This window comes from Pinus tabuliformis, chromosome 9 (assembly GCF_031772625.1).
Source record: "Pinus tabuliformis cultivar Carrire ecotype Pingquan chromosome 9, CPIR1, whole genome shotgun sequence".
In the NCBI taxonomy this organism is placed as follows: Eukaryota; Viridiplantae; Streptophyta; class Pinopsida; order Pinales; family Pinaceae; genus Pinus; species Pinus tabuliformis.
Window position 1 is genome coordinate 531,996,190 of NC_142307.1, and position 72,089 is coordinate 532,068,278.

A 72,089-nucleotide genomic window follows, 5' to 3' on the forward strand; every position below is an offset into this window, starting at 1 on the left:
TCCTCCTGGGTATCAAAATGAACAATGAGGAAGCCTTTTGAGTACTAGGGGTATATATCACACTTGGTGGTCCAAGTTGCAAACACCCATTAATGCAGAGCATCCAATTTTGGCCAAAATTTGTTGAATCTACAAATTATTCCCCTAGATTTAAGAACAAAAAATAGTTGATTTGCCTCTTTTAGGTTTACGTCCATGGAAAGAAATTTTTGTTGTTGTTCAAAAATGTAGTTTCTAGGGTTTTATTGTGGCATCTCCAATGGATTATAGCCCTTACCTTGTGTTGCATCCTTGTAGGAGGGTGAGCCTCTTGAGTTCCCGAATCTTGAGGCACCCTCACGCAACCTCAACAATATGATTATGGTAGAATTTCAAGAAATACCATAATCATTTAATTGAGCATAATCATGCAACTATTTCCCTTCTAAAATAAGATGATACATGGCTATAAGAGCCCCCAATTTATTCTCAATAAGTGGCTTTAGATCTGCCCCACAGATTGATCTAGAGATCCAAATTTGGATTGTGTTTCCACTAAGGGTTTTTACAAAAATATGGAAACCTATCATTTGTAAAGGATCTTCAGAACCCCCCACCGATTCAGGAAAAAATGGATCATGAGGGTTTGTGGTTTTTTATGCTCCGATATGGATAGATCAAGGCAGAAAGGGGTGACAGCAGAGGTAAACCACTTGAAAGATCAGACTTAGATTTTGACACCATAGTACCTGAAAATTGAAACCTCGAAGGGCTAGAAAAACCCACATATGGGGATGGATAAAATAGAATAAACGACGGTTAATTCCCCTATCCTAGAGACTAGAAGCATTCCCTTTAAATCCATGCGGATACCCACAATAACCTCATCAGAAATAAAAAGGAAGGGGTCGAAAACCACTTAGTACTTAGCATTGATCTTCCCATGTTGAATCCAGACAACAAACCTACTGATATGGGTGCTCGAGTGATCCAGGTGGCTCCAGGGACACACACAGGACAAAGAGGGCTTATGGAAGCTCATTAATCAAAGTGATCAGAACTCTTTCGAACTAGGACTAGAGCATAGATCTTGTCATCCTGATCACAGCGGTGCAAACGGTTAATCAATCCGAGCTCGTATGAGGGAGAATGAGCCAGTCAAAGTTTTGGTCAAAGTTGGACTATGGGCGAGGTTTAAGTGTCCTACAATTTGACTGACCCCGGGGCACGGAACCTAGCTCCTGAAAGCGGTCAAAATTGTGGCCTCGTTAAATTTCCCAATATCCCTTATTTTCTAAAGATTTGAAAACACCCCTATCTTTTCGGGTGGCGGGGTTGGGTGGCCCCCACAACCAACATATAAAATTTTAAGTTAAAATTGGTCGATGGGTCATGACCCTTGTTGGCCCCCAACCTCCCGCGACCACCATATACAATTGGGCGGCAGGTTGGCCACCTCCGATGGACCCGGTCCACGCCCCACCACCAACACATTACAATATATATAAGGCGAGGGTGGCGGGGCTTGAACCCGCTCGGCCGGTGTGGCCGGACCACCTCCCTAGCACCCTCACACACACAACCATATACCAACCCACTGTAACCAACACTCAAACAAACGCGCCTTTGAATATGCGCCCCCCCATTTAATACATGCTACGAAGGGTATGGGGCGGGCCGCTCAATGCAGACCCGACCCCCAAAACGAATATATACGTGGTTTTTAAAAACAAAAGGAGTATTAAAATAGAGGGTTCATGATTTGACCACCTGACCTCCTCCTTAATACTCAGACATTCATACCAATCCGCTCAAATGGGCTTTTTATGAATTCTGCCCATCGAAAATTTATATAAACCTTCATTTCATCAGTGCACCAAGGCATGGAGGAGCAAGGAGTGTGCACAAAAATCGAGGAATTTTTTTATTAATTTTTAATGTAGGGTGGAACCATGAACATGAGAAAAACACAGGCGAAACCATGATTAGGCGAAATTCTCAGGTGGGTGAAATTTTTGTAGTGTCCAAATTTGACAAATTTTATGTCAATCTTAAACCTCTCAGTGACACGAACCTGATGGCATAGTTAGTTTCCTGATCTAAGCAACCGATTTGCAGAGGAATCGAAGAAGGGAATCTTTTAGGAATCTAGGGGAATCTAAAAGATTCCTTAAGCCCCAGATTTCCACTTTCTCATAATTCAGAAATTTGACAGTGGATTTTGCACTATTCAACACCATGAATTTGATGGTGTATTCAGATTTTCCATTTGCTCATTTCATTTTTTGGCCACTTGTCTAAGTGGAGTGCAGGTGTCAGCATTCATGTGCGAGTAGTCATTTTCCATGTGATTCGACACCGTGAGATCGATGGTATGGATAGCTTCAGCATTTTGACATCCTGTTTTTCAAATGGCCCCAGGATGTAAGGTATATGCATTGTGTTAATGTAATTCTTTTTTCTATGCATTGTGCTGCACAGATCCCTGTTTGATGTTTGATGTGGGATCTCTTATTACTTGTTTCATGATTCCTACTTGATGTGATGCGGAATCATTTGTGGGATGTACTTGTTGTCATGATTCGTCATGTTTTGTTTGAGATCCCTTTGTCGTTATGTTGATGGGATACTCATGTGTCGCCATGTATGTTTGCATTGAGATCCCTTTATGCCATGTTGGTGGGATGCCCATTATCATCATGGATGAGTTTAGGTCATATTGATAGGAGTCCTTTTTGAATGAGAGTTCCTGCAGTGGAACATCTCTTGGAGCCACTCCTGTGTGAGGGAATTTTCCTTGTATGATAGCGACGTCACCTCTTATGTACATCATCACTATTGACATAACTTAATGCAGCAGCCTAAACCATCCTAACACCGAGGCTTGGAGACATAGTCCCTCCTGGAAGAACTCCGTTATCAACGGCTTATGTTTTAATGTGTTGATGAATGTCATATTCCTCTTCTTTACAACATGCAGATGTATTCATTTGTGTTCTTTTAAAAAATACAATTTAACACATCACCAAAGTAAAAGGTCTTGGAAGGGTCCTTTGTCACACCCGGACCTGGATCACCGAGGGAAGGAATAGGAGGTTCTTGTACCCTACAAAATTCACAATGCCCCAGGCATTTCCATTCTCTCCACTACCAAAATAATCCTCACCAAAAACCCTAGATGCGCTCACCATTTTCCTCCCTCAATTTTCTTTATGTTCTTTTGCATACAACAAATTATTCATAAATGGAAACTAATCAACATTCAACTAAGCTACATAAGTTGTTTAGCTCACTTTTCATACACATTTAGTAAAAAATATACATTAGATTTAAGCTCATCATCACATTTACACACAATAATCCAACATATCAATAAGCACCAACCTAGATCCATCTTAACTCTGGATCTATCAAGCACCGAGAGGGATCAAATCTCTCGAGGTGCAAACATCTTTTTTGAGTGCAAAACTTGAGGAAAGGTTTGCACCTCGAGAGATTTGATCCCTCTTGGCACTTGATAGATCCAAAGTTAAGATGGATCTAGGCTGGTTTCAGTCATGCGTTGTCATAAAAAGTATGTTGAACATATAACTAATGTACTCATTTTAAATATATTTAATACATCTAAGATTATATATTATGAGAATACAAATTTAGAATATTGAATGATCGAAAATAAAAATAATAAGAATATAGTCAATCAGAAAATAGTTTACAATGTGATTGATCTCAATCTCTCTTCTTCTGCTTTTCTTGCAGTCACACCTGCTACTTTTTCCATCTTTTCATATTGATCATATGAAAAAGGAGGTTGAAATCGTAGACCATTCATATCTTTAACTCGAGAAATTGCAGTAAAAATCATACCCTGTCTCTCTTGCTTCCCAATATTAATAGTAGCTTTCTCCAAAGTCAATCCTTGTGACTTATGGATTGTTAAGCCCCAAGCAAGTTTCAAAGGAAGTTGTTTTCTACTACCTCTTTCAATAGGTGTAATAGGAACTGTTTGAGGGGATGAATCATCCCATGGTACTCCCATATAATTATCAAATCTTACTAAAACATATGTGGGTGGTTCTGGGGGTGAAGTTCCAAGTTTATACACAGTTTTTTCTACAATTCCAAGAGCACCATTTACAGTCCTGCATCAGTCCATATGTTTGATGTAAGCATCACTCGAGCTCCAACTGCAATAAGTAACTCAAGTTCCATTTCTTCCTCATCTATTTCCATGTACTTTCTTTTTACTTTTGTAGCAACACTAGCTGCAATGGGACAATTTAGGCTTCTTAAACAAAGCTTATTATGATTTTCTACATCATCATTTGTTGCAAACAAATGTATTTCCTTATCAAAGGAATATTTTGTGGAAGGATCCAAGCATGTATTTTTACGAGTCATAAGTGCTTCCCAGTCTTCCATAGTTGGTATTGCATCCCTTACATTCATTAACAAACAATGAAAATATATTTGTTGATTGCTTTGTCCATCTTGTTAAAACATGATATCAAGGGTCACAAATGTTGTGAATGAGTTCCATAATTCTTTTGCAATACCTTCACATGCATATATAGGTTTATCTAGAATAGGAGGCAATTGTCCCAAATCACCGACCAATATAATTGACCTCCCACCAAAAATAATATTCTCATTTTCTGGGAAAGCCTATCGAATTCTCGCATAAATGTTTTGTAATAAATTTATTCCTATGAGACTCATTTCATCTATCAAGATACACTTCACATACTTCAAATCTTATTGTAGGTTCATTAAACTTGCTCCTTTCAAAGGTGACATGTATTTGATTGGAATTTGAAGTGCATAATGAATTGTTCTTGTAGATATGTTGAAAGCTGCAACCCCTGTAGGAGCTAAAAGAAGTAATGGACTCTTCTCCAGAAAGGACTCGACTTCAAGGGCGTTTTTAATAGCTCTGATCAAATAAGACTTTCCTGTACCTGTAGTTCCTTGGATTATCATAAGTAGTTGATAAAACCCTAATCTATAATGGTCAAGGACAATATCAAATGTTATTCTTTTCTTAACCCCCAAACTTTCAATGGAATAAGACTTTGCATGTTGGTTAGCACAGATCAAATTCAACTTTCACTTTTTAGATATGAAATGAATAACATGATTGGAAGTTACTTCATCAACAAAATGTGTGTTCCAATTATGCACATGATCACGATCTTTGTGTCCCAGCATCTCAAACTCATTGTAATTTATATATTTATTCTGATACAATGCACAAATGATCTCCCACTCATTCTCCCTAGAATTTGTAGGTGGATTTTGAACTTCTTCTTCATCAGATTCAATTGGATCAATTGGAGGTAATGGATTGTGATCAACATGCCATGGATTGTATCGAAAGTTTTCCCAATTATGCACTATCTCATCATCTTCTTGACCTATATCTCTATGGAAATCATGAAAGGCCTTGTATAATACCAACTCAGACCAACAAAATTATACAAACTTATCATCTTCTCGATCAGGAACTAAGTTAAATCAAGGAAACACACGTACAATAGCTCCATTCTTTTGTTCTAACCATTTCTCCCCACGTCGACATTTATCATATGACCATGATTTTTCAACATCTATCAACGTAAGGTGCTCAATATGGGCATGTTGCTTGGTATATGCATCAATAAGGGAATTATCATTATCAACATCATATGTGTCAATATGTACTTGTTTGAAAACTTTCCTACCAACATTTAGAACCAAAAATCAACAACTACATTCAGAAAGAGGGAGCTCTAGAAGCAAATGACATGTCTCTTATGCACCTATATCCCTGTCAACAACAGTTTCACACAAAAAACTCCTGTATGCACGTGTTGCTGGTTCATTTGGATTTTGAATAGAAGAAACACACATCAACATATCATGGAATGTTTCTGATCCTTTTTCAAATTTTACTGCATATTTTTCTATGTAATTAATGACAACGCGCTTCGAAAGAACATGTTTCCAATCTATATTAGCCCTCCACATCATCAATGTTTCACGATTGTGTGTATTCAATCTATCATCATTTCATCTTGGTTCATACTTCTTTTCTCCATTCTCATCAACATAAAGTTTGGACTCATCACATAAATCCCATGGTGCCTTATATCGACATACCAATCTTCCTGCCTTCTTTCAAAGGCATGATCTCTCATTGCAAGTGATGTGACGCTCAACACAATTAAGAAGTTATTCATAATCAATCATAGGATCAAATTGAAATATTTGTTGTGTGTCCTTTAAGCAAGGATGATCATCAATATTGAGTCTAACTTGAATATTTATTTGATGTCGATCACGTGGATTCATTGCATGTACACATCCATCAAAATATTCTTTTGCAAATCTAACTTGCACTAGATCATCCCAGTTCAACGTGTCCATGTTAGGAGCATTTTTTAACCATAGAAATCCATGCACATGTGGAGATCCATGATGTTGCCACTCATAGCGACACCAATAATCTGTAGCTTGATGAAAACATTCAAAAATTTCATCTCGAAATATTGTATGCCTTAAGTGCATATAATGTGCTACAATATGAGGATTATCAATTACATTTTGACGTCTCCATTTCCTTGCTTCCCTTGGATCTCTAGGACATGTACCTGGCATTAATTGATGTAAATCTGGCCATTGCATATCTGCTGCACTTAATGTAAATAATATTGTAGGACACCCAATCTGTTGAACCAAGTCAGATAGCTCAACACGACACTTATTCCAATATGCATGCGTGTCTCTTAGTACAATTCCAAATCACATCAATCTTTCTCCAAGTCATGAATCTAGAAGATTTTGCAAATTTTATCGTAACTCCTCCATTGTTGTTGGTAGATATATCATATTCTTCTTTACAAATAGTACAGAGGAAGCTTGAGCATGATGTCTCATGATGATATTGAGTAAAAAGTATCTAAATCATGGGTGCCTTCCAAACCTGTTATCACGATATCGAAGAAGATGTTTTGCATACTCATGAAGATGGACATGTCTCTCGCGTACTTGAAACCAATTTGCTTCATCTTTTTGGAACAACAATGGAAATGCTATATTGAATAATCTCACAATGTTATACTCATTGATTGTAGATGAACCAAAACCAGGCTAACTAAGCACTTCCTCTGCATTAGGTTGTTCCTCTGCATTAGGGTTATTTACCGAATCTCGAATAATATCAATCTCTCATCGAACATTTGGAAGCTTTGATGCAAATGAAGTTGTATGTAAGCCATATAATGCATCGTTAGTCCATGGAACCCCTTCCAACATTACAAATTCAGTGTCACTATCTAACTCTGGAAAAGTAATAACATTAATAATATGTGATACACCTGTTACAATTTCAGGTAATTCTTAAAGTGCATCATTATTAACTTGAACTCCACGATAATATGGATCATTCTGAATCTTATAGTATAATGCACGTAATACAATTTCTTTCTTGACAGTAAAATCATAACTTGACCCTTTTGAACCTTTTTTCTGCACAACCTGTTGAAAATGCAACAAGAAAATCCTAATTTAATTTTGTCCTTGTATTAAATCAGGAATAAGATTGTAATTCCACATCATATGACAACTTGTATTAGTTAACTAAGTTAGTTTGAATTAGTTGTCTTAGCTAATTCGAGTTGAGGCTCTAACTAGAGTCATGTAGAGTGTCTCCTACATTATAGGAGCCCTGGTTGAGTTTATTTTGAGTTGTAATTAATTAATTAATTCAGTTTAACTAAGTTAAATATCAGTTAAACTAGTTCCAATTGATGGAGGAACTAGTAGGAGGTCAGACAATGGGGTGTTGCTTCATGTGGTTAACTAGTTAACTAATGATTCACTCATACATAGCTCATGCATGTCATATCTGAGAGTTACCCAATTGAGATTGGAGTTTAGGGACAATGTACTATTAGTTGTGTAATCATCAATATTGTACGGGTGGTGCATGAAGTCATAGGAAGGCCTATGATGGATTGTGCAATTCCTTTGAGGAATTTCCCTAATTAATATGGGGCTAATTCCCAAGGAAACAACGCAAGGAAATAGGGACTTGGGCAAGCAAAAAATTGGTTAAGTATTGGCCTAGGCTTGTCTAGGAAGCTGTGAGACAAATAAAGATAGTGCAGAGGTTGCTTGGGCTTGAGAAAAGCATTGTAATATTCTCATATTTGATAACTAATGCAATATACAGATAACATAGGTTTCTAGTTATGGCTTTCCCCAGGAAATCATTATGTAATGTGTTCATTGAATTCTTTCCCTTCTATGCTTCATGATTTCGAGATCGTTTAATTGTTTACGTTGATGAGTAGAGTATATTCAAGTCTATTGTTTTAGCAAATTATAGATTAGCAGTTTGAATCTACAAGAAATTTCTACTTGGTATCAGATCAGAATCATTCTAGAAGAGGATAATACGAGTTTGACTTTTGCAAGTGAAATCAAATTTGTAGTATCATGCTTTAGAGCCAGCAGGATGTTGTTCTACAGATTGAGACTTGAATATGACCTTGAGGATAGTTTGAACTACATTTCTTGGAAGGACATGATGGAGGCAATGTTGGAAGACAACAAGATTAAGGAATTCATAGACAAAGATATTCCTAAGCCTCTAACAACTGATTCTTAAGATATGGCAGAGTGGAGAAAATGTGTTGCAAAGGCGAGAAGGATTATCCTAGAATGAGTTTGAGATCAGATTGTCTCGAACCTCCATGGTAAGGAGACTCCATATGCAATGTGAAAGGCCTTGAAAGATTTGTTTCAAAACAATAGTGACCACATGGATCCGGCACTAAAGGATAAGCTCAGAAAAATCAAGATGGAGAAGGGTGACACAATACCAAAGTACTTGACCAAGTTCACCCAATGTTGGGCAGAGTTTGGAAGTTTTTGTTTTACAGTTGTTGAAGGTGATCTGGTTAGCCTAACACTTCTAAGCATTCCAAAGAGTTGGCATAACTACCAGGATTCAGTAAATGGGAAGAAGAAGCTACCAAAGTGGGAGCATTTGTGGTCTGACTTGGTGCAAGAATAGATTCAATAGAACACCAGAGATGAATTCTCATCCAAGCATGATGATGAGGAGAAATGTGCCTTAGATGGAAATGTAAAGAAAGGGAAAGGGAAGTCATCCCATTCCAAATTAGATTCCAGTCAGGGTGGCAAGAAGAAGGAATTGTCGAAGATTAAATGTTTTCATTGTCATGAGTTGGGACACTATGCCACAAAGTTTCCACATAAGAAGGCAGAGAATAAGCCTTTAGGAGGAGCGATAGGTGAAGCTCTTGCTTCACAATTCAAGTTGGATTTCACCCTCATTGCTTTCATGGTGACATCAATGATGGGTAATGTGTGGCACCTGGATAGTGGAGCCTCATTCCATATGACCGACAACAAAGAATTCTTCAGTGACTTGGAGGAGAAGGACCCACAGATGCACATCAAAATAGGAGATGATGGAAGGTGTAGTGCGATTGACATCGGTACTGTTACTTTTTAGAGGCAATCTGGTTCTCCTCTCACATTAAAAGATGTAATGTATGTTCCAGGTTTGAAGAAGAATTTGGTTTCAGTTGCTATGTTGGAGGATCGTGGTTATAATGTGATGTTTAGCAAGGGAAAGGTTTTCGTTCATCACATAGCCTTAGGAAAAGTGAAATGGATTGGGGTTCGGGTGAAGAACCTCTATATATTGTATGTAGAAGACTGTGTTGCCTTGAGCGCAAAAGTAGAGAAGGTGCAGATCTGAGACATTGGTGAGTTGTGGCATAGAAGATTGGGTCACTTGCACCACAGAGATTTGAAGATCATGCAAAATATTTCTACAAGACTTCCCAAGGGTGCACTAGAGAAGAGAGATACATGCAAAGGGTGTACATTGGGGAAGTACACCAAATCCACCTTTCATGATAAGGACAGTCAAGCGCAAGCAATCCTTGAAAGAGTTCACTCAGATGTGTGTGGACCATTCTCGATAGCCTCCATGACCAAGCACATGTATTATGTAATATTTGTAGATGATTTCTCATGTAAGTGTTGGATTTTCTTCATGCAAAAGAAAGATCAAACGTTCACTAAATTTTGTGAATTTAAAGCACTTGTTGAGAAAGAAACTAGCAAGAAAGTGAAGTTTCTTAGGAGCGATAACAGTGGAGAATATGTTTCAAATGAATTCAAAAAAATTTGTGCATCAGAAGGCATTCGATGGGAGTTAATAACACCCCATAACCCACAACAGAATGGGGTGGTTGAAAGGAAGAACAAAAGTATTGTGGGAGCTGCACGGAAGATGTTACATGATCAGGGCCTATCGTTGCACTTGTGGGCTGAAGCATGCAATACAACTGTATGGAATTTTTTTTTTTAGAATGCAAAATTTGAAAAACGATTTACAGGTTAAGAATTAATCTTTTTTAGTGCATGATAAATCTGTGATTAAGATAGATCTATAGTGGTTTTGTGTCTCTTTCTCTATATAGACCATGTGTAATTTTTCATTGTTTAAATTGTATTTTTTAAATAATTTATTATTATTAATATTTTATATTAAAAATTGAATGAATTACACATTTTTCTCTTCCTTTTGAGCATTGAAATATTTTACTAAGGTAAATATTAACACACATATATATATATATATATATATATATAAGTTAATATGTATATTCAAATAGTTTATTGAAGTTCTATATTGAAATATTTATTTGATAAATATATAATATATAATAATATATATATATTACTTTATCTCTGTAAAGTTATATAAACTATATTCAACATAGAGATCTAAATATTTTATTTATTACTCGAAGAGTAAAAGTGAAATATCAAGGAACTAGCAGAGCACAATGAGGATGTGATTATTAATGTTTTATAACGTTTTTAATTAAAACTAACCAAATAGGTATAATAATTTATATTTATGTTTTTATTATAGCGGACAATGTTTTTTTATTTAAAGTATTTTTTCAAGGGACATGTGTTAACTCCAAGTTGAGCACAAACTAAATTACACATCGCCCTCATACTAGATTGTAGAATGAGCCTCTCGGCTCAATAAAATTGCATAAAGGGAATTGAGGATTTTTCTGCAGAGCAAAAAACACTGGTTTATATTAAGTACCAGTACAATTGTAAAAAATATTGTGCATACATATAATCTCCATTTTACAGAGTGTTATAAGCTCTGTATTGTCCAGGTAAGGCTACATATGTTGCAAAGATGATAAACTCAAAAGTAAACAAAAAGAAATGCAGAAAGTTGACCTATAATGAGACTACATAACAGTGACACGAGTGTTCAAATATTCAACAAATATAATGGGCATTGAAAACAAAGAACCTATGGGAGTTGTATGGAGTTGGCCTGTATAACAGTGTTATCCTTCAAGTACTGAAAGTGCATGTATCCCGCAGCCTCGGTAAGACCCTTTTTGGACAGTGTATCTGCAACAATGTTTGATTCCCTGTAAATATGGTGAAAGGTGATGCAGTCATAAGAAGACTTTAGAGTTTGAATGTGGTTGAGCCATCCATTAAGTTGGGGGGGGGGGGGGGAAAGAGGAATTTTCCATAGCATACTGTCAATGAGGGACTTGGAATCCCCGTATACATGAATGGTATTCAAATTAAGCTTCTTGGTAAACCAAAGGAGGCCCCATAGTGCCAAGATTTCAGCCCTCATGTTAGTGCCTGTGCCACCATGCCAATGTATCTTGTATTGTTTTCTGTCACAGATCCTAAGGCAGGCACCACAACCACATATTCCCGCATGTGATGCGCCATTAGAGTACCCTGCTGGAAAATGAATGCATAGTTGTATTAGATGAACACTTAAATATTTGTCACTATGTACTCAAATTTTCAGCATATCCATCCAAGTGCCAACGTAGGAGCAAATTTTATGGATATTGATAGGGATGCCTTCAAAAATGTATTTGTTCCTGGCGCACCGTGTTTCCCAGAAGAGATATAGAGGAATAGGTTGTACTATGCCACCCAATTCCAACCACTAACACAAACATTTTTCAACAAAGAGGTGAGTGCTAAAAGGAATATTAAAATTTTGGGATATCTAGTGATAAGAAATGAAGATTAAAGTGCTAGGGTTTCACAGGTATATGGGGCCTAGTAAATTTTTTTGGGAAAAATACTAAGTGGGGCCTAGTAAATTTTGTTGGGAAAAATACTAAGTGGCAGGGGGAAGGGCAGGGAGTGAATCAATATTTTAATTCACTTTAAACATTTTCATTTCATATTCTGATTTCTATATGCTACTGTCATTCGTGCAACCAACGTATGTACGTGACGTTAGTGAAAGCAAACAATGTATATCCAGTGAACTAAATTTTCATATATTTTATCAATTGCTCATCTTTAACCACTGCATCATTACTTCATTATTTATTCATTAAGCATAAGCCATAAGTAGTAAAGAGCAGATAGATCATCAACACACAAGAAACATACCAATTTTATCAACACAAATGAACACCAAGATTTTAGGTGAAAACCCATTGTGGGAGAAAACCACTATTGTCGTCATCTCTGTCTTCTTTCTTATTATATAAAGAAAAAAAATCTTGCAATATTGTACTGGAGCAAACTCTTACCAGCACGCAGGAACCCACCTGCAGAAGGCTACAACCTTCTCTCATTCTACAGTAGCCACTGGAAGGGAGCCACAACCCCTTGATCTCATTTACTGGCTCCTACCGAAAGGGAGCACCTACGTAATAACCCCGATTAAAAATCCATGAAATAAAGTTAATAAAGAAAAAGATAAGACCAAGGTCACGAGACACACATTCCAAGTTGAATGTTGGGAAAAAATATAGTAATGGGGATCACTTGTGATTAATTAATGACTATGGAAGTTGACAAAGACATTAGCAAAGACAAAGAGACATTTATTGACATTTTATTTTTGAAATAAAGGAAAATAGGAGAAAAGGGAGATGAAAGGTCACATATTTGCATGTGAGAAAAATTGAAGGAAAAATAGAGGAAAATGGAGAAAATAGAAGCCTCATTGATAAAAAGGCTTTTGAGGATTAGTTCATGGTTTTTTGTCAATTTTAGCTTGGATCTCTCTTCTATTCTCTCTCTCTCACACACTCCTGCACACTTAGAGAAATTTTGGAGCATTCTTGGAGCACATTGGATTTGGAGAAAGAAGGCAAAGTAAAGAAGGAAAGCACAAGGGGACATGAGGATCAACAACTATAGCTGGATTGCTTTGGTACCAAGTTGCATGTATGGTTTACTTGCTATTTTTGGCATGCATGGTGAATGCATGTGGTTATTTAGTTATGATTTGTCATTGGCATGAATGATTGCCTGGATTGACAGTGGTTTTGCCTAGCCTTGCCATTTCGTGGATATCCATTGTGTTGTGGGTTTACCCATTTGTTTTCTGATTGGTGCTAATGTTCCTTATGGCTGTGGGTTGAGTTATTAGTTCTTGGAGCCTTGGTTGGACAAATGCTTTGAAATCCCTGGAATAACTTAGGTTGAGTTACTAGCATTGGAAGATTTGGTTGGACAAACGCTTTGGAGCCCTTGGTGGGTTGAGTTACTAGTCTTGGAACCTTGGTTGGACAAACTCTCTGGAGCCATACGACAATTGTGGGTTGAGTTACTAGTCATGGAGACGAGTTGGAACAAATTCTATAGAGCCCTGGACAACTTGGGTAGAGACTGATATGTTGATGTTAGTGATGTTCGACCATGAGGTGGAATCATTGGTTGAGGGTTGAGGTGGTTTGGCCTTTGGAAGCTCTAGTTTGATTTCACTTGGTTTATTCTACGAGATCCCATATTCATGCTTGGAGTATGGGGTGGGGGTGATTGGATGAAAGAGAGATTTGGTTCAGCCCAATATATGGTCGGGTGGTATGTGGAAGTCCCTAACTTGGTTGGATTTTGCATATGTTAATAAGAGCTATTTCCTCTTGTATTATATGAGTAAATGTACTTGTTATGATGTGGCTTTGATGATAATTCTATCATTTTTATTATTTTGTTTATATGTTGGTTATAAGCATGGTTTCATGGCATATTCTAGTTATGGCTCTTATCATGTTTTGATTGGTAAATGATTAGCTATTGAATGCATGATCCAGTAAAGGTTATGACAACTATTATGAGAGGGAATTATACCTTCTTGATGATTTTCAGATAAGTATCAGACCCTTATGTTTAGATATGCATTTAGATTTGTAGAGTACTATGTACACAAAGTGTTTGTATAAATGAGTAATTTGGACATCCAACTTTCCGGGGTCATAAATTTGGAATATGATCTCCGTTTGACTATCACAATACCTCATTTCGAAAATGTCCACGAGGAGGACAAAACCAAAATAGCAATATAGAGTCGCATGTTTCTGGTCCCTCCATTTTCCCTAAAAATGTTGTTTAGGGTCTCAAAATGACCTTGGAAGTTTAGAACTTGAAAAACTGCTAGAAATAGAAAGTTGTGTTAAATTTAAGGAAAAAAAATGAAAAGAATAGTGTTCAGTCAAGTTAGGATGATAACAGTGTGATCATGTGTCACTAGGTGTTTGCAGTCAATTCTGGACATGTGGACCCCATTTTCCATAAGTGCATATTGGAAATAAGATCTTGCACAGTAACTCCCATCTCATGTTTACCCTGACGAAGTTTTGAGTTTGGGTAGATGTGGGAGGAGGCATTACAGAGTGGTATCAGAGCTCCCAGGTTCAACACTTGGACTAGATGGGTGGAATGTGTTTGTCATTCATGCATGCTTGTTGTATATGTGTTTTTTCATGTATGCATGGTACTGGTCATTGTTGCAATTGTGTTGTCATGTATAGGTTGATGATGTTGGTATGTTGATTTCATTATATATATATATATATGATATGCTAATCCAGATTGATTGGTGCAAATGAGATAGCCTCTCTTGAACTTCACTGAGGTACGTGTTATTTTGTTTATATTTGGTTATCTGACATGGTATGTTTGTAGGAAGTAGAGGATTAGATATGACCAACAATATGGTAGACTATAGTTCACGTGATTCTCCCTACAGATCATATGAGTAGCATGGTGATTAGTACTCCCCACACATAGCAGACATACTGAGAAGTTTGAAAGCAGAGATAAGGAGTTGTAAGGCAGACAATGACATAATAATTTAGTCACAAGAGATACTTGCTAAGGCACAGGAGAATCAAGCAAAGGTTAATGAAATTATCATTCAGAGTTTGTCAGACTTACATAGACATGGACCGCTTAGGCTCATCCATGGTCAAGAGGAAAGAACTAATGGGGCATATGTCAGCAGGTCTAAATCAAGATACATGTTTGACAGGGATGATACAGTCAAAGATGGTAAGTTCATGGATGCACCTTATATGAGGGATAACGACCGTGGGTTTTATTCTAGTTCTAGATCAGAGAGATAACATTTTCATCGCCACCATCATCCGTATAGGAGGAATGAGAAGTAGTAATTGCCAAAGGAATTTAAGAAAGAAAAGCCTCCTACATTTGATGAAGAAATGAAGAAGTCACAGATTGTAGAATCTTGGTTACTTGGGATGAACAATTTATTTCGATTGCATGATTACTCAAATAATATGAAAGCCATGATAGCTACTTTTAGTCTTAAAGGCAAAGCACACATTTCGTGGGAAGATGTAAAGAATGTTAGAGATAGTCAGGAAGAGGAGTTGACTTGGAGTTAGTTCAAGAGACTTTTTAGGAAGAAGTATCTATCTTAGAGATACGATGATGAAAAGGCAAAGGAGTTCCGTGAGTTGAAGATGTGATCTATGATCGACGAGGAGTATACTAGTAGGTTCTTGGAGTGCCTTATCTGAAGGAGGAGAAAGATTCAAAGATTCATCAGTGGGTTTCTGATAACATTCAAGGCCAGGATCGAGTTTGATGAACCTAGATCGATGGAGGAAGCCATCATAAAGTTGAAGCATTGTTATTGAGAAATCGAAGTGTATGTCTGAATATAAACAAGATTGGAGATTTAATGAAAAGACTAAAGAAAAATGGGATAAGAAGCAAGACAAACTATAGGATAGGTAATAAAGAGAACGCAGTGTTGCACATGAAGTTCAATATATCTGACATAGGATAGGCATTTCAATCTGAGGAACAGAACAAGGGTGATGGCAGGATGCCTTTACAATGTTAGACTTGTGGCAAGGATCATCGTGGGATAAATTTCCCACAACATCAGGGTGGAAGATCGCAAATCTACAGTGCTCAGGAGGCACAAACAGGTGGGGATGTTGGGCAGGGAATTCCTTGGATATATGCAACATTGGATAACAGGTAGGCGGATCACCAGGCATCCATTGTCGAGATGGAAGATAAGGTTTGTGATCAAGTTGTTTCTATTTTGATTGACCCTGGATCTAATTATAATTATGTTAATCCTAACCTGGTGGATAAGTGTCATTTGAATAAGGAAGTGCATGCATAATCTGGGTTAATGCAATTGGTTACAAGTACTAAGAAAAGAGTTCATAATTGGGTACAAGATCTTGTGCATTTGATCTTAATGGTATTTTTATGTCAGCACATCTAAATGTGCTTCCATTGAGATTATATAATATGTTATTGGGTATGGATTAGTTATACATTCACAGGAACAAGGTAGATTACTATGATAAGGCTACTGATTGTTAGGATGACAATGGAGAACATAGAATCTTGCAGGGTAAGAAGAAGGCTACATCAGTTAGAATGGTTACAACTATGCATGAAAAGTGCAGTCGCAAGAAAGGGTGTGTCTTTTTTACAATACATATTTCAATTGACAAAGGTAAGGATGTTGAGGATGTTGAGGTCTTGAACATGTACCTGGTTTTATAACAGTTTCAAGATGTGTTTCCAGCAGAGATGTCAGAGTTTCCACATCATAAGGAAGTGGAGTTTTCTATTGAGTTGGTACCAGGAGCAACACCAACATCAAAGGCACCTTACAATATTAGCACGCCAGAGTAGTGGAACTGGAATTGTAGTTGAAGGAAATAATTGACAAGGGATACATTAGGCCAAGTATGTCACATTGGGGCACACCAATATTGTTTGTGAAAAAGAAGGATGGTACTCTAAGGTTGCTTATTGATTACAAACAACTGAACAAGGTGAAAATTAAGAAAAAGGCATCCATTTATGATGATTGATGACTTGTTTGGTCAGTTGAAGGGAGAAAAAATGTTCTCGAAGATTGACTTGAGATCCAAATACCATCATATACGCATCAAAGAAGAGGAAATCTACGCGATTTCTTTTCGGATCAGGTATGGGCATTATGATTTTGTTTTGGTTCCTTTTGGTTTGACTAATGCTCCAACTACTTTCATGTGTTTGATGAATAGTGTGCTGCGTCCTTATCTGGACAAGTTTATTATTGTATTCATTGATAATATATTGATATATTCTAAAAATGATGAAGAACATGTTGAATGCTTAGTAGCAGTGTTAAGACTGCTCAAAGAGCATCAATTATATTCCAAGCTTAGTAAATTATTTTTTTTTTCAGACAGAGGTCCATTCTTTGGGGAATGTGGTTTCCAAGGAAGGTATAACGGTGGATCCAAAAAAGATAAGAGCTCTCATGGAATAGGAGACTCCTAGGAATGTGGATGAGGCCAGATCATCATGGGACTAGCAGGTTACTACAAATGGTTCATCAGGAACTTCTCGCAGATTGAATACCCTATTACATCATTGCAGAGGAAGGGAAATAAATTTGAATGGACAGAGGAATGTACAACAAGTTTTGAGCTGTTGAAGTAGTTGTTGATAAATGCTCCAGTGCTAAAGATTATAGATCCAGATAAAGAGTTTGTGGTATGTACATATACTTGCAAGAGAGGATTGGGTGGGATTTTGATGCAGGAAGGACAGGTGGTATGCTATGAGTCCACGAAACTGAATGAGAACGAGCAGAACTATGTGGTACATGATCTTTAGTTGGCAACAATCATTCATGCTTTGAAGATGTGAAGGCACTATATTCTTGGCAAAAGGTTCATCTTGATGAGTGATTACAATGGATTGAGATACTTGTTTGAAAAACCTACTTTGAATGCCAAACAAGCTAGGTGGTTGGCTATGATCAATGATTTTGACTTTGAAATCAAGTACATTAAGGGAAAGGAGAACAAGGTTGCAGATTCTCTTAGAAGAAGGGTAGAGGTAAATCACATTGAAGTTATAAGTTCATATGGGACATATTTACTTGATCAGATCCTGTAGGTAGGACAACAGGATGATAGGTACAGGGAGCTTAAGCATAGGCGACAAAAAAATGGTACAGGTGAACAAGATGTGGACTATCATTAGATGGTTTTGTCATTTTTAGGGACAATATCTATGTGTCAGACAACAATGACTTAAGAAGCTTATCTTGCGAGAATTCCATGTTAAGCCATATTTAGGTCATCTGGGATATCAAAAGACATAAACAATGGTGAAGAAGTACTACTACTGGCCGAATCTGAAGAAAGAAGTGGTAGAGTTTGTGGCTAGATGTTTGGATTCTCAACAGGTAAAGACAAAATGTAAACATCCAGGTGGTTTACTACAACTGATTCTGATTCTAGAGTGGAAATGGGAGGGTGTTTCCATGGACTTCATTACAGGTTTTCTAAGGACATCTAGACACCATGAATCTATTATGGTTGTGTTGATAGGTTGAAGAAGGTAGCTCACTTCGTTCTAGTGAAGTCTACAAATTCAGCTAGTGAGGTAGCACATGTATTCATCAAAGATATAGTGAGGTTGCATGGTATTCCTAGAAAGATTGTGTCAAACAAAGATGCCAATTTCACTTCTAGGTTATGGAAAGTTATTTTCAGGTTTGGGTACAAAGTTGGCCTTCAATATAACTTATAATCAGCAGATAGATGGACATACAAAGAGGTTCAACAATATTTTAGGGGACATGTTGAGAATGTATGTTATGCACCAACAACAAAAGTGGGAAGAGTAACTCCCCCTGGTGGAGTTTGCTTACAACAATGGGCATCACGAATATTTGAGGATGAGTCTATTTAAGGCACTTTATAGGCAAAGTTGTAATACTCCTATCAGTTGGAGGGATCCAGTGAACAGGGTGTTGATTGGATCGAACATGTTGGCAAAGATGGAACAAGAAATACAGGTTATCAAGAAGAATTTAGAGGTAGCATAGAACAGATAAAAGAGATATGCAGATCAACACAGGGTATTTAAGGAATTTTACATTGGGGAACAGGTGTACTTGCACATCAATCCCAAGAAGAGCTCCTTGAGGATTGGGTCATGTGCCAAGTTGGCACCTCGATATTGCGGGCCTTTCAAGATCCTTGAGAGGATTGGACCAGTGGCCTACAAAATTGCACTGCCTCCAACAATGAGAGTCCATGACGTTTTATATGTGTCATTGCTTAATTAGTATGTGAAAGATGTTGATCATGTGATTGAATGATATGTCTTATCACTCAGTAATTTTTTGAGGTTGCAGAAGAAAATCGCAAAGGTAACCACAAACCTACTTTGGAAGCTGGGATCTAGCCCTGCTAGCTTCAGAGAGGGTTCTCTCTGTAAGATTTAACTTTGTTGTATTGAATATTAGGCTAGTTATGAAGTTTAAGGTTTGATTTGTATTTGAATGGTTGGTTGATAACTAGATTACCATTGGGCTATGGAGTCTGTTTCATAAAGTACAGATCAATTTCAGTGTTTACAGATAGATCTCACAGGGCAGGGTAGCCAAATTGATTGGATTCTTTAGCTGATGGGACGGGGAAGGAAGAAAAGATTAAGATTCACTTTAGATATAGAGCATTATTACCTGAATTCTATATTTAAAGTTCAGTAGAAAACATGGAAATTATTCAAAGCCAGGAGTAGAGTGTAGATTTAAACAAATTTTGTCCTTTAATTATCTATTGAATAATTTAGATTAAGAAACAAATATGTGTGATAAACAGAGAAATATAAACACATAGAATGATAGAGGCACTTCACCAACAACTTGACACAAGAATCCCGTGAAAGAGCTTTCTATATTACTGGTAAATCCGCTGATGCTTCAACAATGTACAATAGTGTTCTTTTGTATAAAAACCAACATCTATTACTTCAAAAAATGAAGTATTTATAACTTATTTACAAAAATATCCTGTCAAAACTGACTAGGATGTATTTAGGAATTCCTAAACTGAATCTATCTAACTTATTACAAAATTTTAGGGAAATTCAAACTGTCTGAATTGGTGGCACTAAATTGGTGGAACAACTGGTTGTCTGGCCCTCGAATTCTGTTGTGTTGTTGACGCTGAGTTGTGTAGCCAAACCTTTTGTTTACTCCAGTAATTCACATAGTTTATCCCAACACTGTTCACTCGGGATAGTCGTCTTCAGTAACTTTTTGTAAACTTCGTCGACTTCAGTATATTTAGAAAATGTCAGCTTGGTAATGAATATGTGTTTAATTTCATACTGAATGTCCAGGTCATATGCCAATGCTTCCAAGAACGCCTTTCCTGTCATACTGAATCTTCCAGTTGCAACCTTCGAACTGTCTCTCGCCTTGGTCATTAGTTTCTCATTGTAATCAGACCACATGTTGAGCTTATCATTAATAACTAATAAATTTGGAAGTCCTTTCTTGTAGAGGGGTTCCATCTTGGTGAAGAATCTTTGTACACTAGTGTCCATAATCTGACATTTTTCTTCAAGCTGTCTCATTAGATTTCTCTTAGTCAACACCTTCTTGACTTCCAATATTGTTTCTGTTCTATCTTCAATCTCTAACTCTTCTAATTCCTGTTTGTTTTTGGAGTTAAGGAATTTGATGAGTTGAGTGGCTTCACTGGGTTTGTCACCCAACTTCTTTCTGACTTCTTCGATGGATTCATTGGAGCTTTGAATCAGTTCCTGTTGTTCAAAATGATTTGTATTGAAGGAGGGAATTATCAAATCTTACTTTCTGTTCCTGTAGGACTTTCACCTCATGTCTTAGTTTCTTTATCTCTTCTCCCTGTATAGACATGTTTTCCATGGATTCAGCCAACTTAATTGAATCATCTGCAACTGATGTGGGAAGTACTATAGAAGAGGACGTTCCTGCTGTTGTGGCTGTTGTAGGGATACTTGTTTGAAGTAGAGATGCAATTGGTACTGCATCAAGAGGAACTACTGCTAGTTGTGAACTCTGTTCCTTTTCTTTGATCAACTTGTCCATCTCTATTTCCATCTCTTTGATCTGTGCACTCTGCTCCACTAGGAGCTTCAACATCTCTTCTTTTTGTAACTCTGTCTCTCCTAGCTCCTTTGCCTGGGGATCTTTAGTTGCAGGCAGCTTCAATTGCTTCTTCAGGGCTGCTATGTCAACATTCTTCTTCCTAATTATCTCCTCCATGGCCTTTGAATTACCAGGATCAAAACCTGATTTGATTACCATTTCCTCCAAATATTTGATTATGTTGTCTTTAGCAAGGGAGGACACTTTCTCTAGTTTAAGCTGAGACTAAACATTGTTTAAAGAAAGTTGTAGTTTGGAAGCAGTGAGAGAAGTCTGTGTGAAGGTTGAGTAGACCATTTCTCCAGTCTGCCTGTGCATATCCATTTGATCCAAAGGATGAACATCCTTTGCCTCAAACTCAAAGGTAGTTTGTTTGAAGTTTGCTGCTGAATTTGGTTGTGGAACCTGGGCCTGCAAGAATGCCATATGCATTCTTCCCTTCTCTGTGTCATAGGCTGAAATGAGCCTGTGCTGGATTGAGGAAGACTGCTTCCTAAATTGAGCAGAGATATTGTCATGAATGGCTTCATTCCTTTGTTTAATCTCTTTATATCTCTGGAAAATATCCAACTGCCTCTGTTCTGTAGATGACTTTGGTGTGTGAGGTATTGTAGCTGGAATCTCTTTAGTAGTCAAGGATGATGGAGAATCTGTGGTACTGCTATCAAACTTAAAAGTTTGAAAGCCTAAGAGTACAATGGTACCCTGTGTTTCCTCCAGTGGTGGGAAGTCTATCTTAGAGCCTGTCTTAACCTTCTTTATATATATCTTGAACTCTTTGGCTGAGACTTCTGTAACTGAAGGAGAGTCCTCCTCTCTCGGTCTCTTCTCGGTATTTTCTCTAGGTATAGGAGTCTCTGAAGCTGTTCTAGAAAGTACCTACTCTTCGGCCTCCTGCAATGTGTTTTCTACCCAAATGTGTTGGTTCATGTACTTCTCTATTTCTGGCCTTTGGGTATGCACATAGGGAGTTGCCTTCTATTCCACTCTTAACTTAGAAATTACCCCAAAGGGGTCATAGGACCAAGTAAAACTAAGAGGGAAATTCATTTGTTTCAGCAGGAGGTCTGCTTCCTCTCCTACTGCTCTACTGTTGCAGATGAAAGGTCATATCTGTATCTTAATTCAGAATTGAGACTTCTTCTTGGCTGCCACGAAATGGATGTTGTCTAAGTGAATTATTTTCCTGATGTACTCCAAGGCAAATATTCTCATTGGAAGGTACTTGGGCAACTTATATGGTGGCAACTCTGAGCCATAAACTCTAATCTTTGTAAATGACTGGTATAGGTACCAATCTCTTGTCTTCGCTAGTTCACTGAGAAGTAACACTTACTGAATATCCTCATTGATCCTTGGAATATGCTAACCACTCAGCAAACAAGCTGTTGGATACATAAACTGATCAATAAACTCTATAAAGCTAAATTCCTGTGATTGTCTTCTGATCATGGAGGTCTAGAAGACAATGGACTGAGGCTCTCCTTGCTGATCAAGCTTCTGCATTGCAAAGGGAAACCTATCTGTCTGAAAGAAAATGAACATATAAATAAGAATAGAAGAATATTGGAACATTCCTTCAGTTAGAAACTAAAAGAATTGTTCTTGAATTACATTTGACAAGAAGTGACCAAAGTCAAAGGTGACTAATAGTCCTTTGTCTGTAGAAAGGGTGGATAGTGTTAGTGTCAGTCTTTCCAGCCTTCCTCCAGTGATCAAATATTCTCTTAAAAAGTGGTCTCAGAGTGTCAAGGTCAAATTTTGTCATTTCAGTGAGTCTTCAAGCAAAATTTGGTCACTAGGTATTAGGTCTAGGGTTTGCTTTCACTCTTTTCAAAGTTGTCCAAATGTCGGTCCATGCCACCATTCATAGGGTTGTCATTATCATGTCAAGTTCCATTGAGTCATTTTACACCTTGTTCATGCTTCAGTTGCGCCTAGGTAAGGTCATTTCCCTCTCCTAGGGTTTTGAAGCTAATTTCTCTTGGATGGTCAAATCATCGGCAAAACTTGTATCCTGATGTTCATACACCTTCCCCTATCCTTAAAGTACCTTACCAAATGCTTTCCATCACTGAGATCCCCTAAAATCCTCATTTTTGCACAAACCCTAGTTTCTAGCTACAACTTGGCAATTTTCTAGGTTGGGCCTGTGTTTTGCCCTTTTGGACCCCTTCCCCTCACTCAATCTCTGATATTCCACTTTCCCCTGCTTCCTAACATCCCTCCCTACTTCCAAAAATTTCCCCAAGAATTTAGAAGCCCCTTATCCCCTTCATTTCACTTCATTTCGACAAAATCCCTTGTTCCACACATCGGGATACGTTGCACTCAAATGATGTTTCAGAGAAATAGAAGATGAATTTTGGAAAACTGAGAGAGGTTTTTGTCCACAACATGCCAAAGAAGAAAAACCTCCTTCACTTTTTGCACAGGTGTTATGGTTTTAGAGAAATGTCAAAATTTCAATCGCTAGATCCAAGGAGGTTGGCCAAGGCACTAAACGACGGAAAAGGCCCGATCCACTCCAAATTTTGGCCAAAGCCTCTTTGAATGAGCATGGTACTTTATTGGGGACTCCCAGCCCAAATTTCAAGAAATTTGGAGAAAATTTTGTCAATTGTGAATTTTTTGTGCCAAACACAGGTTTTCTTCACCAATGGGTCGCGCGCCGCACGTGACCCTTTCGTTGGGCAACTCCATTTTGGGAAAACTCAGCATTTCTGGATTTGTCATGAAAATTTACACTTTCTCAGCCATTGCCAAGAAATTTCACCAAGTTTTGGGCCTCCAGAAAGTCAAAAAACAAGCAAAAAATGACTTTCTGCCACCTTTTTGACACACAGGAAGTAGTCTTGGGAGATTGTAATTTTGGAGGGGCAAATGACCACCAAATTCAGAAATTCCACTTGGGTTGGAAAGTAGACATCCAGACCTTTCCAACAAGCCCACTTTTGCCTCATTTGGACACCTGAAAGTGCCTCAAAAGTGCCTCCAAAGGCGCGCGACCCATTCAGGAATTGTGCGCGACCCATCAGGCAGTTTGCACAGGAATTCAACCTACAGCTCAGCAAAACGCAGTTTTGACTGGATTTGACTTTTTGGAGTTGATTTTCATCCTCCTTGTTGTAAATGATGTAATTTTATGATATTTTGACACTTATTTATCTCTTCTAGAAGATTCATTCATAAGATAGGCAAAAATTTAATGAATGAATTGGTTTCCTAGCTTATAGAGGCAAGTTGTTTTGACTGCCTAGATTTTAGTGCTCAGTTTAGAATTGGTTGAAACAGCTCCTAGAAGGATGAGCTCGACCCCTAGAGGCAAGGAAAGGTGTTAGCTTGCCTATATTATGTATTTTCTTAGTCATTTTCAGAGGTTGGAGAGGTTGGACTCTTGAGGGAGAAGCTACTATTGTATTATTCATTGTATCTCTGCAGTTTTGGCAAAGGAAGAAAGACCAGGGTTTTGCAGTCTTTTTGGGATTCCTGTGGTTACATGTATTGATGGTGTGTATCTCTTTGTACTTGTGAATTTGTTATGTGATTCATCATCTTACTTTTCCTTCTGCAAATTAGGCGAATGAAGTGTTAAAGTAGAATTCATGATTGTCATGCTCTGCTTTTAAGTTTGCTTAATATTTATGTTTTCATCTGTCTAAAGAGAACTCTTGAAGGTTTCTTGCTCTCTTTAGCTCCTCACCGGTCATTCCTATCCATTCACTTAATTCAAAAGCATCAGTACAGTCTCCTACCTTGCCCCAAAGAACCCCCTGCAAAAACTGTGTCTGATCCCCGCACCCAGAATTTCCTTTCCCCAAACTTTCCACCCTAAAAATCCTAAATCAAACCTTTTATCAGTTTACTAGCCTAAAATCAGTGTTCTTTATTGGTTATCTCCGCCCTTTGAAGATCTTTGCCGAGATATACCGGAGAGAGCCCTCTCCTGCCCCGTAGGGCTAGCTACGAGGCTAAGTGGTTTGATGTTGCCTTGAAGTTTACCTTTCTCAGCCTGAGGTGAAATTTCAAGCGCTAACAGATAGGAAGCCTAAAATAGGCTCATCTACCCATTCATCTGAATAGTAACCAAGTATGCATGACAAGACAAAGATAATATGTCTAGTCCTTTGAGGGAAAATAAAGAGGGATAAGGGGGATTTTTCTTGGGGAGTTGAGAATCTTCTAGGAGGAAGACTTCAAAAATCTTATCTCTCTGGGGGAAGGTGAGTTTCTGATAGATTTCTTTGAGAGCTTCAAGGGAAAAAGGGGTGAGGGAATCACTATAGGGGACCTGCAACATTTGGTTTATGCTCTCAGAAGTAATGGTGAAAAGGATTTCACCATTGGGGGAAATGATAGCCCTCTTACTTGAAAGGTAAGAGGCATGACACTTTAGGAAGAATTCAGGGAAGTAATAAGACTGGGGGAAAACGAACAGGGGTAGTCTGGACTGCCAGAGGCTGATTTCATCAGATTGGTCAAGGTAATTGTCATGAAACCAACAATGTAATTCAAAGAGGTCGAATTCACACTATGTCTCAGCTATCTTATAGTCTTTGTTAGCAAGAGGGATGTGGTCTAAATCCATAGGGGGAGTGAGCATGGGATTCACCACAATGGCAATTTTGGGGGCCATCGTGGTAATAAAATGAACGCAGGAGAGATTGACAGAGGGAATTTGTAGAAGATCTCAGTAATTCTCAGGAAAACGCTAGGTGGGAGTTCCTCTGTAAACAATTAGAGATAGGCAATTGGTTTGTGAATAGTTGTTGATAGGTGCGAAACAGAGGGTAGGAGTGATATATAGTAGGCAAAAAAGGAAAATGATGTAATCACGGGAGAAACTTAAATTTTATAGTTCATAGATGGAGAGGAACCATTGCATCAACGATTGTGAGCTGCATTAACTCTGCAAGGGAACGAAGGAAATGATAGGAAACTGCAACGGGATGGGTGCAACGGTCGTCGACATGGGGGATTAGGATAGGGGATGAAAGCTTGGGGCTCTTGGCGGGAAGTGACGGGAAGAGGGATACGTGGCATCAGTGGAATGAAGGTTGAACACAGATGTGGTGGGTGACCATTGGCAGGAAGGTGGGTTGTGGCGGGATGACAGAAACCCCTTTCGAAGGGAGGGGGTAGGATGTTTGTGGTATACGAGGGGGGGGGTCCAAAATTACGAGGAGTGGACATGTAGCGGTAGGGAAACCGCTTTTTAGAGCCCCCCTCGCCGTTAAAGGGAATCACTTCGGGGGGGTCTGAAAAGACTTAAGGGCCGTCGGATCAAAGCGGGGTCATGATCGGGGGAGGCAAGATATGCTAGGTTTAACGCCAGTGGTCCCACCTTGTGTTTCAGGTGGATATCTTTTTACAATAATGTCCAAACTTTGGACAAATGACCATATTCATGAATTACATAACCAATCAATTTTTTCCTGCACTAATGTAACTTTGAAGCAATGAGGGTGCATTTAAACGTGCGAACCCTATTTATTTTGTCATTCTTAAAGGACTAAGAATATTTATTTCAAACAACTACATTGATCCAGATAAAATTATTGGATTAACTTATTCACCCATTCTACCTATCTAATCTCAGCCAAGATTACACTGTTTGGCTAAGTTATTTATTTTCCCTAGGAAAAAATCACAATTTTCTATTAGTTGAGAAAATTATATGTTGTAGATGCTTGGATGGCATATGCTATAAGTTGGACCGCAGCCATCAAAAATATGTCTGTACAAAATTACCCAAACAGGCTATATTATGACTAATCATGTAAATGATATATACAGAATATATAAAACCATAAACTGATAATATGCGCTAATATATACTGCAAAATTAGGGCCTATCGGCCCGCTGTTAGAATTGATCTATGTAAGGCCGATGATAGTATTGAAAATGTTCAGCTCCCTGCTACTCCTTTATTAGCCAAATCCCCCTTGGTTGGACCATGGCCGCCTTGGATAGCTCGTCGGCAACCTGATTTTGCTCCTTGTAAATATGTTGACAAGAAATATATTAAAATTGTGATTTTAATAGCATAAATTCATCCAAAATATTTCTGAGTGCATATGACATGCAGATGTGTTATTGAACCAGTTAATGATGATTTTTGAGTCCCCAAATATCTGTAAATGTTTGCAATCATGTGCGAGTGAAAAGTGGAGCAAGTGTCTAAGGGTGATAAGTTCGACAAAGTTATTAGTGCCAGTCCCCAAACCCATCTGTATGCAGAAAACATGATTTTCATATTGGTGCAATAGAATACCCCCATACCCACCCCCACCCCCACACCCTTGTTCTTGTGAAGCACCATCGAAATATGCCCATGAAAGATTATGGTTAATGAATTTAGGAGTGACAACCCGTGTAGATGGTGTGGAGTCATCATCTGGAATTTCATGATATGCATTGATGATCTGAGCAATGGATAATGGCCAGCAGACAACTTGAACATCATTCCTAAGAAATTTCAACCTCATCCTCAATTTCCTTGATATTTGTTGTTATGAATCCATTCTTTTGATATCAATTTCGTATTGTAAGGTCTATACTTATATTGATCTTTTGTTGAATGAAGAGAGAAGATCTTCAATATGTAAAATTTGGTTTATAAATCTGCAGATAATTTATCGTTGCATTAAAACCTATGCCACTTTGCCAAAACCAAAAAAACAAAATAACACAATGGGTTGAACCATATTTACAACACAATGTCTTCACTTGTCTAAGATCATTGTCACTTGTCATTGGATCTTGTTATGAGGGGGGTTTCTCAAACCACTAATGGTTTTGTTGCTAGGCCCGCTTGTTTTTCCGCTCCAAACACTTTGTTTTTCATTGTTGAGGCTTGCTTTTTCGTCCGCCTCTATTAAATTAAATGTTTTTGTATATATATTCAAGGGGTAAAAAAAACCTCAAACCACTATTGGGATGCCCTTTGCACCTTTTGGTGCAAATGCTAGTTAATATAATTCTTTGCTAATTAATTAGGTTAAGGAAAAAAGGGTAGATTGAAAAAAAAAGATAAAGACTATTCATTTATAATAAATAAATGAAGTGGTTTTATATCACATATTACCATTAATATTAATTATTTATTAAATAAATAGAAAATGAATACATGGAGAATGATTTACTAAATTAATATTAGTAATCATAAGATGATTTAAAATCTCTTCACATGCGCACATTCAATGTGCAAACGAATTGCAAATGACTAACTATAGATTGATGTGTTGAACAACTAGAGCGAATGGAAACCCAAATATGAGTACTAAGTTCAAATGGATATTCAGCTACAATTGCCTCAAGCGATGAGAAGATCGACTCATCTAGTCAACCAGGCCAACTAGTAATCTTAAAAACCTAAGAAAACATGGGAGCATTTCAATCGGCCTTTTCTTTCGTTTTCAGTGATCCATGCATGACTCATAGATGTTTGATCACATTTTGAGGATCCAACAAGCTTGGAATTTCAAATCTTTTTTGGAATTTCAAATCTCCTTTGCCCGTTAAATGAAAATTTGATGAGATTTTTTGCATTTTTCATGTCTTTCATTTTACGTTTTATGCAAATTTATGAGTGTCGACCTCTCTTTATCTCTAAACTCACTTTCAACTACTCTTACATCTCAATTTTCATTAATTTCTCTGAAAATTATTTTATTTTAACAAATTTTAATTAAAAATTTATTTAATATACACCTGCAAAGTACATTATTTTTTATAACCATTCAAATATAGATGAATAAACTTGACTCACCACACGACACTCAATATTTTTTACAGATGAAAATTACAATTTCAAAAAATCCATATCCAATTATAAAAAAAATTGCCCGGAAAAAATGGCCAAAAAAGGGAAAACTCTTAGACTAGTGCTAAATTATATTACCCAGAAAATCATGATAAAAGAAAAATAACAAATATATTTAGCTGGTCACGAAAGTACTGACCACCCAGCGAGAGCACGAGAAAAATCTTATCTCAAATTTATTTTGTTCGGCCCATTTTATCAGAAATGCAAAATCATGTAGACAACAAATTTTACTTAACCATCAAATGTTTTTTTTTATAATTTTGTGGAAAAATTTGTGAGCAGTGACCAACGTTTCAGACTCGCGTAGTGAGTCCATCATCAGGGCAATGAGATTTATATTTGAGAAGAGAGAGCGAATTACAGAGTTTATTAATAGTTATAAATAAATAAAACAAACAAATAAATTAATTAATAAAAAAACAAAAATAAAATAAAATAAAATAAAATAAAAAAACAAAACAAAATAAAATAAATTAAAAAAATAAGGAGAAAAAAAATAAGTAAATAAATAAATAAAAATAAAAAGAATAAGAATTTATTAAAAAAATTAAAAAAAGGAAATAAATAAAATGAAAATGAAAATAAATAAATAATTATATAATGAAATAAATATTAATATTAATAAACCAAATGATTTAATTAAGAAATACATAAATAGAACCTACTCTCCTGTAAATGAAATTTAACAAGATCACATTAAAAAAAATAAAAAAATTGGTTAACATACAAAGTCAAAACTAATCCTTCAAATTATATATTTTAAAATAACAACTAACATATAGTTAAGGATCTAAAACAGGTAATAATAATAATAATTATTATTATTATTATAATAGTATATATATAGAGAGAGAGAGAGACACACACACACACACAGGCATGTAAATAAATAAACAATAATAAAATAAGAATATATCTAAATAAATAAATATTAATAACAAATAATAAATAAAATTATTATTAATTAAATTAATTATTTGTAAGCCGACTACAGAAGAAGACATCAAAAATATTTCTCAATAACTATTAATAAGCTCTGTAATTCGCTCTCTCTTCTCAAATATAAATCTCATTGCCCTGATGATGGACTCACTAAGCTAGTCCGAAACGTTGGTTTCAAAACTGCTCACAGGTTTTTCCACAAAATTATAAAAAATTCGAGCAACCTGTATGGACTCTCTCTTTAACATCATTTAAATGATCACTTATCTAAATATTTATTCAGGCAACCATTTTTTCTCGGATATATTTATATTTGTATTATACTGCACTGTACATTTATTCAAGTAACCATTTTTTCCATTGACTTTGGATTGCCGATTATAAAGATAAGTTTAAAACTACAAAGATAACCTTCCTAGAAGGAACCGAAATTTTGGCCAAGTAAACCACCAACATTACAACATAAGCAACTTTTAATTTAGAGTAGAGTCTGGTTGAAATCAGTTAGCTATCTTATGCTATTAATGGTACAGAGAATGTTTGAAGAAAACACTAGAATAAATACGGTAGAGACACTCATTAGATTTTGGACTTAGAGAATCATGAAATTATAACCGAAAAAAGTTTAATAAAGCTGATTTACCAGAAAACAGAGACATTCAGTGGATTTTTTTGTTAGAAAATCAAGAAATTATAACTGAGAAAGAATCAACGAAGAACGGTTGTACCAGTGACGATTATTGTGATATTGGAAGAATCGATTCCTTGAGTAATTTCTTCAACAGTGGAGGCCGATCTAAACCCACTGGAATCAAACTTTCCCGTTACAAGAGAAGTCTTGTCATTGAATTAAAACCGACAGTGAAGAACAACAAATCCTTGATTAGAATAGGATTATGTTAAGAAACTGGCGCTATAATATGATCCTTTTATATATCAATTTCAAATTCGCATCAACACCCTCCCAACCAACAACACAAAAAATGTGGGCATGAAATATGTGGTCTGGTAGAGCCGAGATGAAGGATGCACCGAATGAATGAATATACCTACTTGTCCGACATGGATGGAATTCACCAACCATAATCTTTACCCTCTGAACAAATTTTCCTCTTCTTTAATATTCCCAGTCTACCATCATGGATGGGTGCCTCACTCGGCCCACACTCTTTATACTTCCTCTACAAATACTTACGAGTTTCTATATATAAAACACACTCATTACTGCAAAATGATTTCCTATTTCCTATGTCCAATCATTTTTCCTTTGAAGGAACTTCCATTTTATCTTTAACTAGAAATATTATATCATGTTTACAACTTGGTGCTCTTGTTTGAAAAGAGACTACCATGATGGGCATATGATTTCCTTGAGGGGAGTGAATTAGCACAACAGGGCATTTACTTCTGCAAGGAAAAGCTTTGCAAACCACAAGATTTATATAGTGATATATGCAGTGTATATATATATCTGTATGTTATTTTTCTCTTTTCGAGAGAAGCCAAATCTCTCAACCTCTGACAAAAATCTAACACTAAGAAATGATATTTTACACACATAATATTTGCAGGCAAGCCTAGCCTGAGGAACCCCCTCAAAACAACAACTGCAAAATTTTGGGCAAATTGCAAAATCTGGGACTTAGAAAATGAAAGGTTACGGCTATTTTCCATGGTAGCCACCCTTTCACAGGAGAGACACATGGTGAGCATGGTGGTAGGCAAAGGCATGTAAAACTTATCTTGTCCTATCGCGCCCAAAGGAACTGCCTTCAGAGACCTAAGCTCTTGCAACTCTTTCTGTAGCCTTTTGTTCTCGCAGCACCACTTCAGAACCTCGCAGTCCACTTCTGTCTGCTCTAACTTTGTTATGCAAAACCACCGAACTTACGTTAATGGCCACAAAATTACATCCAATGTACGATCTTTCTTTTTTATTTTTTCTTTTTAAAGGTGTAAAATAATTATAAATGATTCTGCATGCGGAAAAAAAATTCAATGAATCGTTGAAACTTAATGCCCAAGGATACGAATTACCTCCAGCCATTGGTGATGTTTTTGATGCAGGCCACAGTCCACTTGCTTCTTCTTCAGCACTCCAGCTTCAATCCAAGCAAAAAGAAAAGAATACAAAAATTCTGAAGGCACTTCCAAGCTCTGCTCTCTCAGCTAGATGGTGTAAAAACTGAAGGGAAATTGAGATGCAAGCTTGGGGACCAAACAGATGAATTTATAGCCAAGCTTCCATCAAGCTTCTGATAGCTATGTGTCAGATGTCCCACAGATCAAGGCAGAGAACTCCAGATGGAGTAATGGACCACTTCAGTAGCTCCCAACAATAAATTTATTAACTGCAGTTGATTTCCTTAACTTAAGAAAACTACTGCAGTTGGTTTCCATAAGTTAAGGAAAGACTGCAGTTTAAATTCCATAATTGTAGGCAGCAATTATTCATAAATTAATGGAGCTTATCATTCTCCCACTTGGTCCATACTTCCAAACTTAATGTCTCAACTTAAAAACCATTGATAATCTGTATTAAGTAATAGATACATGAATCATGGCGATAAGTCCTCTAATAACGAGTATTATCTTCCATGTATTACTATGTATTTATTCTTATTATAATTTATGTGGCAACAATTTCTTAATGAATAAACCTTATGTTTATTCTTGGTCCTTCTTAAATGAATTTTCTCAAATCAACTTAAGGTGCACATAAATATGAGAAAAAACATCACAATAATTAAGAATTTCATTAAAATAACATTGTCCATACAATGAGAAACTACATAATGGAACCAAGTCCCATATTGATTACATGATCCTTGAATTTAAACGGTGGCATGCCCTTAGTCAAAGGATCAGCGATCATCAACTCAGTGCTGACGTGCTCAATGACCACTTTCTTTTCTTTAACACGTTCCCTTATAGCTAAATACTTAATGTCGATGTGTTTATTTCGACTCCCACTTTTGTTGTTTTTAGCCATAAAAACAACAGCTGAATTATCACAATATATTCTCAATGGCTTAGATATAGAATCCATAATTCTAAGCCCAGAAATGAAACTCCTAATCCATACACCATGTAAAGTAGCCTCAAAATAGGAGACGAACTCGGCTTCCATAGTGGAAGTGGCAATCAAGGTCTGCTTGGCACTCCTCCATGATACAGCTCCACCGACCATCATAAAAATGTATCCTGATGTTGATTTGCGTGAATCAACACATCCAGCAAAGTCAGAATATGAGTAGCCAATTACTTCTAAGTTGTCCGTCCGTCTATACATAAGCATGTAGTCTTTGGTTCCTTGAAGGTACCTCATTACTTTCTTTGCAGCTCTCCAGTGGTCTAAACCTGGATCACTCTGATATCGTCTCAACATTCCCACAACAAATGCAATGTCAGGCCTTGTGCAGACTTGAGCATACATTAAGCTTCCGACAGCAGAAGCATATGGAATGTTCTTCATTTGTTCCCTTTCAAAGTCGTTCTTCGGGCATTGGTTCAAATTGAACCTATCACCATTCACAATGGGAGCTACACTTGGTGAACAATCCTTCATCCGAAATCTCTCTAAAATTTTATTAATATAGGTTTCCTGTGACAGGCCCAAGATGCCTCGAAATCTATCTCTATGGATCTTAATGCCAATGACATAAGATGCCTCACCCATATCCTTCATATCAAAAATTTTAGAGAGGAATTGTTTCACCTCATGTAGCAAACCCTTATCATTGGTTGCTAGCAAAATGTCATCCACATATAAAACAAGAAAATAAATTTTACTCCCACTAAATTTCAAGTATATACATTGATCCATAATGTTTTCTACAAAACCGAAAGAATAAATTACATTATGGAATTTCAAATACCATTGGCGGGATACTTGTTTTAAACCATATAATGACTTCTTGAGCTTGCAAACCAATTGCTCACCATCACTAGAGGGGAATCCTTCAGGTTGTTTCATGTAAACCTCCTCCTCTAGATCTCCATTAAGAAAAGCCGTTTTCACATCCACTTGATGCAACTCCAAGTCAAAATGGGCTACTAATGCCATAATAACGCACAAGGAATCTTTCTTAGATACAGGAGAAAAAGTCTCCATGTAGTCGATTCCTTCTTTCTGAGTGAATCCCTTAGCAACAAGTCTTGCCTTGTATCTCTCAATGTTGCCCAATGAGTCTTTCTTTGTCTTAAAGACCCATTTACATCCAATGGATTTTGCACCATTAGGCAACTCAACAAGATCCCAAACTTCGTTACTCTTTATGGAATTTATCTCTTCCTTCGTGGCATTGTACCATAGTTCTGATTCTTTGCAACTCATGGCTTGTGAAAATGACTCGGGATCATTTTCGGCTCCAATGTTGTAGTCAGATTGTTGTAGATACACAATATAATCATTAGGAATTGCTGATCTCTTAGGTCTAGTAGATCTTCTTAATGTTGTACCATCATCTTCCTGAGAAGTATGTGGTTCAACTTGTTGTTCAAAAGTTCTTGGCAACTCTTGAACTCCTTGATCTACTGGAATATCGTCAGCAGCTTGTGGAACTTCAACAATTGGTTGTTCAACACCAGTTTGTACTTGAGGGGTGATATGAACAATAACCAATCTATCACTTGAAGTGGAAGGTTGAGATTCTGAATGATCCTTCTCAGAAACTATGTTTCTGGTTTGATCGCTCCCACTGCTCAAGTCATTTTCAAGAAACTTTGCATTTCTTGATTCATCCTAGTGCTATGAGATGGACAATAAAATCTGTAACCTTTAGACCTTTCAGCATATCCAATGAAATACCCACTAATGGTCCTTGGGTCCAGCTTCTTCTCTTGTGGATTATAAATTCTCACTTCAGACGGGCACCCCCAAACGCGCATATGTCGCAAACTCGGTTTCCAACCTTTCCATAATTCAAATGGCGTTTTAGGAACCGCCTTGGTTGGAACTCGGTTTAATATATACACTGCCGTCTTAAGTGCTTCAGTCCACAAGGATTTAGGAAGATTGGAGCTGCTAAGCATAATCCGCACCATGTGCAATAATGTTCGATTTCTTCTTTCTGCTACACCATTCTGGTCGGGTGAACTAGGCATGGTGTATTGGGCAACAATCCCATGCTCTTGAAGAAATTTAGCAAATGGCCGAGGTGCTTGTCCATCTTCTGTGTATCTACCATAATATTCTCCACCTCTATCTGATCTCACGATCTTAATTTGCTTGCCGCATTGTTTCTCTACTTCAGCCTTAAAGATCTTAAAGGCATCTAATGCTTCGCTCTTTTTATGAAGCATGTAGAGATACATATATCGTGAGTAATCATCTATAAAGGAGATCAAGTATCTCTAACCATGTGAGTCCATGTCTGGACTACATATATCAGTATGTATGATCTCTAATATGTCTGAACTCCTTTTGGCACCTTTCTTTCACTTGTTGGTCTGCTTTCCCTTTATGTAGTCCATAAAAGTCTCAAAATCAGTGAAATCTAGAGTATTAAGTACCCCTTCATTTACCAATCTTTTAATTCTTTCTATGGAGATATGAACTAGTCTCCGGTGCCATAATTTAGAGGAATCTTCATTAATAACACATATTTTAGTGCCGGTGTGAACATGCATTGAATCATAAGTGACATCGTTTTGTAAATTAATGCAGTAAAGACCATTAGACAAAATACCATTCCCAACATAATCAGATTTATAGAATAGACTGAAAGATTTCTCTGAAAAGTTTAAGGAATATCCAAAAGGTACAAGCCTTGAAACTGAAATCAAGTTTCTAGAAAAACTTGGAACATAGAAGGTCTTTTCTAATTCTAAAACAAAGCCATTACTTAAAGTTAAATAACATGTTCCTATAGCTTCTACATGCGAGCCCATCTTGTTTCCTGATAAGATGCTTTGCTCACTTCCCACTGGCTTCCTTAGGTTTTGCAAACCTTGCAAGGAATTTGAAATGTGAATTGTTGATCCAGAATCAATCCACCATGTGTTAATATTAACGTTAACCATATTAGATTCATAACAAACAAACGCGATTACTTCCTTAAGTTCGGGAATGTCACAACGAATTTCAGAGAAATTTGCAGGTTGTACTACTGCATTAAAAAATCACATGCTTATGTTAAAATTGAGGCTTAATAAACTTTCATGTTTTACCAATGTAAATCATGCTAAAAAAATTGAATCTAATGACATAAAAATTGCCTGTGGGCTAAATTTTCATGTCAAACAGATTCAATAAAACTTTATGATAAAACTTATTAATTCATAACTCCTGTGGGTAGGTTATGAAATTTTATCCTAATTAATTACATAAATATAATAAAAATTCCTGTGGGATAAAATTTATTATATTCAATGTAAATCATGCTAAAAAGAATTGAATCTAATGACATAAAAATTGCTTGTGGGCTAAATTTTCAATTCAAACAGATTCAATAAAACTTTATGATAAAACTTATCAATTCATAACTCCTATGGGTAGGTTATGAAATTTTATCCTAATTAATTAGATAAATATAATAAAGATTCATGTGGGATAAAATTTATTATATTCAGTCTAATTAATTACAATTTAATGTCTAAATAATCTTTATGTGATCTAACCAATCAAAATATATAATTTTATTTAATTAAAGATGTTGTGGCTATTCTCTAATTAATTAAAATTATATGGATCACTAGACATTATTTTTGTTGCATAAACAAAACTTAACCAGAGAAAAAATAATGTTTACTGAAAAGAGTAAGTCAAAATGACATTTTAAATAAACTCCATATAACTGTAATAATTCTTCACAAAATCAAAATTAAGGTTAAAGCAGTCAGCATTACCGTAAATCACTGCAAATTGATTGTTCACTTTATAAACAAAATCCGGAGATTGACTGAAGCAGCGTTGATCTACTTTGCACTTGCATAGCAAATGCAGTTCGAAGGCTAGCTGGCTTGACTTCAGGCTCCGTCCTTAAGTTTATAAAACAAACAAAATAGACCAGCAAACAAGCTATTTTGCTCAGAATTTTTAGAAGGCCCGACTAATAGATTCAAATCCCGAAACCAGTTAACTTAATCCGGATTCGGGATTCAATTCTTTATAAGCATGTGTATGTACTTATATGCGTAAGTTTGGTTGATATGTCTCTACACTCTGTTTTTAGTATTTTTTTTTGTTTTTTGACGCAATTCAGTCAATTAGCTTTCCACATTTCTTGGTTTCTGTCTTCAATTTTGATACTTCTAGTTTCCAATCACACACCCAATTTTATTACAGGGGATTCTGCAGCAGCCCGCAGCTGTAATAAATATTATTATTTTTGCAATTGTATTCAACCCTGTCTCTCTGCGTCAATCTGACTTCATTAGGGTTTACTTGCATTCGGTTGGTGTGGATTTGTTTAATGTTTGAACCATGCATATCTGTGTTAGAGCCTTATGATTGCATAAATATCCTGCGATTAAAGTAAGTCTCAGGTAAGACATGAACACCTGTATTTTGCAGGTGTTGCTTTCTTTAAAATACTTAAATGATTACTGAGATCTATTGGTTACACGAGTAGCCTCTGGTGGTTACACACAACATGGCCCATTTGTTATTTCAAGTGTGACTGATGGTATAAAAGCATCTATTTGCCATTTTAACTACAGTTTGTCTACACCTATGGGTTACTACATTAGATGCTTCGTGGACATTCTGGACCATAAGATAGTTTCTTGGACTGTAGTGCATAGTTTATTTTTGGACTGTAGTGCACTAATCAGAGGCTGTCTATTATAGTCCAGTAATTAAAATTCCAAGCCTACCTATGGGCTACAGATAGTAAGCTATGCAAAAGTTTTAATATATTGCTTTGAGCAAATATGGATTTCTTTTTAAAAAAAAAAAAAAAAAAAATTACTAAAAACAGAGTGTAGAGACATATCAACCAAACTTACGCATATAAGTACATACACATGCTTGTAAAGAATTGAATTACCTCCAGCCATTGGTGATGTTTTTGATGCAGGCCACAGTCCACTTGCTTCTTCTTCAACACTCCAGCTTCAATCCAAGCAAAAAGAAAAGAATACAAAAAATTCTGAAGGCACTTCCAAGCTCTGCTCTCTCAGCTAGATGGTGTAAAAACTGAAGGGAAATTGAGATGCAAGCTTGGGGACCAAACATATGAATTTATAGCCAAGCTTCCATCAAGCTTCTGATAGCTATGTGTCAGATGTCCCACAGATCAAGGCAGAGAACTCCAGATGGAGTAATGGACCACTTCAGTAGCTCCCAACAATAAATTTTTTAACTGCAGTTGATTTCCTTAACTTAAGGAAACTACTGCAGTTGGTTTCCATAAGTTAAGGAAAGACTGCAGTTTAAATTCCATAATTGTAGGCATCAATTATTCATAAATTAATGGAGCTTAACAAAAGGTCCCTGAAATGAATTCTTATGACGCTCTTCTGTTATGAAACTAGGCCTCCATCTGTCGATGTTGCAAATTCAATTCCTTGTCCAGGGCATTCTTCTGTTTCTTCTAAAATATCGGTTTAAAAAACTGGATCAACGTGTAATCTTAAATCCATGAATTGCTAAGGGTTCAAAAAGAAAGCAAACAATAAAAGATCACTGCGATTAACGGTTGAAGGATGCATTATCAGATTCAGAGTGTTGTGCTCCAAGAAACTTTCGTCCAGGAGTGCAGAGTGCTCCTTGGAAAACCAAAGCTTTTTCCCCGTTGAACCTATCTTCACCTCGTCGTTGGTCCTCGAACTCACGTCACAGGTTCGATCCCTCCTTGTCTCCAACTCAAAGGTTATTTCTTGCTTCCGCTTCACTACCACACAACCAATATCAACTATTCGCAAGGCATTGACCTGGAGAACCGACGAATACTTAAACTCATTGGTCTACAAAAGGCGATTCATGTCTATCGCTCAATTGCGCATGATCCCAGACTGATTCGACTTCACAACCATTATCTCTTCCCATCCTATAAACAAAGAACGGTGTCAAACACACACAAAAACAAAAAGCATATACACAATCCAAGAAGTCACAAACGTGCAACTGTGGACGTATACTCACAGTTCTTGGACATGAACCAAAGAAAACAAAGCACATACACAATCCCAGAAGACACAAACGCACACTGCAACAATAATTTACACCCTTCCTTAGCTGGCCCGTTGGCCTTGTACCGACTTAGGGTTTAATAGAATTTAATGCACTGCAACAATAACTTCTTTTTCAGAAGAAAACATATGCGATCTTTTACACACTGCAAAAATAACTTACTTTGGCGTAAATGCTCTACTAATCTCTCGGTTAAAAGCACTGAAATTCGTTAAATGCACCTAGTGTTATAACTGCAATTTTATTACCAAAGGTCCAATCTTTCCATTCTTGAAGACTTTCCTGTGATATTATGAAACTGGCGATTCGAGATCCTAGAAGTGGGAACTTAACACGATCATGCTTGGAGCTTCATCCTATAAAATAAATTATTTTTAGAATGATATCCCATCCATTCTATGGTGATATTTCATTAATTAGTACCCATTACGTTCTCTTAACTTAAAACAAGTATTATAAATTTGACATGTTTAATTTCAAATTAGACATCAAAATGATGGCCTAGCTATCTATCGAACATGTCAAACTTGACGTTGAAAATTTTTCATCACCGGTCAAATACGTTATGGAGCATGAAATACGTCCTGTAGGACATCAAATTCTAGGCTTGGGACCGACTATCTTAGCATATTTGATGGTAAAGTGTTGTTAAAGAAGGTGGAAAATTACATTTCGTACTGATCATGATTCATGCACGAAGGTCGAGAGAACATCAACAAATCTTACTTTCTGCAATTGCAACGAATTGTATTCTTATTTTTAAACACCAATCGATGTAATGACACCAAAATTTACACAATCAACTATAGAGGCTTCAATGGAACAAAGGGTTTCTAGGCTTGGGACCGACTATCTTAGCATATTTGATGGTAAAGTGTTGTTAAAGAAGGTGGAAAATTACATTTCGTACTGGTCATGATTCATGCACGAAGGTCGAGAGAACATCAACAAATCTTACTTTCTGCAATTGCAACGAATTGTATTCTTATTTTTAAACACCAATCGATGTAATGACACCAAAATTTACACAATCAACTATAGAGGCTTCAATGGAACAAAGGGGTTGTAAAAAGATGAGGGTGGTAAAAAAAAGCGAAGAAGATGATATGCGGTATGTAGTTTAACTTTTAGCTTGAAAAATAATAGAAATTTCAGTATAATTTTGATAAAATTTAGTGGAAATTTTTGAAAATTTGGGTTCTGTAGACTTTCAGGATTTTGGGTGAGGATTATGTGTGCCCCAGGGGTTTTGACGGTGCTGAATCCATTTCTGCCATCGAAAAAAAGCTTTAAACACTCCCATAGTGGGATTTCTTGAACCTGGCTAGAAATTTGCATTGCCATTTTTTTCTCTTTATTATACTTGTTTATGGCAGTGTTATAATTTGTTTGTCAAACTAGTGTTTCACTTTAATTAATTTGCAAATTTTTGAAAACAAATTATAAAGTTTATAAAAATTTATGTAAAAAACAAGGCATCATAGCTAGCACTTCTTGTAGCTGATTTTAATTATTGAACTTTGAAAGGTATGAACCAACTCCCACATTTGAACAATGGCTATAGAGTAAGATTAGCTCTTCAAAGCCTATAACCATACACGCAATTTGTTTAACTAGCCTTGAAATCACAATTTCCTTGCAACTTAGTTTAACTAGCAATTGTCCCAAAAGGTACAAAGAGAGGCCGATAGGATTATTAATTTGGAATGGTAAAATTTAGTAGCAAATATTGCAGAGGGAAATCTAATGATATTACAGAATGAAATCCCATCCTATTACAAGTAAAACTGAGAAATTTCATATACCACAATACAAGTAAAACTGAAAGCAATCTTGTAGAGTGAAATCCCATCATATTATAAAATGAAATCTCATTATATAGGATTTATTAGGGTCATTACAGAGAAAATTAGCACAAGTGGAGAGCTGATTCAGAAGGTATGACATGGACTCTGTAGAGTGAATCCCCGAATCTTGTAGAGTGAATCTCATCATATTACAGAATGAAATAGAAGTCTAAAGGATTTATCAGAGACATTACAAAGAACACTATCACAATGGAGAGCTGCGTCACAAGGCAGGACATGGATTCTGCTTATTCACCACAGAAACTCTTGTTGTTGAAGATGAGAAGCAGCACAAAAGTAAGCCATTCCACAACTACTACAAACTTACAACAATATTAACATCCTGCAAATATTCTCATCTATGAGGAGCTTTGGGGGCCTATAGATTACAAGAGAATAGCAGAAATTCTTCACTAAACATGTTAGTAGCATACTGATCATCTTGGCGGTTGGAGACAGAACTGGTGTTGAAGCTCTCTTTCCTCACAAACCCTGCAGGGGCTTTCTTGTCATAATTCTGAGTACGAAATTTGACTGTCATTTTCTGCATCTTTCTATTTATATACATTGTTTGAACTCCTGTACAAAATTTCCCACAGAAGAGAAACAAAAGATATTACAATCATATTGTAAGAGAAACAAAAGATATTACAATCATATTGTAAGAGAAATGATCTGGCTACTAACAAATGAAAACCAACATGAAATGATGATTCAAGCACTACAAAGCTAAATTCTAGTTTTTAAAATACATTCTGTATTAACTGCGTGTGGGCATCAGACTGTCCTTGTACAGTGACTTAAGCTATTTGGCTAGCAAGAAATGAAAAGAATTCAAAACAAAGATGTTATTACTAATCAAGTTTGACACAAGAATAGATATGCATATTAAGGGACACAGCCACCTTTAAAGGAAAAGAAACCAATAATACTAAGATCCCCAGATATATATATATAACAATAGTGTGGAGTTATTTCAACGAGGCTTGTCAAGGTAATCCCAGCTATTGTGGATCATGAGGCATTACTTTAAGAGACAATTACGAGATCAGTTTCAAAGAAGAGCTGTAGGAGATGGATCAAACAACAGAGCAGAACTTTATGCTTTTTGGTAGATTCTGAAAATAGCAATAGAGAAAGGTTTAAATTGTCTACAGGTGATAAGAGATTCCAAACACATTGCAAAGAGGTCAAATGGAAATTTCAATCAGGAAAATTTGCAGCTGGCCCATCATTGGACGGAATCAGAGAAGCAAGGAAAATTTCCATGTCATTATCCTTTCAGCACGTCTGCAAGGGATAAATATGAAGGCTGTTATATTGTCCAAGTAAGCACTGAGGATGCAGAACAGATGGATGGAGATGATTGAATACACCATCTGGACCTTCTCATTCAATCTATTTCTAATCAAGCTATTATAGTAATGACCTTTTGGATGGCTGTTTTGGAAGCAGTGTGTTGTAAAATTTCCATGTTTAAGAAACTGATCGTAAGTAGTTTTCTCTGGTGTCTTGAAAAACCTGGAGGATTGCATTAGGTGAAGGCTTTTGAAATTTCTTAAGAGTTCATGTATGGCACAACACACACACATATATATGAGAGCACTGGATTTATCAGAGGGTTGGTGAATGGGAGATTGCTGAAGAAGCTGTGGTCTCTTTCCCAATTTCCCTGTGATCCCAGTTTCTGTGGGAAAACTCTCAACATCCAATAAAGATTGCCAACTACACTCAAGGGAATCAAGTTTTTCTTAAACTCTCAATGAAATTTTGTTTTTTCCTTCTAGCAGAACCCTCTCATTCAGATGTGCTTTTGCATGCTGCAATCTAGAAAAACTTCTTGTCACTTTCATCGTGCCAAAACATGAAGAGTGTAAGTTTCAGACAATAATCACAGACAATAATATAAAAAGATTTTGCAAACAATTTTTGTCACGTTTATCAAGCCAAAGCATGAAGACTCTAAGCTTCAGAGAAAATTCCATCTTTCAAATTAAACAACATAACATTACAAAACATGCAAGTCCAGAACATAAATTTTTTTAAACTCACAATTTCATTACTAATAATTGGGCAAAAGTTAAAACATTGCTTCCTGGAAGAGGGCACATATAGATATATATTAAAGAAAGGGTTGACACGGAAATAAAACAGAAATCTCTGTTTTTAAAGTAGTCTTAAGCATGGAATACAATTCAGATTATTTTTTCTTGATGACTACCGACCCTAAAGAGAGGGGAATTAGTTTAAAAACGTTTTTCCTGCTGGAAACCACATTGAGCTAGCACAGAATCCAAATACCAATTAACTCATAAAGTCACATTTAACTTCAGATACAAGGCATCGCACTAGATATATGGAAGCTTATGTAACAGAAACTACACATAATGATCTGATCTTAGAGAAAAGCACAACTCAGCAAAACATAGTATGTAATTGTACCTCAGCCAAGGAATTGTGCAGATTGAGCTCCTCCTCAGTCGCTTTTTGTAGCTCATTGATTGATGATTTATCATCGTCATCATCTGCGCAATCCTCTGCCATGTTGTACCTATATGCAACCCATGAAAGCATCCATTTAGACAGACATTTATATTCAATACAAATCTATGGCTTGGTGTATAAAGAAAGAAAAGTCAACAACCAGAGTCGTAGGTTGCAGTAGAGAAACTGAAGGCCTTGTATGGTTGGGCTGATGAGTCCTCCAGAATTTTTCAGGGCACCGGGAGGACCACCATCCAATGTTACTATTGCACTTGTAAGGTTGGGAGGTAGAGTAGCATTTATGGGTAAAGTAGGTGATGATCCCACTGGTTATCAAATGGTTCTCACAATGAACAAGGAACATGTCCAAACTCGTGGTGTTAAATTTGATCCTTATGCATCCACAACAGTTCCCTACACGAAGGTAACCCGTCGGGAAGGAAAATTAGGAATGGAATGTGTCAAACCATGTGCAAAAGATGGTTTTCACATTTCTGATATTAACATCGACATATTGAAAGAGGTATTCTTATAGTCATCCACACAAAATGTATACTTCTAACTACATGAAGGTAACCCGTCGGGAAGGAAAATTAGGAATGGAATGTGTCAAACCATGTGCAAAAGATGGTTTTCACATTTCTGATATTAACATCGACATATTGAAAGAGGTATTCTTATAGTCATCCACACAAAATGTATACTTCTAACTTCTTCCTTTTTTTCGCAACATTTTCCTTATCTCATGTGCTTGATTAGTTTCCCTTTTATATATTTGACCTTTCCCGTTTTTTATATTATTTTGGTTTGGTCCAATTTTTTCAATCATCTTACAGAAGCAAACTGCTTTGTAATCACTATGTGCTGATAACCACAGGCTGGAGTTAAATGCTCTTTATCTGTGACTAAATATTTAAACTTTTCACGCAGGCCAGGAAGTGCTTTGCCTAGGAGACTAACAAGTGGCATAAGGACTCATTCAAACCCGTGTTCATGCATAATGCATTGTTTTTAAAGAGTGACCTGCCTTGAAGAGCATTTATGATGTATAATTTAACATTGTTCTAGGAGAGAATGTGGATCTAGGATTCACTTATTCTTATTTTATTGTAAGAGAGGTTGAGCTAAAATTCTATATAAAGAGAAGCCCTCTCATTTGTTGAGGATGGTTGGATTTGGAAGGACATCCCCTTCAAGCCTAGTCAAAAATCTGTCAGGAGGAAGAAGTTAAGGGGCTTATTCAATGTAAGGTTCACCGTTTCTATGTCGTTCACCGTTTCTCATCTCATAGGGCTGAATTTGATCGCTGGAACTGTGTCTGTAAAATCTGTTGTAAGGGACTATATTTAAGGGTAGTTATGCTCCAGAAAAAGGGAAAAGGTTGAGGTGAGATCTTCCTTCTTCTTGATGTTTTGTTATTGATATACGACCACAAGCGGAACATGAGCAAGATTTTAGGATGTTGGTATATGACCATAATCTTGAAGAGTGAAATAAAATTCATCTATTTCCGAAGTGCAAAAAAGAAGAAAGGAAGTCATCTTGAACCTAATTTGAGGAAATCCTCAACGTGCATCTTGTCTTTTTCACTGTGGTTCACAGACACTAAGTGGCCGCTACATCACAATATCCCTGAGCAATAATCCAGGCAGATCCACCTGAAGGGATCTACCCGCTAGCCTAATATGCCAGGGCTAACCCCAAGGACGTCGAGGAGATTTGACTCCACCCTGCCAATTGGCAAGATACTTAGCAACAAAAACTTGACCAACTGAGCTATCCCTTGAAGCTAATATGCATCTTCTCTTAATTGCATTTCAATGCAATTTAATATCCACGTGGATCATTCATTGCTTTGCACTTATCCCGAAACACAGTATATGAAGATACCATTGTTCTTTAGGTATAGAAAACAGATCATACTCTTAATCACAGTAAAACAATTAATATATTTCATAATCATCACTCATAAATATCGCAAACATTTTGAAGAATCTGTTAAATCAACGAAAGTTGGGGGCTCAAGTGGGGTGCTCCCTTGGGCACATGAATTCTATGGAAAAAACCTTCATCTACCTATAGCATGGAAATTCCTCCTAATTTCCTTATGCTTTAGTGTATGATGATCCTGTTCAACAAGAGCAAACATCAATTCGTAGGTTGTCGGCAAGGTCATTGGTGTAATAGAACTATCATTACATCTTATGATGAGTTTGGCATCAATCTCCTTAAAAGTCTGAGGACTTTTGACTCCTCTTGTGCACCTTCATCCATAGCCACATAATTCTTGTCCTCGTCATATATATGACACTTTGTCATTATTGTCTTCATTAATCGCCAATTCCAGTGGGCCTCATTAAGATACTGGTCATACATACCACCCAAAGAAAACCCATTAATGAAGAAAATAAAATGAATCTAAGGATCTGTCCGCCACACATTACCTTTCTAAAAGCCATACAAGTCAAAAAGAATGCCGGATGAGATATAGTGTACATTTTTAATTTTAATTTGAAAAAATGTATACCTTGCCCCAGTTTTGGCGGAGGGAATCCTGAGCTAACTGTAGATTATAGCTTGGAATTCTTTGAGAAATATGATGGGGAATATGAACATTAATGTCATGGCACAACAATTCAATCCTGCAAAATAAATATATGAGTGATCTGCAAAGGCCTCATTATCCTGACACACACAAAATAATAAGATGAAGAAAAACAAATTGAATGAAAATAGAAAAAGGATGAATTAGTAAAATTGAGCATCACCAATGTGGATAACTGCAATGAACTGTTCCACCTAATTGAGCTTGTGTAGCATTCCAGTGTTTGGGATGTTTGAAAGGTATATGAGGTGCTGTATGATGGACCATAGTAAAAGTACTCATCTGCACAATTTCATGTCAGAAAAAGGCACACAAAGAATGCCACAAGCTTTAACGAATCCTTGTACAATTTCAGAAGCAGTAAATTAAATAAACTACATAACCAGTAGAAAATCATAGGACGAACATGCCCATTTGAATAGAGTTGATGACAAATATGAGAGAAGAGAAGTTTACCCAAAAGTGATATCCAAGCCATGGCATGAGCCAAAACTTGAACCAGCCTATAACTCCTGTCTTGTATATTATCAGTGGCCATCCAATAGCCATGAATGCAAAGACCCAAGTCAAACTTATAAGAACTTTCTTTCTTTCATATGCTCTAAATTTGTTCAAATCAAAGTGGCAATTCAACCTGTCATAAAGCAGAAAATGTGTGTGGGTATAATAGAGTATGATACAGACAAAAGCTGTTACGAGATTGGATTCATCGTTTTTCATGCTTCCTAGGTGAAGCTCTCAGCATAACAAAGGAAAAACAAATAGAAAACGTCAACTACATTCATTTAATCTTATTTGTCAAAGATCATCTTGAATTAAATGGTACATCATGCCCTATCGTACTGTAATATGGACATCCGAGACCATTAAGATAGTCCTTTAATATAGATGCATACCAGTGACCAACTGATAACCATGGACGTAATGGACCAAATCCAGCATCAAACAATGGCCTCAAAGACAGCGGTAAACAGTCATAATTTTCCCTTAGCAATGGGTGCCATGCAGTGTCTTCACCTAGCCTAGGCACAAAAGAGTCACAACTTATGTCAAGGTGCAAAGAAATTAGTCACAGATCATATCAATATCCAAATATTAGTAACTGTTCTTGTCAAGGTGCCATTACTGGACTATAAGTGTAAAATTAGTGATCCGCTGTCAAGGAGGAACCTTCACTTCTCATCTTTTTCTAGGTGGATTGCAGGAAATCTCTCTCACACACATATAGAGCCAGCCTCCAGGTCGACATGCATGGAATAATGCACAAACACCAAATATTTATTTTCGTTTGAGTATGCTAGATACATACTTGTCCATAAGTTGAGGCTTGGCAGATATGTTCTTCACTTAGGTTTTTGTTATTTAATAACTGTTTATGCCAAACCATTCTACAGGCTGAACTGGTAGCAACTATTTATCCAATGGCTAATATTGTAGAAAAAATAATAAACTCAAGTAAGAATTCCACTCTCACATAATTGCATCAGGTCCATTTAATCTCAGATGAGTTATCATATAGACTGTAACTTTTTCTGGAATGTAGGCTAAATACAAACAACTAAAAGGACTCATCATTGTCTAGAAAAATCCAAAGTAGATCCTCTCCAGGCATACTAGCAGATTCGATAATAATTTGCTTCCTTACATGCAAATGAGAAAGAAATGAAACTATTTGTTATGAATTATAGTCAGCATTTTAACCAAATTAAACAAATACCATTTGCTTCACTAATTTCCCTCTGTTCAAACTTCACACATACAGAGAGAGAGAGAAAGAGAGAGAGAACATGTTTGTCTTGGCATGATGTCTGTCATGCTTGATTCGCCATGGTTCATATGGATAGATTAGAGGTAAGAAGGCCAGCGTCCCAACAATATCCTCTATCATCTTGTTTTTTGAAAAGCACTTGTGTGCACAATCATGTCCTATCACAAAGAACTACAAACAAAAACAATTAGCAGAAGAATACAAACAAAAAAGGCATGATGACAAAATTCCCAAATTGTACAACTCCTCTTTTCAAAAATTAACATGCTCACTGTCATGAAAGCATCGTTTGATATATAAAAATAAACTGACCCCGGTGATTGCAGTTCCAGTCCATGCCCAAGCAAGAGGGAGGAGGTACCAAGGTGCTCTTGATATGATATAAATCCCTAGTGAATAAGCAGTAACTGATGTAACTACAGTTCTCCAAGCCTTAAAATAGTTAATCTCAAATGCCTGTCCAGGTATTACAAAGCAGAATTAGGTGACCTTAAAATACACCACAACTTGCACGTCTAGAGGATTTGTAATTACATGTCAAAACAACTGAGACAACGAGATACCTCCTGAGGTAGTGTATCAATGACATGCTTCAATGTCACATTATCAGGAACAGGCTCCCCAATTTGGGTAAATCCATAATCTTCAGCAAGGTGCATTCTTTCCTCTTTGTCATTAACTGGAGGTGGAGGAATAGGAACAGCCACAGCTGAGATGAATCTCAATGCCTTCTTCCTTAACCCACATAGTTGGGTTGGTGTTCTCTGTTCAGGTTACCAACAAAGTAACGTTTATGGCATTTAAAGAATAGCAAGCATCAGCGAAAATTCAAATACTGGGAACAGCGGAGACAGAGATGTACTTCGTTATTGATTGAATGAATCAATTGCCTTCCTGAAATGATACCTGTAAATCAGCTCTCTTTTATTAACACATCAATATCACAAAAAGTGGGCAATTAGTGCAAAACAAAACAAGAGGAAATTGAATGCATGGGCAAAACCCCACATAAGGTATTGCATGTTTAGTTTTTAATCTAGTCCAGTGGGTTAACTCAAGTGGTTGAGTGCTGTGCATTACAAGCAGGAGGTCATGGGGTCAAGTCCCCGGGATGGCTACCTCTGTGTATATTATTGGGCCTCATTCAATGTCCGGGCTAGGTTAGGTTGCCAAAAATTGCAACTGGCCAGTTCACCCCGTTTACCATCCTCAAAATCAGAAGTGACCAGAGAGTTTCCTTGGGATGTGCATTCACTGGAGAAAATTAAAATTAGATTAAAACTAAATTACAAAAATTGCAACCGGCCAGTTCACCCCGGCTACCATCCTCGAAATCAGAAGTGACCAGAGAGTTTCCCTGGGATGTGCATTCACTGTAGAAAATTAAAATTAGCTTAAAACTAAATTAAATATTCCCTGCGCATAAATTTCAGATTTGGTTATGCTGTTAAAATTAAATTCTGCGTATAAAAGTTATTGGCACTCTAAATCAATTTGCTGGGCTTAGAAAATCTAACATCACACCTCAACTCAACAGATAAGCCAGAAATAAATCAGATCAGCAACCTATCACAAAGGCATATTGCTTCTCTCAGGGACAAACAACACTCCAATCACTGGAGCAGTTAGGGAATCACAACCTAAAACCTCTCAAAGGACTGGAATGCTTCAACCATTGAAGCTCTTGGGCATCATAACCACTGAAATCTTCCAACAGCTCCCACTCACAGGCAGCACCCTTCTCCATGCACTGATTCCTAAAAGATTTCAGATCTGCAGCTGTGATACCATGTTAAATTTCAAATTCATGGTAAACAGACCACTCCTACAAACCCGAGGTAGTTTAAGGAATGAAAGCATCTCAAAATTGCAAGTAAGAATGCTAGTTCTACAAATACATGGATAATTGAAAAATATGAACAGCGAGAACTAAGATTCTGTAGCACTCAATCACATATGTTTTCTCTATTAACTGGAACACAAACTCTCAGACAGAGACTCTAAGAAACCCTACAGCCCAAAAACCTAATGAAACCAGTAATCATAATAAAAAAATCCCATTATGATATTCAATAATAATGCAAGCAAAGCAGTGCGGTAATCTTACATTAGTGTAATCTCGGTCGGTGAGCCACCACAAGCATTTACTGGTAACATCGTAGACCCTTCTATACACAAACGCCGAAACCCCCGAGGGAAGTTGAACACCCTTGCTGAGAAACGCGACTTTACAGGGATGAAGCAACGATGCCCCCGATATCTCATCCTGGTGGAACGAATAAAATACCTCGTTGGGCGGCAGGGGTCAATTGAGGCGCCTTTGCCTAATTTCACGTCAGCAGGCCTGTAAAGCCAATTCACTCCCAGCTTTACGTCGCCCTCCTCGTCTACGACTTGGTGCCGTATTATTCCAATGAATGGCGGTGCATTGCCGGCCCTAAATAGCGCGCAGTCCCCATTGCTAATCTTGCGACCATCCTGCAAACAAATAACAAAAATAGGCAAAAAGACACAAAAAGAAAAGTTTCAAACCTAACGCTTAATCAAAACCGGTGCCAAATTAAGATAAATTTTGCCAAAAACGTAAAATGAACGGGCAGAGGAGGGGAGATTCAGCTAACCTTTGAGACGAGGAAGCTGTGAGTGGAAGACATGTGCCACCGCTGGTGACTTAGGTGCCCATGCATAAGAATCTCATTCCTCCTCCCTTTTCCATCGCACAACACAGTTCGCTCAGAAGATCTCCACTTCCATTCCAAATAAAAAACCCATTCAGCTTTTGCAGAGGTCCGGATTCGACCTCGCGACCTGTCATTGACTGGCTTTGTATACAGAGTCACGGGCAAAAAGAGACACGGAAACCCATCCTTGGCTTTTTCGCGGAGTGCCTCGATCTGTAATGTAACCGCACTTGCCCTTATTCTGCGACCTTTTGCCCTGATTCTGCGACCTTATTCTGTGATGGCTACGTCGTGGGTTGCCCACTCCGCCAGGTGTCACAATGAGAATCAAACTTGAACAAATACTAAAGAAATTTCACAATCTGCCAGGTGTCAGCGTGAGAATCAAAAAGACGACGAAAGTCCCTTTCAAAGGAAGGCCTATCGGCCTAATTATTGAACTTTGAAAAGTATGAATCAACTCCCACATTTAAACAAGGGCTATAGACTAAACTTAACTATTCATGACCTATAACTATACATATAATATTTTAAGTTTTAATCATGAAATTTTGAAATCTCAATTTCAAGTGTTCATATAATTAATTTTTTTATTATTATTTATTTTTGTAAAAATTAAATTTCATTTAAAATTTGATTAGAAATTGTTGAAATTAAAATTATAATAATTGTTTTATATAATTTAAGTATTCTAAATATTGAAATCGTAATTATAAATTGTTATTATTGTATAATTTAAATATCTCAATTTTTTAAGGAATGTTGAAATATTTTTTATGTTTAAAATTATAATTTAAATGGAAGAAATTATACTCTCACCCGAAATAATAAATGTTAATAAATATTTAAAAGATAACATATATAATCCAACTATATATAAACCTCATTGGTTTTATTTTTGTTGAAAATTTTACGTTACATTTTTTCTATCAGCTTTATCTTGTCTCTCTTGAAAGGTCCTTTTGATACGGAAAAAGCAAGCCGCATGAGATGGGCAATTTCATTTTTTTTTAATCATATTATTACCTTTAGTTTCTTTTTCAAATTTCCACTGGAATCTGGTTTTATTTTATATAAATGCATGATCCCTTAGCATTGTAATTTAGATTTTGTACTTAAGAAGCTTTATAAGAAATGTATACGATATTCCTGCTCAGCTATAATGAACAATATAGAATATTGATTTTTTTTCAAAATCATTGTTAGAATAATCTTTTTAATTTTAGAATGTGAGACAATGACATTTGAGAAGTTTGAGGTTTTTATATGGGGATGAGAATATAAATTAAATATTAATTTATGAAATGAAATGAAATTATTTTAATTTTCACGAAATTAAAAATAGTTTGACAGATTGTTTTTCTATATGTTTTTTGTATTCGATTCTTTTTCTGTGAAGTCTTACAATAAATGCTTCTAGTTTTTCGACAAACCCATCGCTGAATAGATTATCCTAAGAGCTAGCTGCCAAATTTATCAAGTGTATTTGAAGACTTCACATTCTAAATTGAAATGCTTTTCTGTTTCCATTTTTTTGGAAGAGGAAAAAATATATACTCTTTCCTCCCACACTTCTTTTGGCCTTTTCCAGCGCCCCGTTTCACAACGGAGTTGATAATAATTAGTCCTTAATTGAGCAATAAGAATTTTGGCTCTCCAAAAAATATTGACCCCTATGTACATTTTTTTTGTTGATGATTATGAGTGGGAATAAACTCTTCAATATAATACTTCTTCTTTCTCCCTTGCTCCTTCTCCCAAATAAGTTTGTGGAATTTATCCATAACACAAGTTTTTATCTCTTTATTGTTTGTGGGACTAAAACAAATACTCCATTTACTAAACCATTTGTTATTTTTTAACATTCAAGTTTTTTTTTCTTTTGCACAATATGTCATTAAACACAGACTTAAGCCATCTGCCTTCTTCCATTTTCTCATTTTTTTAAATACCTTATGACTCCACCATAGCAATTGTTTCAATAGGAGCAACCCCTATTTCACTTAACAAGATAGCATAAGGAATTGCACTTTTAATTTTGAATTTGTTTGTAATCAAACACTTCTAAATTTTCTCAATTTGTTTCCACTGCATCTCAAATGCCCACAATTCACAACTGTAGGGAATCATCGGAATCACTAAAAACCCAAAAAGAGTTAGAATAGTTTTCCAGTCCCATAACTCTGGCTCTCTACACATGTTTTGAAAAGCATAAAATGATTTCCAACCCCCAAAAGTTCTTTTCTTTCTACAACCATCCCAGTGTAAATTTCTATTGAAGTCAATTTGGAGGTATTTGAAATCCTCAACTTCTTCCATAATGGTTCCTTCAAAGTAGAAATTAAGCTGGTTATGCTTTCTTTTGTTAGAGAAAACCACTACTTTGGTTTATGGCATTCGCAAATTGCAGTCAACATAGCAGGATACATCGCATCTCTACATAGCAGGATACATCGCATCTCTACAAATGGTAATACAAAAGATGCAGAAACATCATTGCAAAATAAAAGCCAATGCTGGTTAACCAATCAAAACCCAAATAAATATATATATATATATATATGCAATATTCTCCTTTGATTCTTGAGTTTTAGTCCAATTTAAATTACAAATATTCACATGATACGAATTTCCTACACATATTCACATGATACGAATTTCCTACACATATATTACTCTCTGAGTCAGAAAGAAAATTTCCGTACAACGTTACACTAGTTTCCTTTCCTCTGCAATTACTTAATAGTCAAAATTGTTTCCACTATATCAAAAACATGTTTTTCCTTATTACAATTTTTCACGAGAAGCAAAGTCTTCTTGTCCGAATTTTGATGAAAGTATATTATATCTGTTAACTTCTCATACAACCAGTAATGGTAAGAACTTGCACTCTTCTAAGATACAAAGGTATTTTCCCAACGAACAATACATTTACCTCTTTTCCTATACAATGTTTAATGGACAACTGATGAGTAGTTGTACGAGAAGCTCATAGAGAAATAGCCTGTCGATCCCTGAAATATTAAGCTTGAGGATGCAGATCTCAAGTTCACACAAACCAGGGATGTCTTCGACATTGAGACTCAAAATATAAAAAAAATGATAGGGGCATATCATATAGGCAAAACCCAGAAAATTCTGGATTAGATGAGTTTATTCTCCTATATTTAAAGGAAATTATGGTTTAGATGGGTATGCCCTATTTTTATTGGAAATTCTAATTTAGATGAAATTATGGTTTAGATGGGTATGCCCTATTTTTATTGGAAATTCTAATTTAGATGAATCTGTGCTAGCTAGTTTAAAATCTGCCCATTGCCATTAACAATGGGCATTGAACCCCATTTATGTAAAACATAAAAAAATAAATATTCTTGCAATCAAGTAATTACTTGATAGGCAATGAATCCTCTATTGAGCTTAGAGTGTCAAGTGACAACTTGAATGGATTGTGGACCTCCATATCACCTGAGCCTTCCTCGTTACAACTGGTAAATGTAAAACTATTTCCAAGTTGCTGCTTATTTCCCCTATTGACGTGGATGAGCAAGAAGGGGCAGAGTCCCCATCGTTTCCATTCAATGCACTCTCATTATCAGGACACAATTGTCCATATGGGCTCCCCTCAAAACACTTGGATAATCCCTTAGATTCATTTACATAAATTGAAACCCGTCGGTTTGCCACGGGATACATCAATCTTCGTTCATCAGATCTAATTTTCCGCGTCTAATCTTTATCCAAAACCGTATTTGTCATGGATATATGTTTTTGTTTCCCTAGGTAATGACCGTATTCCCTCGAGCTCTACCGCTCGGTAAAATAAAGAGTGGAAAATGAAAAAGATCGGGATTCGGGACTGCAATCCACTTCTTAGTCACTGCAGAGTCATAGAAATTAATTGCAAAACCGTGTGAATAGTGAAGACGATGCATAATGCACGTTCAAGATGAGTTGTCTTAGTGTGAGATTTTTTTTTGGAGGTTTTTCTCATTAAATTTCTCGAAAATCTAGCAGCAATTTATTGAAATCGTAAGTTTGATATCTAATTTCTGCACAATCAAAGTGTCCTAGGGTTTTTCAGGATGCTGAATCCAAATATGTAGTTAAAAAACCATTTTAAATAATACAAATAAAGATTTAACCTCAATTTTTCTGCCAGATTCCATCACCGGAATCTCCAAAAAATCGCAATAAAGACAACTCCCTTTCAACATAACTTGACAGAACAAATTCAAGATATCTTCCAAGTAATTGCCAGAAAACCTACCAGTAATGGAATGATTTTGAGTTGTCTTCAAAATAATTTCCAAAAAACGGATGGTTGAATGACCAACATCCCTTCACATGCCATTTTATAATATATATATTTTTAAACATGTGAAATTAAAACCTTCATTTTTTTGATGAGTAATTTTAGTTTAGCACTTTTATGACGAGCCAGAGCTCTCTTGACAGCCTGTGACGGGTTCAATTTTGAACCATGAGGGAGGTCCTACCTCCAGACCTTGGGACCCATAGCGTTGGACAGGTCAAACTTTACACCAATGTGAGAGGTCATATAACTAGCAATTGTCCCAAAAGGTACAAAGAGAGGCCGATAGGATTATTAAATTAGAGTTGTTGAATTTCTCTATAGTTTTCCTTCTTGGTAGCCACTGGAAGAGAAGGAAAAGGAACTTTTGGTTATCTGCTTATGTGAACCATTTCTGAAAATTAATGATCTTTCTATGGATCATATTAATTCAAATTGTCTTATGTCAACTATAAAAATAAATCAAATCTCAGCCCAAGGGTCCATTATCGTCTTTGACTTTTCACAACATTGTGTCTAGTTGAAGCCATGATTTCTTAACCGTCTCTCCTTGTGGATCTTCTCTTTGATTATGGCGTATTATCTCATTGAAACACTGGAATGCTGGATTGATACAGGCCTTTTATCGAAACCTACATTGAATAGGCACAATTTCATTGTCCTCTCTACAAAAGGATAAAGGCGTTAAGAAATTTTAGCCATCTGTTTCCTTTTTGATAACTACCATAGGAGAAGGAACCTTTGCTGCTCTGCATAAATGTAAGGTCATCTAAGTTTTTTAAAACTTAATGATCGTTCTATGGATCATGCTAATTCAAATTGTCTTATGTCAACGATTAAAAAAATCTGTCTATTGGTCCAGTTTGTATTGACATTGAATTTTCATAACATCATGTCTGATTGAAGCCGTGATCCCCTAATTGCATCTCATTTGTGGATGATATCTTTGGTTTTGGGCTGTTATCTAATTCAAACACTCTGCAATGCTAGATTGCTACATGCCATTAGGCTACAGGCCTTTTCTGAAGCTTCTGAATCTCCAACAACCCGCAGAAGTTCATTTGTCCTCCTTTATACTACATGCTACAGGGGGCAATGAATTTCACCCATTTGGAAAGTTTTCCTTTTGGTTACCACTGGAGGAGCCGAAACCGTTTGCTTCTCTGCTTACGTGTAGGTCCATCTATTTCTTTTTGAAACATGATCGTTATATGTATTTTAGATTACCTTGAAGTAACGAAAATACATATAACTTATACAGTTAAAAAACATGCGAATAACTTATACAGTTAAAAAACACATCAATGTAGATGATATCAATGGCCACAACAAACATCATATTTATTACCATTCTTGTTAAGTTAACTGCTTCAAAATGGAGGTGGTGAAATTTGTGCACAGCTTATACGATTAGCATCCAAGTGCCCATCTGCAAGTGTTTTTCACTGTCGAATTAATGCATATGACATACAACAGCATACATAAACATCTCCCAATGTAAGGTCCATCCTCAAGTCTATAAATTCAGCTGATCTTTACTTGGAAAGCCAGACATTTTATCTGTATGGTAAGGTTGCAATTGCCATTTGACAGTTCTTTAAACTTCTCACTTACAGATTAATGTAAATGGCAACAACAGCCCTAATAAACATATTTCAATGTTATTACCCAAGGATCATAGGCTTCGTGAACAACAAGATCCAGAGCGGCATCTGTAAACCCCAAAGCAACACCTCTCTCTACAGGACGAATTGCTACATCTTTCATCTGTAGTCTAGCAACTTTCTTGAGCTCATCATGAGAAAGAGGATCAAATACAACTATCTCATCAAGTCTATTCAATAACTCTGGCCTGAAATGTCTTCTAACCTACAACAATATTCAAAGGCATGTCAAAGCACCGCAGCCAACTTCGTGATAAAATTATATGAAAAAGATGCATACACAGAGTCCAGGAATGCGTGTGCATACTTCTTGCATGACATTCTCTCTTGCGGTTTTTACTGTTGTGTGGCATGACATTCTCTCTTGCGGTTTTTACTGTTGTGTGGCCAGACAATGCAGCAAGCAAGTGCTCTGCTCCAAGGTTGGATGTCATGAGAATGACTCTGTTTGAGAAACTAACAGTGCGACCTTGGCCATCCGTAAGTCTACCATCATCAAGCATTTGAAGCAAAGTGTAGAAAAGGCGTCTTGCTGTCAACCAATTGAGTGTCTGGCTATCAACTAATCTCAATTAGAAACATCTAGCTGTTCACATACCCAGGAGGAGCACCTATGAGCCTTGCAACTGAATGTTGCTCCATATATTCAGACATATCAATACGGACCAAACCAAAACGACTATCTCTTGTCCCAGCAATGTCAAAAATCCCTCCTTTCCCAAGTATTTGAGCTTCCTCTCCTTTTCCAAGACTTTGCATTTTCCACATTGCTTCTTTGAACTTTTCCTCCCACTTACTCTCTCTACCTTAAGAGTGCAAAGCTCCTTGATTTGTCCAAAGCCCCTTGCATCTATATCAGATGCAGAGTGTAGTGTCATCAAATGTAATTAAAGCAAAAATTACGAAAAACAAACACCCTTTACCTTAACTTCTCCAGAAATCCACCGCGACAAAGACACAGAGTGTAGTGTCATCAAATGTAATTAAAGCAAAAATTACGAAAAACAAACACGCTTTACCTTAACTTCTCCAGAAATCCACCGTGACAAAGACACGGGACTTGATAATTTTGCATTGAATGTCAAAAAAAAAGGTCGACATTTTTACACGCTGGGAACACATTTCTATCTCACTCCTAGTTTGAATAAAAATCTCACTCCTAGTTTGAATAAAAATTAAGTACCAGAACCCGATAAAGCAAACCAGGGAACACCACAATATCCACCTAAACATTGAAAACATTGGAAACAGGAAAACGTTGATATCAACAATTTTAAACTCCAAAATATAACAAAATTTACAAAAATTGAAATGGAAAAACCCTAATGCAATTAATGAACTTCAGAAGCTACCACAACTAGGGTTGCCCGTGAAAAATCTGAATTTCGAAACCACGAATAATCAAGGAAGAACTTCTACTTGATTGCAAGTAAAAATAAAAAAGGATCAATAAATAATCGGTGAAGGCAACTCTTTGGCGAGGGTTTTTATGGCGGTTAGTTCGGTGTGTGAAATAATTCCCGTCCAGGGTTGAAAACCCCCAGTGTTTAATACATGGCGAGGGTTTTTATGGCGGTTAGTTCGGTGTGTGAAATAATTCCCGTCCAGGGTTGAAAACCCCCAGTGTTTAATACACGGCATTCACCGCGAGTCGCAACTGTGAAATTTTTCGCTATAGTGTTGCAGGCTTATATAACAATGAACTGATTGAAGATGGGAAATTCAAATACCTGCTTTGTTAATAAGCCATTTGCCATAATAAATTTGATTGGGGTGGAAATACACCTTACTTGCGGACAATGGAAATGAAAGCGGGCAACTGAAAACGATAAAAATCCCCAACTGGTCGCGCTGCCCCATGCTCAAAGTCCCGTGACAGCATCACACAGCAACAGGCAGCAAAGCCTGCAATTTTCGAAGTCAGGGGACGGAAGAATTTCGAAAGAGAAACTCGGTCGACCAAAGACTGCACGCTAGTCGGCTGTTGAGGTCTTTCAAGTCCAGCCCACGATCTTAACACAGCTTCCGCAACCGCTTGAACCGCCTCATCTTGTCCAACAACGTTCACCGCACCACACGCAGGTTGTTGGGCAGAGGTTCCACAATCCACGGATTAACAGCGCATACAGGGACATTAACAAATGCGAAACTGCAAGATGAAAAAATGCCAGGTGTCAACCTTAGAATGAAAGGGACGACGAAAGTCTCTTTCAAAGGGAAGGCCTAAAAAGTTAACCGAGTTTTCCCAAATACTAAAGAAGGTTAAGACCTACTTTAAATAAAACAATGAAACTTATTTTAGCTAATGTTGACAGAAAGTAGCTTACTGGACTCTGGAGTTAGTTGAAACTTGAAACTACTAACCATTCAAAATTTAGCTAATGATTTGCTTTATAATTTTTAGTGAGCCTACTAATTCAATCTATATGTGAAGACCTTCAATCTATTAAAATTGAAGAGACTGGTCTATGCAAAGCGGCCTTAACACCAGAAAGTAAAGTAACTCTGTCATCAGAAAGAATAGAAACTTGTCAGAACTATTCAATGTAATTTTCTTGGAAACATAGGTAAGCAAAGTAGCCCTAGCATCAGAGAGGAAACATGGGTAAGCAAAGTAGCCCAAGCATTAGAGAAAACAGAACCTAACTGGAACTATTTCATGTAATTTTCTTGGAAATATAGGTCTGTGCTATGTTACAACAAATGGTGTTGTGTCCTACTTTATCTAAGGAACAGAAACGGAACAGAAATGATACGGAAATGTTGTTTCTTGGGGATCTCTCTGCACAGGATCGGCATTTGATAAAAAAAAAAACCATATTTTATTAAAAAATAACTGAGCATTAAGAAATGAATGTAGTATGATTTATAACACCAAAACCTAGAAAATTAGATATGGTAGATTATTTTTCAGTCTTGTATGGATTTGAATTCACTAAATTATCTATTACATTGATAATTCACAGTGTGCAAGAAGAACTACTCATCCCAAAACACTCTGGTCCCCATTTTTAGTTACGCTGTTGTTTCCCATTTCTGTAAACATGGAGTCTGTGTGAAGCAGCCCTTACATCAAAAAGATTCTTTAAAAGAAATGAAGAATGCCTTTGGCACTGTTGGCGCGTCAAGCTTCGAATCCAAATGAAAGCTACTGAACCCAAAGAGGAAACCTTAGGTATAAGCCCGCTAACCATATAATTTAAGAGATAAATGTACAGGAAAATTGGCAATGGAGCATTGGTTAGCTAATGCAGGGACGTAGTGTCATGTTTTTCGTATTAGATGTACGCGAATATTGCTACTATTGCTCCACCAATGTAACATAAATACAACATGATTTTTCGAAAAGAATAAAACCAAGCGTCTATCTCATTAGCATTTAACCAAAATGCAACTCCTAGGGATATGTTTTTTAACACGTATTAAGCACCTAAAGCCTGTTAGACTATAAGTCTCAGGCAATCACAAAGTCCCCGATCATATTGTTATGAGTTGTGATTTTTATCTTGTTAAGTTATTGTCATGATCCACTAATGTGTTCTCAGTTAACTCTATATGTAGATTGAGAAAGTCAAATTAATGTATTATAAATTCATATATGGGAATCAATACAAATCAATAACAGCTTGAGATCTTTTCTACTACTTGCTTATCTTGTCTCGCTCATGCCTAATTCTTAGCAGAGCCCTGGGATCAGAAACCACACATGTAAATTTTCCTATGCTTAATAGATCTTCCTGGTTATATGGATATATCTAAGTGTGCAGACCGGTCTATATATAATTCTCTTTATGTTTGGTCTTTCTTTACAGAGTGTGTCTATATATCAGCTTTTTATGTTTAGTCTTTTTAAACAGAGTCTACACACATTAGTATCAAAAATATCGCCCAAGCTGTAGAGCTTCTCTCCGTTCAAAGTGTTAATGGCAAACCAATGAGAAATAGAGATAATGTTAATAGAAATGCGGAATCGGAAAATGGGACAGAAAATGAGAATAAATCAAGAAATGTGGCTACATGGTGGTTCAATACCCCAATGTACTCTCAAGATCCAGAGGGTAAGGCAGAAGGGAATGGGAACACAAACGAGGATCATGGTGAGGTTTTCGCCTGCAAACACCATTTCAATTGCATAGTACTGACAAAATTGAAGAGCAAATAGAAAAAATACTAAGTTTCATCACGAAATATTTTTTAATTCTTTCTATTTCCTAGAACCCAACAGGTTTTCAAGGGTAAGAGCACTATCAATTAATCTTTGCCACTTAAAACCCTAATAACCCTTCAATCAATCAAACATTGTAAAGAGAAGAGATCACTGTAGCCTGATCCTCCTTACTCTCCCCTTTCTTCCTCCCATAAACATCAATACTCAGATCCTGCTTAATATTATCCTCGTCCTTGACCTCATAAACGACCCCCAAAATCCTCTTTTCCTCTAGGCTGAAATTGAAGTCCTTCTTCACAACCCCAATGGGGGCGAGCTGTAACAGATTCTCCTGGGCGTAAGTCTTCTTCCACGTCCTGGACGCCGCCTTTGCTCGATAATCGAAGTTCTGTGCGAACACCCCACCCCTCAACTCCTCTGGCAGCAGCTCCACGTCTTGCTTCAGGACCTCACCGAGGGTCGAACCCACTATGCATTTGTACGACGTCGCGGCCCCATTATACATGGATTCCACGCTGGCGGACGGAATCGGCTCGATGATGAAGTAATTGACAAGTTTTCCGTTCAATTCCTGGAAGCAGTGGGCAAGCCCGATGGCCACGAAGTCGGATTCGGCCCATTCGGGGTTTTCCCCGACCAGACCGGCCTTTACAACAAAATTCTTAGCCTGGCGCCAAGATTGCCTGTGAGAGGAGAATTTTCTGGGAAATCCATTGCCGTGCAATGGATTTGTGACGAGAAATGGCGGAGAGCGGCTATTTCTCGGCGATGCGATAGAATTGGTAACAAACCCTGCAATTTTCGAAGTCAGGGGACGGAAGAATTTCGATAGAGAAACTCGGTCGACCAAAGACCGCACGCTAGTCGGCTGTCGAGGTCTTTCAAGTCCAGCCCACGATCTTAACACAGCTTCCGCAACCGCTTGAACCGCCTCATCTTGTCCAACAACGTTCACCGTACCATACGCAGGTTGTTGGGCAGAGGTTCCACAATCCACGGATTAACAGCGCATACAGGGACATTAACAAATGCGAAACTGCAAGATGACAAATGCCAGGTGTCAACCTTAGAAGGAAAGGGACGACGAAAGTCTCTTTCAAAGGGAAGGCCTATCGGCCTAATTAATTATTGTGATTAAGATTTTATATGACCACATAATTAATTGTGCCTGCTTTAAACTGGGAAAATAATTTAATGGCGTTTGCATTATTCAAAGTTTTGGTCAAATTTAAAATTTTTATTGACTTCTGAAATAATAAAATTGTTGTTGTGTTTACGAGTAGAGGGTTGATGTTGTCCGAAAACTGAATTAGGAATCCCCGCGATATACTTTATAAAATTGTTGTTGTGTTTACGAGTAGAGGGTTGAGGTTGTCCGAAAACTGAATTAGGAATCCCCGCGATATACCTTGTGGGTTCACCGAAAACACCCTACAAAAGGAGCATTTCACCAAATCTGTAGCAATTTCAAAGTACGCAAAGGGTCTTGAATCTGTAGCAGTTTTACTGGAATTTGGTCACAAGTTCGATCGTTTAGCGTTTTATTGGAGTCATTTACCATTGACAGCGAGAGCAGGCATGGATCTATTCGCGGGAGACACTCCACAGTTGATATTTCGCTGATCCTTTCACTGGGAGACATAGTCTTGTGATCATTTGAATTGGAGCAAGTTGATTTGATGTGGTTGCAGAACACAGCGAAAAGGATAAACCGTTCGAACCTGGGCAACACCATGACTTAAGCTAGTCCGCGAACTGGAGGCCTTTCACGTCGGAACAGGCAACGGCACACGATTTCTTGAGATTTTAACTAGTTTGCTCGATTGCAGCTGTTCGAGTAGTGTAGTCAGCAGCGAGAGCAACGAATAGTGAACAATGAGCGGTTTGAGAGTAGGGAGATTTTATGTAGCAGAAGTATCAATTAGTGATAACTTGAACAACACGGAGAAATGTGAAGTAATTTTGACATTTTATAAACTTACATATTTCTCGAAACAGGTTGGGCGACAAATGCATTCAAACATGATAAAGGGACAAGAAATTTTAGAACACATGGAGACAAATGATTTAGGACAAGTGAAAATTGCCTCATGCACCAAAGCTGGGAAGTGAGTTTGGGCCAATGCGAAACAATATTGGGGCATTTTAAAACGAAGACTAGCTCGTCTAAAATGGAAGCAAACAAGGAAAAACGCTCTAAAAAATAAAGTACTCAAGCGCTTCGCAAGAAGCACTCAAACAAGTCCCATCTACAAGAACATGGAAACAAGAAGTCCAGAGGAAAAGTCATTGATGATTCTGCGTTATATAGTCCCACATCCACACCTCTCACGTGGTCATCTAATCTTTAAGTGAAAGAATTGTTAAATGCAAAAGAAAGGTTGGAGGCTTTAGAAATTAAAGAGGAGGAAAGAGATCATAAAATTCATATAATAATCGCTGAGAACAAGGCTTTAGCAGAAAGCAATAAAGTTTTAAAAGAACAATTGGCATTGCTACATGAAGCTCTCATGATAGGGAAGACAGAATGGCAATCCATGAAGGCAGATGTGAAAAACATAAAGAAACAGGTAGTGGAAAGTACAATGGTGGTGAATGTGAAATCATACCAGGAATAAGAGAAAATGATTTACCAAATAAACAACCATGAAGAGAAAGCAAGAGAAGAAACAAAAGGAGATTCCACCAAAGTTTCCAAAACTTGGGCTCAAGTTATTAGCAATTTTTCTAATAAAGAAGGAGAAACAAATATTCAGGTTGACAACATGCAAGATAGTGAAGGTAAGGAAAGACAAAATAGGGCAGAAAACATAATTATTAAAGGGGTGAAAGAAATATGGGAAAAATCAATGTAGTCTTGACCTTGAAAAAGAATTCTTGAAAGACAAGTTTCTATGGTAAGAAAAAATATGAAAAAGAATTCTTGAAAGACAAGTTTCTATGGTAAGAAAAAATATGCCAAGCATGGAGGGTGGGTAAGTTTAATGAGGAGAGAGTCAGGCCCATAAAAGTCATCATGCCTAACTTGCGTGATAAATATATCATTCTAAGCAAAAAGCATCTCTTCAAGGGTTCTCGTTTTTTCCTAGAAGAAGATTTAACTGTAAAACAACAGGAGGAAAGAAGGGAAGAAATTTTAAAGGTTAGGGCAACAAGAGATGAATGCAAGAGAGCATGGATTTATAAAGGCAAAGATGTGATGGCGCGATTTGGACCTCCTTCCAAAACAGAGCAGCAATATGGTAATAAAGAAGATGCAACAAACTCTTCAACGGGAAATCAAAAAGCAAGGTCAGTATGGGAAAGCAGGGACAAAGACTCAAATGTGAGTCTTGCATTTCAAAATAAATAGCAATCAAGTCATACCTAGGTTTCCTTAAGATTAGTTTGTTGGAACTGCAAAGGTTACCCATGGAGATGAGGACCTTGGTTAGGGTCTATTGCGGAAGATAGAGACATAATTTGCCTCATAGAAACACATGAGCATGAAGGGTGCAAGACATCTCTGTTTGAAGGACACTGGAAGATGGCAGTGTGGAACAAGGCAATAGGGAATGGAAAAGGGCACAAGGGTATCATGGTTTTAGTAAGGGAGAAAGAAGTTCGTCTCATTCAATTAGAAAAAGAACACCCAAATAAGTAATTCATTTGGTTTAAAATATCAGAAAATGGAAACCACATTAGAATTGCAGCTTGCTATTTTGCGCCGCAGGTTTCAAAAATCTACAAAGGTAGAGGGCTTGACCACAAAGATCCATTTGCAGCCTTAAAAGTGGATATTGCAACATATTCGCTTCTAGGTGAAGTCCTTATAGTGGGTGATTTCAATGCTAGGACTGCAAGTGAGCAAGCTAGCATTCTTTGTTGTAAAGATGATTGCGACCTTATTTGGCTTACAAAAGAGAGTAATCATTAGTGGGAAAGAATTTCAGAGGACAAGGGCTGCAATCTCTTTGGTGAACGATTGCTTACTCTATGTGGGGCCCATGATTTAGTCATTTGTAATGGTTTGAATAGATGGGAAAAGTCTGGTAATTTCACTTGCAATACTTACAATGGAGCAAGTGGAGTAGATTATGTAATTTGCTCGCATGGTTTGTTTGAGAAAATGGAGGAAGTTTTGATTGGAGATCAGCTGTGGGACTTAAAATCAAATCACAAGACAATTTATTTATGTTTCTCTTGGACCGGAAAGAAACAATTAGAGTAAAAATATTCAGCATGTCCAACAAAATATCCCATAGGGCAGAATTCTTTTGACCCCAGAAAATTGTAATACCTTCAAAATGATGCTAGAGAGGCTCTTCGAGAAGGAGAAAATCACAATTCATAGCTTTCATAGTTATGACTTAACACGTTTAATTCAATGCGCACTCGTAAAGTGCAAAAGAGAAAAAATAAAGAAGTCTGAAACAAATTGCTTTTCGATTAATGCTTGGTTTGATGAGGAATACAAAAAGGAAAGGAGAATGTGGAAAGAGTCAAACAAGGATAACATAAAGCTCAAAGCTTACAAGCAGTTATTAAGCAAGAAAAATGACGGTTTCATGGTTTCAAGGAGGGAAGAACTAATATTCCTTGGGAAATATAATCCCAAATTATTTTGGAAGGAGCTCCAACAAAAAAAATACACACTGGGAATAGTATTACAACTTTTAAATGGTTTGACTATGCAAGACAAATCTATGAGCAGGTTCCCAAAGTTGACCCTCTCCACTTGGTCAACACTGATACTAAAATCTTCATGGTACAAGAGGTAGAGATGGGTATTAAGAAGTTGGGTGTTGGAAAAGTAAAAGACTTAGCTGAAATCCAAGCAGAATATCTAAGTGGAGCTCAAAGATTCTTGACCTCACATTACAAAAATCTTCAACAACATTATACAATAGGGGCTCCCCATAGACTGGACAACTGGTCTGGCAATACCCTTTTCAAGAGCGGCGACGTCAATAATCCCTCCAATTATAGGACCATCATGATAAACCCTTTGTTTGCAAAGCTATTTGGAAGCATGATAGAAAACAAAATTAGCAAGTGGGCAGAAGAAAGAGATAAGCGTGCTAAAGGGCAAGCAGGTTTTAGACCTAAACATTCCATAGTTGACCATTGTATAACTTTAAGGCACATCATTGAAAAATTTTGGAAGAGAAAGGAAGAAGTCTTTTGTTGCTTTGTTGATTTCAAAAAAACGTTTGACTCGGTTCCTAGGGATAAGCTTTGGCATAGAATGGAGGAACTTGGGGTTCCTAAACATTTGAGAGCAGTTGTGCATAGGCTGTATGAAAAGGTGAAAGTAAAAATTAGAGCTTCAACAAGCATTTTTGAAAGTTTTAGAAGCGATATTGGGGCCAAGCAAGGTTTCCCCACTGTCTCCTACCCTTTTTGGTTTATATATCAACAAGATTGAGGTGTGGTTAAATTCGAAAGGGGGCGATGGTATCTATTTGGGAAAGTTTGCTATAAGGCTTCTTTTGCATGCAGATGACCTTATTTTGATTGCTAAATTGACTCTTCATTTGCAAGAGCACTTACTATCCCTTGAGCATTTTTGTAAAAGTGTGGGGATGCAAGTCAATATCAACAAAATGAAAGTAGTGGTTTTCTCTAAGAAAATAAAACATAACCAGCATAAGTTTTACTTTGAAGGCAACATTCTGAAAGAAGTTGTGGATTACAAATACCTCGGAATTGACTCCAACAAAAATCTAAGCTGGAATGGTTGTAGAAAAAAAAGAACTTTGGCGGGTTGGAAAGCATTTTATGCTTTTCAAAATAGGTGTAGAGAGGTAGAGATATGGGTGTGGAAAACCACTCAAACTCTTTTTGGGATTCTAGTGATTTCGGTGATTCTCTATGGTTGTGAACTATGGGCCAGCAGTACATCCAACATGCAATTGAGATAAATTGAGAAAATTCAGAAGCGTTTTATTACGAACAAATTCAAGATTAAACGTGTTGTTCCTTATGCTATCTTGTCAAGTGAAACAGGGGCTGCTCCTATTGAAGCAGTTACTATGGTACGAGTCATAAGGTATTTAAAAAAGATTGAGCAAATGGAACAGTGTAGATGGCCTAAGGTTGTCTTTAATGATAGACTGTGCAAGAGAAAAAAAATTGGATGCAACAAAATAACAAATGGTTTAGTAAATGAGGTATTTGCTTGAACACGTGTCCCATAAACAACAAAGAGATATAAAAATCTTTTGTTATGGAAAAGTTCCACAAGCGTACTTGGGATAAAGAGTTAGGAAGAAAGAAAAATTACTATATCGAAGTGTTTAATCCCACTCATAGTCATAAACCAAAAGCATACATAGAGGCCAATATCTCTTCGGAGAGACAAAATTCTTATTGCTCAGTTAAGGACTAATTCTCATCAACTCTGCTGTGAAACACGGCGCTGGAAAAGGCCAAAAGAAGTGTGGGAGGAAAGAGTATGCATTTTTTGTTCTTCTGGAAAAGTGGAAACAAAAAACATTTCATTTTAGAATGTGAGACCTTCAAAGGCAACAAGGAAAGTTATGCAGGGCAACTAGCTCTTGGGATAATCTATTTAACGAGGGGTTTGTCGAGAAGCTGGGAACATTTATTTTGAAGCTTCAGAGAAAAAGGGCCGAATACATCAAGCAGATGAAGAAACAGCTCAATATTCTATAATATGAATGCCCTCAAATAATAATGAAACATATTTTTATTTATGATATAAAATAACAATAAAATTGTCCATTCCTTTTTTAGTGTAAATTCCGCTCAAATAATAATGAAGAATATTTTTATTTATAATTTAAAATAACAATAAAATTGCGTATAAATATAGATAATTTTGGGTAGACATTACGTTCTCCAGGTTTTGTATACAAATTATCATTATTTGTGTGTAAAAAAAATTAAGGAGTCAACGCTCGATTTGTCCTGAACACGGACCTCGGCGGGGCCCAGTCTGTAGTCGGACCGTGAAAGAGGTCTTCCTGTGTGAAGGTAAGAGGCGAAGGAAAGAAAGTCTGACCCCCTATTTAGCATGGAGAGTGTAATGTTGAGAGCTGCTATTAATATGGCTTAAATAGACCCAATGATTTCCTTCTTGTGTGGCAACGAAAAAAATGATTTATACCTCTGCCTTGTTCTGGCCAGTTACTTCGAAATTTTGATTAGTTACAATTTTTATAAAAGGGGGGTTTCGATATTAGTGGCTTTTATCTCAGTCGTATTAATGGTGACCACTAAATTAAGGACGTCAAATCATTCATCAAATTTGAAGGGCTAGTGTTATTTTAATCATCTGGAAGGGTATATATTGACCTAAGTCTTCAAACATGAAATGTTATATAACAAGTGTATTTTAAATAAATCTTTCATAAAAATAATTGCAAAAATTAAATAATAACTTTTAAATTAAGACTAGTCTTATTCTCATGTATTTATTAAAATATTTTTAAACTATACTTAACTAATAAATAAATAAATAAATAAATAAATAAAATTATTTTAATGTCCACGAGGTTAAAGATAGTCTATAGGACATAAAGATAGCTTATGAGACATATTAAGATATTTCTAAAATGTACTTAACTAATAAATAAAGAAAGAAAGAAAATTATTTTAACGTCTACGAGGCAAAAGATAGCTTATGGGACATATTGCTTCTTCATCTGGTTAATGTATTCAACCCTTTTCCTGTGAAGCTTCATAATAAACGCTCCTAGCTTCTTGACAAATCCCTCGCTAAATAGATTATCCATAGAGCTAGCTATCAGAATATCTGTATAACTTTCTCTGTTGTATTTAAAGGCCTCACATTCTAAAATGAAATTCTTTTCTATTTCCACTTTTCTGGAATAACAAAAAATACATGCTCTTTCCTCCCACACTTCTTTTGGCCTTTTCGAATGCCCTATTTCACAATAGAGTTGATGAGAATTAGTCCTTAACTGAGCAATAAGAATTTTGGCTCTCTAAGAAATATTGGCCTCTATGTACATTTTTTGTTAATGATAATGAGTGGGATTAAGCACTTCAATATAATACTTTTTCTTTCTCCCTAGCTCCTGTTGAAGCCTCAAAATTCATTGCAACAACATGGGGGATAACCACCTAATCCAGACCTTGAAAGAAACTTCTTTTCTGTTTGGTGTAGTGGCTTCGACTGGGGATAATGAGACCAGTTTCCCAAAGAGGATTGATTTGGTAATGATGTTGGGGTGATATAAAATATAACGAAGAATGATTTAACTAAAAATGATCTAATCTAAACAATAAACACATGCATCTATTAATTCTATTGTTTATCTTACAATATATATACCCGGGAATAATCTAAGATATGCGATCTATAGAGATGTCTCAAAGCAACTGGTAATGAAGATTATTCAATTGCTAAAAGAAATGAAAGCATGTATGATAATTGTTTTGGCTAAATAGTTAGACAAAACAATTGAGAAAACTTTATCGCATATAGTAATTGTGCGTGTATTCAATAAGGAATTAGAGCTGAAACATAATACAAAAGTGTAATAATGTGAAAATATAACTCAAATTTTCTACATAACACAATACAAGAAAAAGTATTGCTAGTTCATAAATGAAACACAATCATAAGATAAAAGTACCATATATGAAAGGCCTTCCTCATGAGATCAACAATATTGATCCACTCTCTTCTAATCAAATATACCCTAAGAGTACAGAAGTGCAATTTCAGTAGAGTATGCTTCAATATTAAAGAAAATTAGATCTTGTTTCAATTATTTCATCAAAACATTCAAAAAAGTACAGAAGTGCAATCTCTTGCAAATTGTTTTTGATAAAACTCTAGACCCCTCTCTAAATGCATGAGAGAGGTTTAAATACTATAATACATATTTCAAAAATATATTATTACAAAAAAAACCGAGGAGGTTTCAAACAACCTTCCTCAAAGTAAGCAAAATAAAACTAAAAATAGGAAATAAAATAATGACAAGCTTTTTCATTTTGAATTGTCTTTGTCGACCACTTGGTCTTTGAGATTACAAATATCCTTCATCGGTTTCACCTGGGGAGGATGACCAATTGTAGATTTCAACTTTCCTGCGAATACGACATCTGAGAGAGCTGACACCATTTTTTGTGCAGAACTAGTTAAGCATCGTAGAGTCATCCATTGGCTATGAAGTTTTACTAAATACTGCCAGTATGTCTCCTAATCAAGTTTGGAAAACTGTTTAATTGCTTCCTCTTTCGTTTGGGTTGTTTCTTTCCACTGTTGTTCTAGTTGTCTGATGTCTGGGAGAGCCCCTGGTATGAATTCTTTAACAAGGTTGGCACTGTGAAGATTTTCATGCATGGCCTCAATTATGTTGTTTACTGTACGTGCTGTTGTTGCCATTGCCCTTTCTTCCTGCTTTAACTGTGTATCCCAATATGCAAATAGAATATATTTATGGGATTTTTCTATCTTTGGAAAATCAACTTTTCTTCCTTCATCAGATTCCTGCCAGTTAATAAACTCTAAAATATTTTTATAGATTTCTTCATATTCAAATCTTAGATCAATCACTTGGTTAGTCAATTTATTACTTGTTTCACAGTAAGGATTGATCTGTGAGATCTTTCGGTAGAACATATCTTGTTGCTGTGTCAATAGGGAATTTAGATTGATTGCCTCTTTAATGAAATCATATGTTTGAGGGTTATCTTTGAATATGTTTACAATGGCCTACATTTGGAAAATCTGTGAGTCTTTCTCTATCATGCTTTCTTGGTATTGTAACCTCATTTTCTCAAAATCCCCTTGAAGTTGCACTAGTTGTTGTTTTGCTTGTCGATTGGTACTTTGTTACTCTTATTCCAATTGTTGTTCCAACAATTGTATTCTTTGTTATTTCTCTTTAAGCAAAAGTCAAACTTCTGTTTCTTTATCAATGGTTGCGGTGGCATAGGCACCTGCAAATTGTGACAACTTTGTAAGGTTCTTGGATGGATCAACATGACTGTCTTTCCATACAACTTCCATTGATTCGTTCTCATGAGTTGCAAAAGTTGTTGTGTCTAATTTCCTCCTCTTTCTTTGTCTTTTTACCACAACCTTATGTGTAGGGATGTAAAATATGTCCAACAGAGGTATTTCTTCGACTTTCAAGACAATTTCAGAAGTGGGGAAAGCCGAGATGACCTCAACATCATGAGTGTTTGTGACACCTTTCTCTGTGTCTCTGGATTCATTATCTGTTGAGTCTGTTTGGGGGTCTGGAATCCAAATGTCTCCTCAAGACTCATCCCTGTTCGGAGATTTTGACTGAATTGCTCCCATTCCTTGTCTAGATCAATAATTGGAATCTTCCCTGTTTGAGATGATGTGGAGTCAACCTTTGTATGTTTCTTGGCCAAGGCTTGTTTGGCCGTTTCTTTAGTATTTCCTTCTTTATTTTTCTCAGAACCTTTATTGGGACTTTCTTCTTCACTCTGAGATTGATGCTATAAATGTTCTGACGCCTGAATTGATCTTTCTTCTGACTCTTCATCAGAATTCTCCTTAGAACTTCCCTCCAGGCTCACTCTAGGAGTAGGTTCTCTTATTTGTTCAATTTGTAACAGGTCCAATGAGACCTTCAACAATCTTCTATTTGTATATACATGAAAAGCGTTGATATCATATGGGCTTAACTGTAGCGATGCTAAATGCAATACCTGTGAAAATGATTCGGCTCCCTGGAAGAGGTCATCAAATGGATCCTCTTCATGAGTAAACTGCCTGATTTTAACCATGGTGGTGAAGTCTTTGGCAACTTGGTTTGGGTCATACTGTCGACCTGGAATCATGGCTAGTTTTAGAGATGTAATATTCTCCATTTCTTTCACTACGTGCCCAAAATCATGTAGTGCGAAAGTGCCACATTGTAGTGGAAAGGTTGGCCAAATGGAATTTTTCATTTATTTTAGGCTTTTGGTTAAACCATCCCCTACTGTCTGGTAAGCAATCTCTCTTGCTAGTAGTTTCTATGGAACATAATATGGGAGGACATGCGGAGCTGCAATGCTACCAAAAACTCTGATATAGGTAAATGTTTCTTCACCAAACCATCTTGTGACTCGCAAGATGTCTATCTTTTCCTCTTCGGAAAGCTTGGGGCCTATTTTATCAAAAATGGTTTTATAAATGAGTAACATAATACCATGGCAAATTCTGTAGAAATGGGACTCCCATAAAGTTTTATGACACACGTGAATGGGGAGAGGGTTCTGTATAGTCCACTTCCAACCCATGTTTGAAAATTATGAGCAAAAACATATGGCATCCATTACATAAGCGCTCATGTAAAAAGGGGGAATGATTCATGAGGAGACAATTCTCTTTTTCCTGTATTCCTAATAGCCATAGCT

At 36.7% G+C, this 72,089-nt stretch overlaps 2 protein-coding genes and 2 pseudogenes across 4 annotated transcripts; all 4 read right to left on the reverse strand.

Moving 5' to 3' along the window:
• Positions 1-22,750: 22,750 nt before the first annotated feature.
• On the reverse strand, positions 22,751-43,590 carry LOC149149579 (homeobox-leucine zipper protein HAT14-like; annotated as a pseudogene).
• A 1,869-nt stretch (positions 43,591-45,459) lies between these two features.
• LOC149149580 (omega-6 fatty acid desaturase, chloroplastic-like) lies at positions 45,460-50,686 on the reverse strand (annotated as a pseudogene). Its single transcript, XR_016263409.1, has 10 exons — positions 50,525-50,686; positions 50,011-50,381; positions 48,467-48,667; positions 48,216-48,359; positions 47,923-48,074; positions 47,032-47,157; positions 46,592-46,769; positions 46,299-46,417; positions 46,058-46,172; positions 45,460-45,894 (listed from the first exon to the last, which is right to left on the reverse strand). The product of XR_016263409.1 is annotated as an omega-6 fatty acid desaturase, chloroplastic-like (transcript).
• Positions 50,687-55,154: 4,468 nt separating this feature from the next.
• Positions 55,155-58,483, reverse strand: LOC149149581 (chaperone protein ClpB1-like). 2 transcript variants are annotated; one of them, XM_089438125.1, is made up of 2 exons: positions 58,349-58,483; positions 55,155-56,768 (listed from the first exon to the last, which is right to left on the reverse strand). In XM_089438125.1, exons 1-2 carry the CDS (start codon positions 58,421-58,423, stop codon positions 56,541-56,543), a joined length of 303 nt encoding a protein of 100 aa, XP_089294251.1. In that variant the 5' UTR covers positions 58,424-58,483; the 3' UTR covers positions 55,155-56,540. The 2 variants fall into 2 exon arrangements, with proteins under 2 accessions (XP_089294251.1, XP_089294252.1); XM_089438126.1 differs by lacking the exon at positions 58,349-58,483 and adding an exon at positions 56,871-57,005.
• Positions 57,127-61,731, reverse strand: LOC149149582 (uncharacterized; the record flags this gene model as incomplete). The annotated part of the gene is made up of 1 exon (XM_089442520.1): positions 57,127-61,731. A coding segment is annotated over one exon (876 nt), but the record flags the coding sequence as incomplete, so codon positions are not given.
• Between the last annotated feature and the right edge of the window lie 10,358 nt (positions 61,732-72,089).

Excerpts from the sequence above, each read along its gene's own strand:
- LOC149149581 (XM_089438125.1), bottom strand. The coding sequence starts at position 58,423 with ATGGGGCAGCGCGACCAGTTGGGGATTTTTATCGTTTTCAGTTGCCCG. Across the intron at positions 56,769-58,348 it reads TTCCATTGTCCGCAAGTAAG|GTTAGAAGACATTTCAGGCC; the intron begins GTGTATTTCCAC and ends ATATTGTTGTAG.